Source organism: Triticum dicoccoides, chromosome 1B (genome assembly GCF_002162155.2).
Source record: "Triticum dicoccoides isolate Atlit2015 ecotype Zavitan chromosome 1B, WEW_v2.0, whole genome shotgun sequence".
In the NCBI taxonomy this organism is placed as follows: Eukaryota; Viridiplantae; Streptophyta; class Magnoliopsida; order Poales; family Poaceae; genus Triticum; species Triticum dicoccoides.
In genome coordinates this window covers 17,147,007-17,201,963 of record NC_041381.1, presented here as the reverse complement: position 1 = coordinate 17,201,963, position 54,957 = coordinate 17,147,007, and the positions used below count along the sequence as shown (strand labels likewise).

The 54,957-nt window shown below is 45.2% G+C and overlaps 1 long non-coding RNA gene across 1 annotated transcript; it reads right to left on the bottom strand.

Moving 5' to 3' along the window:
• Positions 1 to 28,242: 28,242 nt before the first annotated feature.
• On the bottom strand, positions 28,243 to 30,153 carry LOC119299688. The gene is made up of 3 exons (XR_005146242.1): positions 30,003 to 30,153; positions 28,904 to 29,020; positions 28,243 to 28,517 (listed from the first exon to the last, which is right to left on the bottom strand). It is a non-coding gene; the product is annotated as an uncharacterized LOC119299688 (long non-coding RNA).
• Between the last annotated feature and the right edge of the window lie 24,804 nt (positions 30,154 to 54,957).

Genomic DNA, 54,957 nt, shown 5'->3' with positions numbered 1-54,957 from the left:
TAACCGAGATAGTCGTGCACCGTCGTGAGCAGTGCGACTCTCATAGGGAAATATTCTTTCTCTGCGGCGTCCCACGTATTGGCTGGCGTTTTCCACAGCGTGTCAAGCTCCTCTTTCAGCAGCCCCAGATACAGATTGATGTCGTTCCCTGGTTGTTTCGGCCCTTCAATTAGCATACTCATGTGAATGTACTTCCTCTTCATGCACAACCAGGGGGGAAGGTTGTACATCCACACAAACACAGGCCAGGTGCTATGTGTGCTTCTCTGGCTGCCAAACGGATTGACTCCATCGGTGCTCGCGCCCAGCATGATGTTCCTTGGATCGTTCCCAAATTCTGGGTATTCGAAGTTCAATGCTTGCCACTGGCTCGCATCCTTAGGGTGACTCAGCATCTTGTCTTTTTTATCAATCTCCGGATCATTTCCGTCATCTTCTCGCTTCTTCTCCTCCCTATCCGCGTGCCAACGCCAGGAGCTTTGCTACCTTAGGATCCACGAAATACCGCTGCAGACGAGGAGTGATCGGAAAGTACCACACCACTTTTCGAGGAGCTTTCTTCCTCTTCTTGTATCGAGTGACACCGCACACCGGACATATTGTAGACTCCGCGTGCTCGTCCCGATAAATGATGCAATTGTTCATGCACACATGGTATTTCACGTGCGGTAAATCCAGAGGACACACGATTTTCTTCGCCTCCTCCAAACTGGTCGGGCACTTGTTCCCCTTGGGAAGACGTTCGTGCCAGAATGACATGTTCTCGTCAAAGCATGCGTCGGTCATTTTGTGTTTTACCTTCATCTTCAGGGCCATGAGCGTTACTTTCAGGCGGGTATCCTCGGGCCTGCATCCTTCATACAATGGAGTAAACGCGTCAAACTCAAGTTGATCCATCTTGGCTTTCTCTCGGGCGGCAGCTCTTGCGTTATCCGTCTGCTTGAGAAGCAGCTCTTGAATATGAGGGTCCTGCACCCAGCCCATCGATGGTCCAACGTCGTCTGCTCCGCCGGCATCATCATCTTCATGATCATGCCCGTCGCCTGCTCCGGCATCTTCCTCATCATCATGTCCTGCATCTTCTACATGATGACTGTGTACAGCATCACAGTCGTGATCATCTCCTGGGGATTCTTCGTCTTCTCGCCCGCCCGAGCCGTGGTGGTTGTCTTGCCGCCCTTCCTCATTTCTTGCCCGGCCCGCATGGACGACTTCGTAGTCATCTTCATCACCTTGCCACCGATAGCCATCCATGAAACCACGCAACAGCAGGTGGTCCCGCACCTGCCCGGAATCCGGGTCCGCAATAAGGCTCTTCAGCTTGCATCTTCGACACGGACATCTTATCTCCGTCTCGTTCTTTTGAAGCATCTCGGCCTTCGCGGACCTCAAAAACCTATTCACGATGCCTTCGGTCATCGTGCGGACCATGGTCGCCTGCGGGGTAGAGCAAAACGATATTTTAGAACCAAACAAAAATTTGGCATGACTTTCCCTAAAAATAGGACCAAAAAGAATGCTTAATGCCAAAATTCTCGCCGAAACGGAAATGAATCAACATTCCGGCAAAATATTGGCAACTATCGCATATCAAATACCGGTACACCTCCAAACACAAACACATATGCAACACCACAAACATATGCAACACCACGAACATACATAGATCTAGCTAGGCCGTAAAAAGTGCATGTGCACATTGTTGTAAGGAGAACAACCTAAATATAGCTTCCCCCCTTACTTACCTATTAAAACAAGGTAATTTAACCACTTAATTTGAATGAATCTATGGTGGAAATGAGGTGAAAAAGAGGAGGCACCCGAGACAAGGAGGAGGTGGAGAGAATGAAGTGGGGAGAAAGTGAGTGTGTGGGTAGGAGAGGCTGTCCCAAATATCTTGTTGCTGCCCACTTACTAATGGCGCACCTCTTGCATGGTGCGCCATTACTAGTTACAACTACTAATGGCGCACTTGAGCAGGATGCGCCATTAGTATGTTTGGATAGGTGCACTAGTTCAAAAAAAAATTCTATACTAATGGCGCACCCACTGCCTGGTGCGCCATTAGTAGTTACAACTACTAATGGCGCACTTGGGCAGGATGCGCCATTAGTATGTTTGGATAGGCGCACTAGTTCAAAAAAAAATTCTATACTAATGGCGCACCTGCTGCCTGGTGCGCCATTAGTAGTTACAACTACTAATGGCGCACTTTGCCCGGATGCGCCATTAGTATGTTTGGACAGGCGCACTAGTTAAAAAAAATTGATACTAATGGCGCACCCGTAGCATGGTGCGCCATTAGTAGTTTAAACTCTAATGGCGCATCAGATTGTGGTGCGCCATTAGTATAAACTAATGGCGCACCATCTTTCTGGTGCGCCATTAGTGTCAATCCCATCTATAGCCCCTTTCCTAGTAGTGCGTGGACAACACTCTTCCCTCTCGTTGCTATGCATCACCTAGATGGATCTTGCATGTGCGTAGGATTTTTTTTGAAATTACTGCGTTCCCCAATAGTGGCATCTGAGCCAGGTCTATGCGTAGATGTTATATGCATGAGTAGAGCACATAGAGTTGTGGGCGATAATAGTCATACTGCTTACCAGCATGTCATACTTTGATTCGGCGGTATTGTTGGATGAAGCGGTCCGGACCGACATTATGCATACGCTTACGCGAGACTGGTTCTACCGACGTGCTTTGCACACAGGTGGCTAGCGGGTGTCAGTTTTTCCAACTTTAGTTGAATCGGGTGTGACTACGCCCAGTCTTTGTTGAAGCTTAAAATAGCACAGTTGATGAAAAATCACTGTGGTTTTGATGCGTAGATAAGAACGGTTCTTGCTCCGCCCGTATCAGCCACGTAAAACTTGCAACAACAAAGTAGAGGACGTGTCAGGGTTATAGCCGGCACCGGACTCTGTGTCGCCGAGTGGCCGCGCTTGCGGCCGCGGCCATTTCTGCTCTGCTCTGAGCCACTTGTCTCCACATCGCCGGCCCTGCCACCCTTATTATCGCTACCCTGTTCATGCCAAACCGCCCCTGGCCTTCTACAATCCAAATGCATCATGGACAGATAAATTGCAGGGCTGATACTTGCTATGCTATTCATGAATACTCTTGTCAAGGGGTAATTTCGTTATGCTGAAGAAGCTTTGATCGTGTCAAAATATGTGAGACGTTCCACATGATAAATATGGAGATGATTATGATGAGGATGGGCAGAAGCTATCCAAAACTATTTCTGTTGCAAAAATGCGTTCTGAAGATTATTCATCATCTCTAAGGAGTAATTCTCAGGTGGTCTACAGAGGAGTTGTCGCAAACTCTGGCAATTCCCTGGAAGGGATCACCACATATATTCCTGGTATAAGTGTCAAAAGGCATTCAACAACTATATTGAAAAGTGATGCTCTCATATAAAGAGACCACTGATCATCAAAGTGATATGTTTGCACTCTATGGGTTGTACCATTACAAGGTTATCTACGGACGTTGCGTACGGACCATCTTCCATACAGATGCACTAGGTGATATCCATTCAATTTATTTTAATAGAACATATAAAATTCTTTAAGAACAATTACTCCGGTTTGCGATATTGTTTATGCAAGACAATTTCTCACTGCAAGAGTGAATGTCATGTCATGGATACATAGCTCAGGCTACCATTATCATGCCCAGCATCTGATCGTGCCATCATACTCGATTAATATATGTGCAAACCGCCATTTTTACGACCCAATTTACATCAACACAACGTGGTTGACTCACCCGACCGCACAGCTCACCGCGCCTGCGATTGACTTGCCCGTCAGCGCTGGCTAACAATGTCACGGCCGGCTCACCCGTGATTGACTTCATCTTCACCGTGGTGATCATCAACTCCGCGGTGGATAACTATTGGCCTGACGTATCAGGTGAAATCCATCCAATATATTTTTATATTACATATTGCTTTCTTTAATAGAGCAACTACTCTGGCTTGCAAGTTCTCTAATACAGGGCAAGTGGTCTACTACAAAAGGGATTATTACATTACTGAGCTGTTGAATGACTCATAACGGTTTATATCACAGTCAAATATGAAGAATCTCAAGCCAACTTTTTGAGTCATCTTAAGACTCGGGGGCTACAATGACATGACTCAGTAAATATTGCCAGTTTAAAGGCCGTCAGAAAATTTCCGGCTCAAAATGAAGAATTCCGGTTTAAAATCTGGTTCAAGGGAAATCTGTCTCTCACTGAAGCTTTCAAATATCCGGTTTAAAATACGGCTTAAGAGGAATTCATCCCTCGCAAATTTGAGTTCGCAGAAAAATCAAAGGTTGCCAAGGAGCGCTTGCTCCCATGAGGCGTGGTTCAAACATGGGTATCCTGCCTTATGGGCTTATCTTATTATGGTCATTTGGGGGCATCCTGTTCAAACATAGGTGTATTCACCAAAGAGAACATAGCTATCGGTACCCTCTTGATCGGTGCAATGCCACAATTCAAAGGTCATTTGGGGGCTTCCTGTTCAAACATAGGTCGTATTCGAACCAAAGAGAACATAGCTGTCTGTACCCTCTTGATCGGTCAATGATAAACCCACTAGGGGGCTACTTGATCATATTTGAATCATAGCTTAACCACTTTTGGGTCCGACTTTGATCATATTCGAATCAGAGTCGTTAAAAAAATTCTCAAGGTCATTTGGGGGCTTCCTGTTCAAACATAGGTTGTATTCGAACCAAAGAGAACATAGCTGTCGGTACCCTCTTGATCGACGCAATGCCAAACCCACTAGGGGGCTTCTTGATCGTATTTGAATCATAGATTAACCCCTTTTGGTCCGGCTTACTGGCCGTATTCTTGCTTTTTTCTCTCTATTTGACTTAAGTTTTTGAAAAAACAATCTTTGGGGTTTGTTTTGAGACCTTTTTTCATATCTGAGGCATATATATGTGGTTTCTATTTAACCCGGCTTGACTTCGGACGATAAGTCGACAGCATATCACAATAATAAATATTTGGAAGTATTGGCTTCTAAAGATTGAGTTATCACCCTTACTGGATAGGTAACATAAACCTACAGTACAAATCAATATCACAGGTATGATATTGTTATTATAGTTATGTTTAAAGTTCTTGTTCATACCAGCCCAATCTATGACTATTTTAAACATCAGTGGTTATATGTGAGATATTATGACCCGCTCTGTCGTAAACCACCAGGGTATATGTTGTTTAAACTCTGTGCAGGATTTGCAGAACTATGACTTATATAAATGATTAAGTTCAAGATCATCATCAAAATTGATGCTTCAAAATGATTATCCGTTCTGGATTTTCTCGAAGGCTATAAGCCGCCGGGTTATAAAAATTCCGGCTTACAATGAATGCGCATTAAGTCGCCATCGGTCAAGAGCCTCCGAGTATTTAAACTTCGGATTTACTTGTCAACCGATAAGGTATTCAAAATTCTAATAGCCAAACTTGGCTGGATTTTCATGATGATATTGAATAACCGAGGTTTTCAAACCGGGTTATATTATTCAAATCTTTAATAGCCAACATGGTTGGTTTTTGTTTATGGTTATCAATAACCAATATTAAAATGGAGGTCTTTAAAGTCGCGTCAGCGCAATGGCTATTATTTTATCAAGGGATATGATTTATTTTACAATGGAGGGAATAGTCCCGAGTCGTTGCAGGCTTACGACCCGACACTTGGGGGCTACATTACTCAAGTTGAGGTTACATCAAATATGCAAGTCCCATGTCACTGCCAGCATGCACCATGGCACTTGGGGGCTAATGCAAAGTCATTTTTTATCACCTTATTAAAGACCCGACTCATCACATTGTAATGAGCCGACCGTTGGGGACTACCATTTGCTCCTGTCAAAAAATTCAAGGTACACAAGCCTTAATCCATTATATTGAAAAGGTCCACTACTCAGTTGGTAGAGTACAAAGCTCTTAACCTTGTGGACGTGGGTTCAAGCAATTACAAGTTCCAGGTTATTGCATAATGACCCGACCCTTGGGGGCTACACCTGTTGAAGTTTTTATGATAATAAAGCAATTACAAGTCCCAGGTTGCTGCAAGCATGACAACCCGGCACTTGGGGGCTACAGATGATATACAGACAAGGGAGGAATAATTTCAAATTCTCAGTTTTGAGCAAAACAGGTATTATATTATTATTGGAGAAATCTACCAAGTTTAGACCCGGTGTAAGGTTGACCCAGCATCAGGAATAATTACATGACCCGGTAACATTTATTTATAACCCGACAACTTTGGCAGTCATAAATCGGCAAGATTTCAATCTTTAAGCCGGCTGAATATCAATTGAATATTTCAAGACCAATATTTTTGTCAAGTCATAGCATTAAAGGCCAACTCAAAAGGATTATTTCGTATAATATCTCTCTCCAAGGGCGAATGTCGGCAAATTTATTATGAAGCTGGCCTATTGACCCCGATTTTTCAGAAGAAGTGCCTGGATTTTTTGCATTGGCAAAGTTTGAACATATCTGTTAAAGGAGATTTGCTATAAGATCTTGAGCATGCATCGAGGAGGAAATGACAAGGACTTAAGGATGATCAGCTGTCGGTTCAGGAAAATATTTAACCCGGAGCACAACCTATCAAGTTTGTTCTTGTGTTTCTTACAGGATCAATTTAACATGGATAAATCCAAATTAAACTGGGGGCTAATGTCGGGGATATACCCCGTGGTATGACCCGACCAGACTTGGCGGTTCATTGGTAACACGCCGAAGGATTGGCGATTCACTAGTCTGACGACTCACGAGCCTGGCGACTCACGAGCCTGGCGACTCACGGATGGCGCTGGTAGCGAGTCAGATATATAGAAGTCTAGGCCCAACACCCAGAAGGCCGGCTCATGTTATGGTGGGCCGGCTTAAGAGTAAAGCATAAGGAATATTCCCTTACAAAGGAAGCAAGACTAGGACTCCGCTTGTAATAGAGTAATCCTAATCCTACGAGGACTAGTCATGTAACCCGCCCCTTCAACATATATAAGGAGGGGCAGGTCACCCCAAGATGTGGAAGAAAAATAGTCTCTAAGGCTAGCACAACTAAAGGGGAGCCGGCTTATGCGGCGTCTCCCTGATGAGCATAATGAGATCTATCCACAACAACATGTAGGGCTATTGCCGGATGATATTTTCTGAGGCCCGAAGCTGTCTAAATCCTTGTCTTTTGTGTTGTGTCTCTCATCCCGATCAACCCCTCTCAAGCTACGACATAGATGCGTTGGCCTCACGACTAAGTCCTCACACTAGGACATCTGCCATGACGTTTCCACGACAGGACGTCTAACTTGTTTTTGCAGGGCATGTTGTGATGTGATATGGTCAAGACATGATGCTAAATTTTATTGTATGAGATGGTCATGTTTTGTAATAGAGTTGTCAGCAACTGGCAGGAGCCATATGGTTGTCGCTTTATTGTATGCAATGCAATTGCCCTGTAATTATTTTTACTTTATTTCTAAGTAGTAGCGATAGTTGTAGAAGCAATAGTTGGCGAGACGACAACGATGCTACGATGGAGATCAAGGTGTCGCGCCGGTGACGATGATGATCATGACGGTGCTTTGGAGATGGACATCAAAGGCACAAGATGATAATGGCCATATCATATCACTTTTATTGATTGCATGTGATGTTTATCCTTTGTGCATCTTATTTTGCTTAGTTCTACGGTAGCATTATAAGATGATCTCCCACTAAATTTTAAGGTACAAGTGTTCTCCCTGACTATGCACCGTTGCAAAAGTTCGTCGTGCCGAGACACCACGTGATGATCGGGTGTGATAAGCTCTACGTTCACATACAGCGGGTGCAAGCCAGTTTTGCACACGCAAAATACTCGACCAGGTTAAACTTGACGAGCCTAGCATATGCAGATATGGCCTGGGAACACTGAGACCGAAAGGTCAAGCGTGAATCATATAGTAGATATGATCAACATAGTGATGTTCACCATTGAAAACTACTCCATGTCACGTGATGATCGGACATGGTTTTGTTGATTTGGATCACGTGATCACTTAGATGATTAGAGGGATGTCTATCTAAGTGGGAGTTCTTAAGTAATATGATTAATTGAACTTTAATTTATCATGAACTTAGTACCTGATAGTATTTTGCATGTCTATGTTGTTGTAGATCAATGGTTCGTGCTACTGTTCCTTTGAATTTTAATTTATTCCTAGAGAAATCTAAGTTGAAAGATGATGGTAGCAACTACATGGACTGGATCCGTAACTTGAGGATTATCCTCATTGCTGCACAGAAGAATTACGTCCTGGAAGCATCGCTAGGTTCCAGACCTGCTGCTGATGCTACTGATGACGTTAAGAATGTCTGGCAGAGTAAAGCTGATGACTACTTGATAGTTCAGTGTGCCATGCTTTACGGCTTAGAACCGGGACTTCAATGTCATTTTGAACGTGATGGCGCATATGAGATGTTCTAGGAGTTGAAGTTAATATTTCAAGCAAATGTCCGGATTGAGAGACATGAAGTTTCCAATAAGTTCTATAGCTGCAAAATGGAGGAGAATAGTTTTGTCAGTGAACATCTACTCAGAATGTCTGGGTACCACAACCACTTGACTCAACTGGGAGTTAATCTTCCTAATGATAGTGTCATTGACAGAGTTCTTCAATCACTGCCACCAACCTACAATAGCTTCGTGATGAACTAATATGCAAGGGATGGATAAGACAATTCCCGAGCTCTTAGCAATGCTAAAGGTTGCAGAGGTAGAAATCAAGAAGGAGCATCAAGTGTTGATGGTCAACAAGACCACCAGATTCAAGAGAAAAGGTAAAGGAAAGAAGGGGAACTTCAAGAAGAAGAACAAGCAAGTTGTTGCTCAATTGAAGAAGCCCAAGTCTGGACCTAAGCCTGAGACTGAGTGCTTCTACTGCAAAGGGACTGGTCACTTGAAGGGGAACTGGCCCAAGTATTTGGCGGATAGGAAGGATGGCAAGGTGAACAAAGGTATATGTGATATACATGTTATTGATGTGTAGCTTACTAATGCTCGCAGTAGTGCCTGGGTATTTGATACTGGTTCTATTGCTAATACTTGCAACTCGAAATAGGGACTATGGATTAAGCAAAGATTAGCTAAGGGTGAGGTAACGATGCGCATGGAAAATGGTTCCAAAGTCGATGTGATCGCCGTCGGTACGCTACCTCTACATCTACCTTCGGGATTAATTTTAGACCTGAATAATTGTTATTTGGTGCTCTTATTTGATGCGAGACGGTTATTCATTTCAATATGAGAATAATGGTTGTTCTATTTATATGAGTAATATCTTTTATGGTCATGCACCCTTGAAGAGTGGTCTATTTTTGTTGAATCTCGATAGTAGTGACACACATATTCATAATATTGAAGCCAAAAGATGCAGAGTTCATAATGATAGTGCAACTTATTTGTGGCACTGCCATTTGAGTCATATTGGTGTAAAGCGCATGAAGAAACTCCATTCTGATGGACTTTTGGAATCACTTGATTATGAATCACTTGGTACTTGCGAACCATGCCTCATGGGCAAGATGACTAGAACTCCGTTCTCCGGAACAATGGAAATCATACATACTGATGTATGTGGTCCAATGAACATTGAGGCTCGTGGCGGGTATCGTTATTTCCTGACCTTCACAGATTATTTAAGCAGATATGGGTATATCTACTTAATAAAAAATAAGTCTGAAACATTTGAAAAGTTCAAAGAATTTCAGAGTGAAGTGGACAATCATCGTAATAAGAAAATAAAGTTTCTACGATTTGATCGTGGAGGAGAATATTTGAGCTACGAGTTTGGTCTTCATTTGAAACAATGCGAAATAGTTTCGCAACTCACGCCACCCGGAACACTATAGCATAATGGTGTGTCCGAACATCGTAATCGTACTTTACTAGATATGTGCGATCTATGATATCTCTTACTTATTTACCGCTATCATTTTGGGGTTATGCTTTAGAGACAACTGCATTCATGTTAAATAGGGCACCATCTAAATCCATTGAGACGACACCTTATGAACTGTGGTATGGCAAGAAACCCAAGTTGTCGTTTCTTAAAGTTTGGGGCTGTGATGCTTATGTGATAAAGATTCAACCTGATAAGCTCGAACCCAAATTGGAGAAATGTGTCTTCATAGGATACCCAAAGGAGACTGTTGGGTACACCTTCTATCACAGATCCGAAGGCAAGACATTCGTTGCTAAGAATGGATCCTTTCCAAGAAGGAGTTTCTCTCGAAAGAAGTGAGTGGGAGGAAAGTAGAACTTGATGAGGTAACTGTACATGTTCCCTTATTGGAATGTAGTTCACCACAGAAATCAGTTCCTATGACTACTACACCAATCAGTGAGGAAGCTAATGATGATGATATCGTAACTTTAGATCAAGTTACTACCGAACCTCATAGGTCAACTAGAGTAAGATCCGCACCAGAGTGGTACGGTAATCCAGTTCTGGAGGTCATGTTACTTGACCATGACGAACCTACGAACTATGATGAGGCCAAATTCCGCAAAATGGCTTGAGGCCATAAAATCTGAGATGGGATCCATGGATGAGAACAAAGTGTGGACTTTGGTTGACTTGCCCGATGATTGGTGATGTCTTCTACACAACCTTCTTCTTGTAGACGTTGTTGGGCCTCCAAGTGCAGAAGTTTGTAGGACAGTAGCAAATTTCCCTCAAGTGGATGACCTAAGGTTTATCAATCCGTGGGAGGCGTAGGATGAAGATGGTCTCTCTCAAGCAACCCTGCAACCAAATAACAAAGAGTCTCTTGTGTCCCCAACACACCCAATACAATAGTAAATTGTATAGGTGCACTAGTTCGGCGAAGAGATGGTGATACAAGTGCAATATGGATGGTATATAAAGGTATTTGTAATCCGACATAATAAAAACAGCAAGGTAGCAAGCGATAAAAGTGAGCATAAACGGTATTGCAATGGTAGGAAATAAGGCCTAAGGTTCATACTTCCACTAGTGCAAGTTCTCTCAACAATAATAACATATCTGGATCATATAACTATCCCTCAACATGCAACAAAGAGTCACTCCAAAGTCACTAATAGCGGAGAACAAACGAAGAGATTATTGTAGGGTACGAAACCACCTCAAAGTTATCCTTTCTGATCGATCTATTCAAGAGTCCTTAGTAAAATAACACGAAGCTACTCTTTCCGTTCGATCTATCATAGAGTTCGCACTAGAATAACACCTTAAGACACAAATCAACCAAAACCCTAATGTCACCTAGATACTCCATTGTCACCTCAAGTATCCGTGGGCATGATTATACGATATGCATCACACAATCTCAGATTCATCTATTCAACCAACACAAAGTACTTCAAAGAGTGCCCCAAAGTTTCTACTGAAGAGTCAAGACGAAAATGTGTGCCAACCCATATGCATAAGTTCATTGAACCCGCAAGTTGATCACCAAAACATACATCAAGTAGATCACGTGAATATCCCCAGGAGTAGAAAAGAGGGTTTTTGTCCAGGCCAGGTTAGCCCATTAGTCCCGGTTCAATCTAGAACCAGGACTAATGGGGGCATTAGTCCCGGTTCGTGCACCCAGGGGCCACGTGGGCCATTTGTCCCGGTTCGTCTGGACCTTTTAGTCTCGGTTGGTGCCACGAACTGGGACTAAAGGGTGTGATGCCCATTAGTACCGGTTCGTGGCACCAACCGGTACTAAAGGTTAGACCTTTAGTCCCGGTTCAAGCCACCAACCGGTACTAATGGGGTTGGAGGCATTAGTACCGGTTCATGGCACGAACCGGTACTAAAGGTCCCATTTTCAAAGTCCACACCCCCCTCCCCGTGGATCGCCTTTTCAGTTAAAAAAAATAAAAGAAAATGATGAAAATATCAAAAAAATAAAAAAAATAAGTTTCCCATGTGATATGTGGTCTAGTTGTTGGGAAAATTTGCAAATGTGAATTTCGACTTTATTTGCAAAATCTCTCTAGAATTTAGTAAAATGGGCATAACTTTTGCATACTAACTCGGATGAAAAAGTTTTCAAAATCTCTCGAAAAGTTACATCCAAATTTAACAGGTGGAACCCCGTTAAACATTTTCGAAATCCTCAAAAACCTAACAGAAAAAAAGTTACGGGGCTTTTAAGATCTAGAGTGGAAAAAATCGAAAAAATTTCAAACTGTGGTCAAACAATGGTCAAACTAATTATTCTAGAATATTAGTGTTACTAAATAATTATTTCAGTTATTTTGAATTTTGGTCAAATCTGGTCAAACTGTGGTCAAACAATGGTCAAACAATGGTCAAACTAATTATTCAAGAAATATTAGTGTTACTAAATCATTTTTTTTAAACAATAGTTTCAAACTCAAACAGTGAAATGTGTCACTTCATGCTCAAGCAAAATTCCTGAGGGTTAATAGGTTTGACATCTTACTATTGTCAGGAAAACAATAAGTGCAGACTTGGAAACGAGGAAGAATAGAACCCGGAAGTTAAGCATGCTCAGGCTGGGGGAGTGGGAGGATGGGTGACCGTTCGGGAAGTTAGATGATTTGGAATGATGAGGGGTGATTAGAGATTAGAGGATAAATTGAGCAGTGATGAGGGGTGGTGATTAGAGATTAGAGGTTAGAATAATTCAGAAATTCGAAAATAAAAAAATTCAAAAAAAATTTCAAAAAAAAAATCCATAAAATTTCCTTTAGTCCAACCGGGACTAAAGGTGGAGCTCCACGTGGCTGCGACCTTTAGTCCCGGTTCGTGTTAGAACCGGGACTAAAGGGGGGAGGCATTAGTAACGACCCTTTTGTCCCAGTTCATGAACCGGGACTAAAGGCCCTTACGAACTAGGACAAATGCCCTGTTTTCTACTAGTGCGCATTGTCAGCACAGAGAAGCACGGCAAGACATACATCAAGTGTTCTCAAATCCTTAAAGACTCAATCCGATAAGATAGCTTCAAAGGGAAAACTCAATCCATTACAAGAGAGTAGAGGGGGAGAAACATCATAAGATCCAACTATAATAGCAAAGCTCGCAATACATCAAGATCGTACCACCTAAAGAACATGAGAGAGAGAGATCAAATACATAGCTATTGGTACATACCCTCAGCCCCGAGGGTGAACTACTCCCTCCTCATCATGGAGAGCGCCGGGATGATGAAGATGGCCACCAGTGAGGGATCCCCCTCCGGCAGGGTGCCGGAATAGGGTCCCGATAGTTTTTGGTGGCTACAGAGGCTTGCGGTGGCGAAACTCCCGATCTATTCTGTTCCTCGATGTTTTTAGGGTATATGGATATATATAGGCGAAAGAAGTCGGTCAGGGAAGCCACGAGGGGCCCACGAGGGTGGGGGCACGCCCAGGGGGGTAGGGCGCGCCTCCCTGCCTTTTGGCTTCCTCAAAGCTTCCCTGATGTCTACTCCAAGTCTCCAGGATTGCTTCTGTTCCAAAAATAACTCTCCCAAAGGTTTCATTCCATTTGGACTCCATTTGATATTCCTTTTCTTAGAAACACCGAAATAGGCAAAAACAACAATATGGGCTCGACCTCCGGTTAATAAGTTAGCCCCAAAAATAATATAAAAGTGTATAATAAATCCCAATAAATATCTAAAACAGATAATATAATAGCATGAATACTTCATAAATTATAGATACGTTGGAGACGTATCAGCATCCCCAAGCTTAATTCCTACTCGTCCTCGAGTAGGTAAATGATAAAAGAAAGAATTTGTGAAGTGTGAATGCTAGCAGGTGCATAAGTTCGATCAATGATAATTTCAATCACCTTTTATAGCATCATAATATATCATAACAGTAGCTCATCTCATAAAACTTTTCATGGTCAAGTAACAAGCTATTCACATGTTAAGGCATAGACCATAAACTTTCTTGAGAACTAGCAAACTTCATTCTCAGTGATCAAACAATTTCAATTCATCTTATTTCCAGGAAGGGTCTATGTTAGAGCTTTGATTTAGTGAACTCCACATACTCAACTATCATTTAGTCTTTCACAATTGCTAACACTCACGTGATATTTGTGGGTCCAAAGTTTTAATTGAACACAGAGAAAGATATGGGCTTATAGTTTTTCCTCCCAACCTTTTACCTCAAGGGTAATGTCAACAATAATAATTTATAAATGCCTACATCCAAGTGGATATATATATATCTGGATCACCCAAACACAAAGTGTTTGCCAAAGGAAAAAAGTGTAAAAAGGAAAGGTGATGATCACCATGACTCTTGTACAAGGGTAGAAGATAATAGTAAAAGATAGGCCCTTCGAGAGTGAAGCAGAGGTTGTCATGCGCTTTTATGGTTGGATGCACAAAATCTTAATGCAAAAGAATATCACTTTATATTGCCTATTAATCATCTGAAAAAATAATCAACCTAAAATCACACTCCAGTAAAAAAATGGCAGCTAATCTCATGAGCGCAAAGTTTCCGTTTGTTACAGCAAGATAGCATAGACTTCACCCCTAGAGGTTCTACTTGGCACGAACACTAACTAAAACATAAGACTACATATAACAAGAGGATAGATGAATTATTTATTACTAAATAGGAGCAAAAGCAAAGAAACAGAAATAAAATTGGGTTGCCTCCCAACAAGCGCTATCATTTAACGCCCCTAGCTAGCCATGATGATTTCAATGATGCTCACATAAAAGATAAGAATTGAAACATAAAGAGAGCATCATAGCATATGACTAGCACATTTAAGTCTAACCCACTTCCTCTACATAGGGATTTTGTGAGCAGCCAACTTGTGGGAACAATAATCAACTAACATAGGAAGGTAAAACAAGCATAGCTTCAAGATTTTCAACACATAGAGAGGAAACCTGATATTATTGCAATTCCTAAAAGCATATGTTCCTCCCTCATAATAATTTTCAGTAGCATAATGAATGAAGTCAACAATATAACCATCACATAAAGCATTCTTTTCATGATCTACTTGCATAGAAATTTTCCTACTCTCCACATAAGCAAATTTATTCTCATCAATAGTAGTGGAAGCAAACTCAACAAAATAACTATCATGTGAAGCATAATCCAATTGAAAATTAATATCAAGATGACAAGTTTCATGGTTATCATTATTCTTTATAGCATATGTATCATCACAGTAATCATCATAAATAGGAGGCATGCTTCATCATAATAAATTTGCTCATCAAAACTTCGGGGACAAAAAATATCATCTTCATCAAACATAGCATCCCCAAGCTTGTGGCTTTGCATATCATTAGCAACATGGATATTCAAGGACTTCATACTAACAACATTGCAATCATGCTCATCATTCAAATATTTAGTGCCAAACATTCTAATGCATTCTTCTTCTAGCACTTGAGCACATTTTTCCTTACCATCATTCTCACAAAAGATATTAAAAAGATGAAGCGAATGAGACAAACTCAATTCCAGTTTTTTATAGTTTTCTTTTATAGACTAAACTAGTGATAAAACAAGAAACTAAAAGATTAAATTGCAATATCTAAAGATATACCTTCAAGCACTCACCTCCCCAGCAACGGTGCCAGAAAAGAGATTGATGCCTACTACACAACCTTCTTCTTGTAGACGTTGTTGGGCCTCCAAGTGTAGAGGTTTGTAGGACAGTACCAAATTTCCCTCAAGTGGATGACCTAAGGTTTATCAATCCGTGGGAGGCGTAGGATGAAGATGGTCTCTCTCAAGCAACCCTGCAACCAAATAACAAAGAGTCTCTTGTGTCCCCAACACACCCAATACAATGGTAAATTGTATAGGTGCACTAGTTCGGCGAATAGATGGTGATACAAGTGCAATATGGATGGTAGATAAAGGTATTTATAATCTTAAATAATAAAAACAGCAAGGTAGATAGCAATAAAAGTGAGCGTAAACGGTATTGCAATGGTAGGAAACAAGGCCTAAGGTTCATACTTTCACTAGTGCAAGTTCTCTCAACAATAATAACATATCTGGATCATATAACTATCACTAGTAGAAAAGAGGGCTTTGTTCCACCCCGATTTAGCCCATTAGTCCCGGTTCAGTCCCGAACCGGGACTAATGGTGGCATTAGTCCCGGTTCGTGCACCCAGGGGCCACGTGGGCAATTTGTCCCGGTTCGTTTGGACCTTTTAGTCCCGGTTGGTGCCACGAACCGAGACTAAAGGGTGCGATGCCCATTAGTACCGGTTCGTGGCACCAACCGGGACTAAAGATTAGACCTTTAGTCCCGGTTCAAGCCACCAACTGGTACTAATGGGGTTTGAGGCATTAGTACCGGTTCACGGCACAAACCGGTACTAAAGGTCACATTTTCAAACTCCACCCCCCCTGTGGATCGCCTTTTCAGTTTTAAAAAAATTAAAAGAAAATGATGAAAATGTCAAAAAAAAAATAAGTTTCCCATGTGATATGTGGTCTAGTTGTTGGGAAAATTTGCAAATGTGAATTTTGACTTTATTTGCAAAATCTCTCTAGAATTTAGTAAAATGGGCATAACTTTTGCATACTGACTCGGATGAAAAAGTTTTTTATATGAAAAATCATCTACTCGAAAAGTTACATCCAAATTTAAACGTTTTCAAAATCCTCAAAAACCTAACAGAAAAAAAGTTGCGGGGCTTTTAAGATCTAGAGTGGAAAAAATCGAAAAAATTTCAAACTATGGTCAAACAATGGTCAAATAATGGTCAAACTAATTATTCTAGAATATTAGTGTTACTAAATAATTATTTCAGTTATTTTGAATTTTGGTCAAATCTGGTCAAACTGTGGTCAAACAATGGTCAAACTAATTATTCAAGAAATATTAGTGTTACTAAATAATTATTTTTTTAAAACAATAGTTTCAAACTCAAACAATGAAATATGTCACTTCATGCTCACGCAAAATTCCTGAGGGTTAATAGGATTGACATCTTACTATTGTCAGGAAAACAACAAGTGCAGACTTGGAAACGAGGGAGAATAGAACCCAGAAGTTAAGTGTGCTGAGGCTGGAGTAGTGAGAGGATGGGTGACCGTTCGGGAAGTTGGATGATTAGGAATGAGGAGGGGTGATTAGAGATTAAAGGATAAATTGAGCAGTGATGAGGGGTGGTGATTAGAGATTAGAGGTTAAAATAATTCAGAAATTTGAAAAAAAAATTCAATTTTTTTTTTCAAAAAAAATCATAAAATTTCCTTTAGTCCCGGTTGGTGTTACCAACCGGGACTAAAGGTGGAGCTCCACGTGGCCGCGACCTTTAGTCCCGGTTCCAGTTTGAACCGGGACTAAATGTGGGAGGCATTAGTAACGGCCCTTTAGTCCCGGTTCAAAAACCGGGACTAAAGGGCCTTACCAACCGGGACTGATGCCCCCTTTTATACTAGTTTATCCCTCAACATGCAACAAAGAGTCACTCCAAAGTCACTAATAGCGGAGAACAAACAAAGAGATTATTATAGGGTACGAAACGACATCAAAGTTATCCTTTCTGATGGATATATGGAGAGCGCCTCCTCAACATGGAGAGCGCCGGGATGATGAAGATGGCCACCGGTGAGGGATTCCCCCTCCGGCAGGGTGCCAGAACAGGGTCCGATTTGTTTATCGTGGCTACCGAGGCTTGCGATGGCGGAACTCCCGATCTATTCTGTTCCTTGATGTTTTTAGGGTATATGGATATATATATAGGCGAAAGAAGTCAGTCAGGGGAGCCACGAGGGGCCCACGAGGGTGCGGGCGCGCCGAGGGGGGTAGGGCGAGCCTCCCTGCCTTGTGACTTCCTCGAAGCTTCCCTGACATCTACTTAAAGTCTACTGGATTGCTTCCGTACCAAAAATAACTCTTCCGAAGATTTCATTCCGTTTGGATTCCATTTGATATTCTTTTCTTCGAAACACTCAAATAGGCAAAAACAACAATATGGGCTGGGCCTCCGGTTAATAGGTTAGTCCGAAAAATAATATAAAAGTGTATAATAAAGCCCAATAAACATCTAAAACAGATAATATAATAGCATGAATACTTCATAAATTATAGATACGTTGGAGACGTATAAATTAGCAAGCCATCGAGAATAAATGGATCTTCAAGAAGAAGACTGACACTAACGGTAATGTTACGGTATACAAAGCTCGACTTGTTGCTAAAGTTTTTCGACAAGTTCAAGGAGTTGACTACGATGAGACCTTCTCACCCGTAGAGATGCTTAAGTCTGTCCAAATCATGTTAGCAATTGCTGCAAATGGATGTAAAGACTGCATTCCTGAATGGTTTTCTTGAATAAGAGTTGTATATGATGCAACCCGAAGGTTTTATCAATCCAAAGGATGCTAACAAAGTGTGCCAGCTCCAGCGATCCATTTATGGACTAGTGCAAGCATCTCGGAGTTGGAATAAACATTTTTATAGTGTGATCAAAGCACATGGTTTTATACAGACTTTTGGAGAAGCATGTCTTTACAAAAAAGTGAGTGGGAGCTCTGTAGCATTTCTAATATTATATGTGGATGACATATTGTTGATTGGAAATGATATAGAATTTCTGGATAGCATAAAGGATACTTGAATAAGAGTTTTTCAATGAAAGACCCCAGTGAAGCTGCTTATATATTGGGCATCAAGATCTATAGAGATAGATCAAGACGCTTAATTGGACTTCCACAAAGCACATACCTTGATAAAGTTTTGAAGAAGTTCAAAATGGATCAAGCAAAGAAAGGGTTCTTGCCTGTGTTACAAGGTGTGAAATTGAGTCAGACTCAATGCCCAACCACTGCAGAAGATAGAGAGAAAATGAATGTCATTCCCTATGCTTCATCCATAGGTTCTATCATGTATGCAATGCTGTCTATGAGACCTGATGTGTGCCTTGCTATTAGTTTAGCAGGGAGTAACCAAAGTAATCTAGGAGTGGATCACTGGACAGCGGTCAAAAACATCCTGAAATACCTGAAAAGGACTAAGGATATGTTTCTCATTTATGGAGGTGACAAAGAGCTCGTCGTAAATGGTTACATCGATGCAAGCTTTGAAACTGATCCGGATGACTCTAAGTCACAAACCGGATACGTGTTTATATTGAACGGTGGAGTTGTCAGTTGAGCAGTTCTAAGCAAAGTGTCATGGCGGGTTCTACGTGTGAAGCGGAGTACATAGCTGCTTCGGAAGAAGCAAATGAAGGAGTCTGGATGAAGGAGTTCATATCCGATCTAGGTGTCATACCTAGTGCATCGGGTCCAATGAAAATCTTTTGTGACAACACTGGTGCAATTGCCTTGGCAAAGGAATCCAGATTTCACAAGAGAACCAAGCACATCAAGAGACACTTCAATTCCATCCGCAATCAAGTCAAGGAGGGCGACATAGACATTTGCAAGATACATACGGATCTGAATGTTGCAGACCCGTTGACTAAGCCTCTCTCACGAGCAAAACATGATCAACACAAAGTCTCCATGGGTGTTAGAATCATTACTGTGTAATCTAGATTATTGACTCTAGTGCAAGTGGGAGACTAATGGAAATATTCCCTAGAGGCAATAATAAAGTTGTTATTTATATTTCCTTATATCATGATAAATGTTTATTATTCGTGCTAGAATTGTATTAACCGGAAACTTAGTAGATGTGTGAATACATAGACAAACAGAGTGTCACTAGTATGCCTCTACTTGTCTAGCTCATTGAATCAAATATGGTTAAGTTTCCTAGCCATAGACATGAGTTGTCATTTGATTTACGTGATCGCATCATTAGAGAATGATCTGATTAACTTGACCCATCCCTTAGCTTAGCACGATGATCGTTTAGTTTGTTGCTATTGCTTTCTTCATGACTTATACATGTTCCTATGACTATGAGATTATGAAACTCCCGAATACCAGAGGAACACTTTGTGCGCTATCAAACATCACAACGTAACTGGGTGATTATAAAGATGCTCTACATGTGTCTCCGATGGTGTTTGTTGAGTTGGCATAGATCGAGATTAGGATTTGTCACTCCGATTGTCAGAGACGTATCTCCGGGCCCTCTCGGTAATGCACATCACTATAACCCTTGCAAGCAATGTGACTAATGAGTTAGTTGCGGGATTATGCATTACAGAATGAGTAAAGAGACTTTCCGGTAACGAGATTGAACTAGGTATTGAGATACCAATGATCGAATCTTGGGCAAGTAACATACTGATGACAAAGGGAACAACGTATGTTGTTATGCGGTTTGACCGATAAAGATCTTCGTAGAATATGTAGGAACAAATATGAGCAACCAGGTTCCGCTATTGTTTATTGACCGGAGACGAGTCTCGGACATGTCTACATAGTTTTCGAACCCGTAGGGTCGGCACGCTTAACGTTTGGTGACGATCGGTATTATGAGTTTATGTGTTTTGATGTACCGAAGGTTGTTCGGAGGCCCGGATGAGATCACGGACATGGCGAGGAGTCTTGAAATGGTCGAGACATAAAGATCGATATATTGGAATGCTATGTATGGACATCGGAAGGGTTCCGGGCGAGTTCGGCATTTACCGGAGTACCGGTGGGTTACCGGACCCCCCCGGGGAGTACATGGGCCTTAATGGGCCTTAGTGGGAGAGAGGAGGAGGTGACCAAGGTGGGGGGGGGGGGCGCCCCCCCTTCCTTCTCCCTCTCTCCTCTTTCCTTCCTCTCCTACTCCAACTAGGGAAAGGGGGGAATCCTACTCCCGGTGGGAGTAGGACTCCCCCTAGGGCCGGCCCTCCCCTCGTCCACTCCTTTATATACGAGGGAGGGGGCCACCCCATAGAAACACAACTTCGTTGTTTAGCCATGTGCGGTGCCCCCGTCCACAGATTTTAACCTCGGTCATATCGTTGTAGTGCTTAGGCGAAGCCCTACGTTGGTAACTTCATCATCATTGTCATCATGCCGTGATGCTGACGATGCTCTCCCTCGACACCCAGCTGGATCTAGAGTTCGTGGGACGTCACCGAGCTGAACGTGTGCAGATCGTGGAGGTGCCATACTTTCGGTACTAGGATCGGTCGGATCATGAAGACGTACGACTGCATCAACCGCGTTGTCATAACGCTTCCGCTTTCGGTCTACTAGGATACGTACACTCTCCCATCTCGTTGCTATGCATCACCTAGATGGATCTTGCGTGTGCGTAGGAAGTTTTTTGAAATTACCGCGTTCCCCAACACTCGTGTGTGTCATCATGAGTAAAACCCAATGGATGAATAGAAGCATTTATCAATTCTAATTTCCTAGAAAGGAAACTTCAACCATGATCCTACCATGTGTTCAGATACTACTGATCAAGATCCAGGCTATGTACTTGGACTGCAAACCGTGTGCTTGGTTCTCTGATACTTTCAATGCTAGCGGTGTCCAAGCCAATTGCCCAAAAAAGTCTAAATCTTGTCTCTTTCTCATAATCCATGTCTATCTTCTTTGGTATATCTTCTCATAATCCAAAAAAGGCAGCATTACACTACTAGGGAAAACCCTAGTAGTAGCGCGGGTGACAGTGTCCTGGACTAGGGGGTACTCACCACGTCATCTCCCGATCTGTTAGATTCGGCCGAGGATCCCAGGCCGTATACTCATGGGCCAGTCCGGACGGCTGCCGCATACAAGGAAGATTCCACAAGACTTGGCAATCAAGACAAGGACTCCTCCCCCACCGGCGTATTCGGCTAGGACTCTTGTTATCCTAGGCCTCTGGTGCATTATATAAACCGAGGCCAGGCTAGTCATAGAGAGACAACAATCATACCATAGGCTAGCTTCTAGGGTTTAGCCTCTTTGATCTCGTGGTAGATCTACACTGTTGTACTACCCATATCATCAATATCAATAAAGCAGGAGTAGGGTTTTAATTACCTCCACCATGAGGGCCCGAACCTGGGTAAAAACATCGTGTCCCTTGTCTCCTATTACCATCCGCCTAGACGCACAGTTCGGGACCTCCTACCCGAGATCCGCCGGTTTTGACACCGACATTGGTGCTTTCATTGAGAATTCCGCTGTGTGTTCAACAAAAGGTCGATGGCTCACCTGCAGATCAACTGTGACTTTAGCATCTTCATCACCAGCTCGACTGGTCACCTTGGTTCAACCAAGGACTGCGCCCTACCTCCAATCGTCATCTTCGGATGAGGGCCTTCATAAAAATCAGCTCCCATCTCTATCAAGATCATGGAGGAATCATCCAGGGAGCCCGGGGGCTCAACGTCAACATTGCCCTCGGGCGACCGTGCTGTTTGTCTGGACAGCGAACTTGTATCCGCTGTTACCTCCTCCTCGAGCGTCGGTTTGACGATTGCTTCGGTGGAATAGTGCGGAATTACGTCTACAACAGCCACGCTAAATTTTGTCGAGTTCCTATGGAGGAATCTCCGACAATCTACGATATACCGGAGCCCTGTCAAATCTGGACGAGAATCTGAACGAGTTTAAGGTGTGGTGTCCAGCTTCTAGCTCGGACCTCCTTTGGAAGATCCAACCGTTTATCGACTGCGGAATCCCTATATCTACCACCCCTCAAAATTTCAGCTCGATCTGACCGTCCAAACTCCGGGAACCTTCCGATTAGTGCATCACTTTACGGATCTGTTTTCTGCGCGAAAACAAATCCGACCCGAGTTCGTCCTTTTTACGAATGGGATTTCGGACATCCTTTTTGAAGGAAGTTTTGTATGGGGTATTGTGTTTCATTCCCGAACACATCCCACTAACTTTAAAATCTTTTGAACATGATCTTCAATATCATGCTAGTGTCAAACAAGTCCTGCAATATTGCTCCACGGCTGCCGACCTGCGCTAGACACGTCGTCACTATGTTGAGCCGAGATCAACTTCTTCGGATCATCATCTCGGCAAGCCGAACAAGAGTTCGGCATCGCGAAGGATAAATCATCACCAACATCGCCGCCCCATGGATTACACGGAGTGGGCATACCGGCATCACCACACGGTCGCTTCATCAAGACGACATCGACCACATCACGACCTGCATCGGCAGGGCCGCACTGTTGCTTTTTCAAGCTGGTGTCCATCACGCCGACCTACTTCGACTCATCGGCTGACACCGAGGCTTCATCACGTTAGCTGGACCGGGGCTTCATCATCTCTTCATCAACCTACTCCGGAGACTCCGGAGTCGCTGGCCGACCAGCTCCGTCATGTTAGCTGGACCGAGGGCTTTGCCTCGGCGAGCCAACCTTTGCCAGCATCACCATGCCGTTGCTTTATCGCCCATCAGGCGATAGGTGTGCGGATCGAGTCTCAATTTTGGGAATCACCTTTGTTCGGATTGCTACAACAAATAAGCCAGGTGCTATTAATCCTAGTATTTTTTGCTTGTTTGGGTTCATTTTTCCCAACGAATTATTACTCTAGTTTGTCCATCGTATGTACGTAGGTCTATCAAATGGTGGCCGCATTAACGACGGTCGCATGGTGGTCTGGTCAGTTTTCGTACATAGTCCGGCGAACGCCGCATCCGGAAGTCAAACCGACCTGTGAATTCAGGCCTTGCCATGCCTTTTCCGCATCACACCGCCGCCCTGCATCGACATTGACTTCGGCGCCAGGCCATATTTCTTTTATTACTCACTTTGCATAAATTACTTGTTATGCAACGATTTTTATTATTATTACTATTATCTCCGGTTTGCACTATTTTTTGTGCACAGAAAAATGATCCAGCCAGACTATATCCTTTGGCGTCACCTTGGCTAGACGGGGGGCTTTGTCAACACTTCATTACCCCATGCCGGGGACTTCGACATCACCATGCCGTCCTGCATTGACCGTGCTATGTCACCACTTCGGAGTGCCGAGCTCTTTGCTCCGCCACCTCGGGACCGGCTTGGGGGATGGGACCTTATCCCGCATCAGGCTCGGACCACGTCATCAATACCGAACACATTAACCAGATAAGTTTCCTTCATGCTCAAAGTTTTATATTTTTAACTTGTGTTCGGCTCGACCAAGCATTATAATTTTTTGAAAAAAAAGTTGCTTGTAAAAACTTCCTTGTCCAAACTTTGATTGTGACGCGTAAATTCAAATACCCAATTCATTTGGGGGTTCCTTCATGAAGCTTTTCCTCTTGCATATGATTATACTTGTACGGCTTCGTTCCTTGTTCGTGTATTATGCCACAATATGCACCATATTGACTTAAGCGATTTGCAAGCTGGGTTGCCTCGCTCCTGTGTTTACCCCTACGTTCCCGATTGTTCGGCTAGGGAGTAAAGGGAGCACCTTTGCGATTGTCACGATCGGGTCATCCGAGCCGGACCTCAGACTGGGTGAAGACGAAAGCTAGCGCTCTTATAGTTTTCAATGATGGTCGGCACACAACGGAAATCATGAGTACAAAAAATCTATTGCACTAGTCTCATAATAAGAATGAGCACCGAAGAAAGGTATCGGTGGGGGTACTATTTTCTTCGAAGATGCTTCTTACACTTTGCAGTAATATAGCATAAGTTCCCTGAGCGCGCTTTGTCTGTTACAGCCTTATGGCCTGATTGCCTGGTTATTGGAAACACCGTCGATATTCTTGACAGATGGAGTACATAACACTTTTCGGTCCTTGACCGAAGAGGGAGAAGCCGACGGTCGGTTAAGACGCGTTTAAAGTTCGGTTGAACATAGATATGATATATGTACTTCGGTACATGCAATCATTCTTTTACCCAAGTCACTTGGGGGCTCTTAAATTTATATGAGCCATTTTGTGATAAGTGTCCTTCTTCTTAGTCGTTGCAAAGTTTTATTATTATTATTATTATTATTATCTATCACTCCTTTTTTCAACACGAGCGTGTGGTCACTAGCCGGGGAGCCTAATTTCTCTCTCAAAGCCGCTAGAGTTCAGTTTGCTAAACTGGCCTAATGAGAAGTACTCCGCCCTCGGGATAGGAGGTGGAAGCCATAGGCTGACCCGCTTGAAGTCTTGAGATAGGATGTATCATGTTAAAGCACGATAGAAGCACTTCTTTTGCTAAAGCCAATTTTTGGATTGGCACCGAACACTTGATCTTGTTCGGACGTCAAGTTTTACTGACGTTTTTTGGTTTTCCAAGCTTATGGCACTTTTTAAACTATTTGTGTGTTTTTAGCACAAGTCTCGCAGTGCAGCGCCGAACACCTTTAGAGATTCGGCAAAAACATTCTCGGATATTGCTATATATGCATCGGTTTCGAATTGTGTCTTCGGTCAATAGTTGGGTTGCCCGGCTCCTGCGCTTGCCTCCTACGTTCCGGTTTGTTCGGCTAGGTGTGCAAAGGGAGATCCACTGTGATTGTGCTCCCAGCTCACATGGTTAAGCACCTCAGTGGAGAAAGCCGAAAACTGACTGTCACAATAAGCGTAAACTGGTCAGCGGTCCGATGATGGTGTTAAACGACGGGCCATTCATAACAATGGCCGAAGTGTTTACGGCTTGACCTCGACTGTCGCCGAACACTATCGGGGGCTATTAACTGGCCTCCCAAACTAAATCCTCGATATTTTGCTCTTACATTGGAGCTGAGGTTTCATGATCATGCTTAGCATGACAACCCAAAGAAAGGAACCGATAGCGGGACTATTTCCTTTGGAAGACATTTCTTTTGTTAAATAGTAATATAACATATCTCTCCGCGTACCTTTGTTTAGAAAACCGTATGGCCGGAAGCCGATGGTCGGTCAACAAAGTTTTGTACAATGTGGATCCGAGCATTAATGACGTAAAGTACTTGGATACATAGAGTCATTACACATAATTTGTGATTTTCCTATGGATATCGATCCTTAATATGGCCTCTCGTGCCTGCATTAAGGCTCGGGGGCTACTGGGCTTCGGGCTTATTATTTACAAATATTAAAGGGGCACATCGATCTCCTGATCTGGAGTTGCCACCCGATCAGTGTCTCGGGGGCTACTGCATTGCCTGTCCAGTGCAGAAATTTTTTAAGTGTAATACAGTCTCCGAGGAGATTTTGATCCTCAGGTTGGTCGGCCGCACCCAACCTGAGTCTTGAGGACTGAGCACGCCGCTTTTGCTATCCCGAAGTATTCTGCGGAGCTAGGACTTGATCCTCAGACCGATTTTGCAAATCAACCTGAGTATCAGCGGCTACAGGGATCAACGGTCTTATGTCATCCTTCATGTGCATCTCGGGTTTTAGACCGATACCCACCTTGAGGGCTACTGGCTATGTATCTCGGCAGAGAATAAATTGCGCCAATCAAAAATATTGACAAAAATCAGCCCACATTCGGGGTGGTGCACCACCTCGGAAGCAGTCCGGCATAAAGCTCGGGCGCTAGTGGCTGGCTCCATAGAGGGCATTTCCGGCATTAAGCTCGGCTAAACTCCTTCAACTTTTTTGGACCAAGATGATCTATGACATCTTGGATATAGTCCGGCGTTGGAGCTTGGACACAGTCCGGCGTTGGAGCTCGGATACATTTCAGCGTTGGAGTTCGAAAGTAGTCTGACATTGGTGCTCGGCTGCAAAAGATACCTTAAATGCAGTCCGGCGTTAGAGCTTGGACGCAAGAGGACACTGCCTCCCGGAAACAACTTCAAACCCAAGGTGTGGCATAAAAATAACAAGGCATTGATAAAGGCCGGAAATTCAAAGGGGCTCCTCGGATACCCGACGTGTAAACTCGTCGAATGCATTTCGGCGATCCTCAAGATCGAAGATGAGAAGATTTGTTGAACCAATTTTCAAGACCGACGATTGAAGATGAAGAGCGATTTGGAAGAATCAAGGAGCGTCCCTAAACTTGAAGACCGGTTCAGGGGGCTACTGACGGTGTCCTGGACTAGGGGGTACTCACCACGTCATCTCCCTATCTGTTAGATTGGGCCGAGGACCCCAGACCGTATACTCATGGGCTAGTCCGGACGGCTGCCGCATACAAGGAAGATTCCACAAGACTTGGCGATCAAGACAAGGACTCCTCCACCACCGGCGTATTCGGCTAGGACTCTTGTTATCCTAGGCCTCTGGTGCATTATATAAACCGAGGCTAGGCTAGTCGATAGAGAGACAACAATCATACCATAGGCTAGCTTCTAGGGTTTATCCTCTTTGATCTCGTGGTAGATCTAAACTCCTGTACGACCCATATCATCAATATCAATCAAGCAGGAGTAGGGTTTTACCTCCACCGTGAGGGCCCGAACCTGGGTAAAAACATCGTGTCCCTTGTCTCCTGTTATCATCCGCCTAGACCCACAGTTCGGGACCCCCTACCCGAGATCCGCCGGTTTTGACACCGACAACGGGTTTTGTGCCCATTACTAACGCGGGAGGCCACACTACTAATAAGGCGCTACAACTATTACTTAGCAGTAACGCGTGCTTACACGCACTACTGCTAGGACAAATAGCTGCAACATGTGTTCACTCCCACGCTACTGCTAATCTAGCTAGTGGCAGCGTGTTTACTGTCCATCGCTACTAGTATTCTTTTTTTTAGTGTATTTATACACCGTCATACAAATATTGGTAAAATACTAGTTATGAGGTTTATATCATTATGTCCATAACAGTGTGTCAAATGAAGGTGGATTAGGTTCGAGTGGAGGCAATATGTGGTGCATGTCAAAAGTATACTACTAATCCAAACTTGATCTAGTTTGGACTAGTAGTACTTTCGATGTGCACACTACAAGAGATCGGGCATATTGTGACGGGCCAAAACTTGTCATCGAATAGCCAATAACGTCACAAATTACCCCCTAGTGACATTTTATGGGCGTCACAAGCATCGTCATGGAATGCCCGTCACAGATTACTCCTAGTGACAACCCGTGAACCAAACGTCACCAAAAATGGACCTTCGGTGACATTTTCTTGTATGTCATCAACTTGGTATTCCTGTGACGAGCGATTAATGTCACATGCCAGGTCCAAGTATGGCGTAGTCTACCATATTCAATGACGAAGCAACGTCACTGACTTTTAGCTCATTATGATATATTTTATTTAGATTTAAATTATGATGGCTTACCAATCAAATATATTCCAAATGCATATCCCAATAAGTATTTAATTCACATCACATTGAGGAAGGTGACATTATAAATTGAAACGAAAGACAAAATCATATTGTAAATTCAATTATATCCGCCAAATGATCTTCCAAATAGCGATGACAGTAAAATATAACACCGATTCACAAGTTTGACAATCATGACAATATACATGTTGAAAAGTAATATTTAGATAACTAAAGACCACAAAAGTGTTGTCCTGGTTGATTGCAGTGTTTGTTCAGCACCAATCTTTCATCACAAAAGGATGGCATTTCATCACGTTGCTTCTTTTCCCAAGCTTCATTCTTGTCTTGCTGGCTCATTACACTACTTTTCTTGCTACTTCATCCCCATCTCTTCAAGTGTTGTCTCTTGTGCTACAAGTCTCGCAGCTAACTCCTCTTGATGCCTATAAATCAACAGCGTTGCATAATCATTGGACAAAAAAAGATGAGACATGATCATTAGATGAAAACAGATAAGACAACAAAGTATAAGGGTTTGGCTAAGAAGTTTATAGTATATCAAATTTTGAATCTAAAATGAGAAGTACATTATTAAATGTCTAGGAAAGCATGTGGATGAGCAAATGAAACAGTAAACTCAACAATAAGTTCTAATAGTCAAATAACATGCATAACCAAGAGCTAGATTTCATTTATCAATCTTGAAAAGCAGCAAGCTTCACCAACAAGACAACAAGTCAGTAACGCAATTGTGTTTTCAATTCACTATCACGAGTGCACCGTGCACATAAAACCGGAAAATAAGAAAAACAACACAAAGAAAAAATACCATAGCTACTTGTCATTTGCATCCCTCTCTATCCTTTTGTTCAATTCTTTCTTCTAGATCTCGGATCCGTGCTGATGAAGCAGATCTCTTGGATTTGTGTTTTTGGCATGGCTGAACCTTCAAGTACATGGATCAAACAAGTCACACAAAAGGAAGGTAGTGAATCAACATTGACTTATACAAGTTAGCACTAATTCCAATAAGAAGGCAGTGAACAGAGAAAGCATGATCTAGATTAATTAGTATGAGAGTAAAAGAGTGGAGGACAAAAAATGTGAATCAATCTGCAGGTGATTAGTCAATTATTTATTATACTTATAGTGCACACTGACATACACATGATATGAGCAAGATGGAATTAAAGCGAGTGAATCGACATTGATGTACGTATTATTTAAGATTTAGGCTAGCACAATATATGATGTGATGATGTTTCCAACAAGTATTATGGAGGTTCGATGTGAAGAAGTTTCCAACAAGTTACTATGAAGGTTTGGTGTCTAATAAATGTGTACATAAGGTGTCATGTTCATTCAAACGTGTGATCATGAGGAAACCTTGCTTAAGAATTTACACTATATATATGGAAAGTAAAGATCATACTAGTTGTCGCTATGCCCGAAGGAAAACTAAGTAATGGACCAAACTTTGCTTCTCAATTTTTTCTGCGTAACTTCTGATTAATCGCTGTTATTTTTGTACTTTTAAGTCTGCTTACCCAGATATAGCAAATGATAGTGCTAAAAATATCGCAGGAAATTTTCTATAACTTCAATGTTGTAAGCATACTGTAATTGAGACTCGAAATAGCTAAAAAAAGGTTAAACCGTAATCTGCTCTAATTAGAAAATCGAGTACAACATCAGTGTTTTGGTCGTAGTTTGCAAACCGTAAATCTGAACAGAACCAAATTGATACCGTTGTAAAGCTTACGAGCAACCTCACAACTTCTGCAATTGGCTTAGTTTCAGATTAATTACGGTTCAGATCCAGTTTTACAACTAAGCTCACTCAGGTTGATGCCATCTGTCAATCTTTTCCAGTTAAGAACTAATAAGAATCAGCCCATGGGAATTGAACAACGATGAGCTCATCTAACCTGTTTAGTTCCGAGACTCCTTTCTTTCTACCCTGTTTTTCTTATTTTTTTGCTTGGTCATTGGTTCAGACAATGCTGCAAGTACACTGTACTTGTGCTCCCACTTGTGTCCCTGTATCCAGTAGTGTCTCTCTCCTTGCAATTACTATTACACTGTTGAAAAGAGAGCAATAAAAGAGCAAGGAGTGCACGCTATCAAATTAAATGGTAGAAGGAGAAGATTGAACCGTACTAGCGTCAAGAACATTCACACATATTCAAGGCTGCCAGTATAAAAAAACATTCAGAAATATCAGATGGCACCAAAAGGTAATTCATGCAAATTCAAATTACAAGTAAGGTTGTTTCTGGCTCGTCTGCTTAGCTAGCCAGGCAGAGTACAGTTAACTTTAGATTTTGGGTCATCCACTAACTTTTACACATGAGATTAATATAATTAAAAAAAATGAAGGTCAACTCATTGAATAATTTCTGAAGTTGCCACTTTGAAACGTACAGAAGAATATGGCCTGAATCGGACAACATATATTGTAGTAATATAAGGAGCATCCATGGAAAAGAAAACATCCACAATTCAGTTAAACAATAGATCATTATCAGGCCGTAGCAAACCTTATTTTTGACAAAATTCAGTAAAAGCTTGATCATTATCTGACTATGAAAAAACGTAATACCATTAGCTGACACACACATGGATCAAATGGGGTAGGAGGAACAGACCTGTGGGGAAATCTACGCCGGCGAGTACGCTGGTGGGATGAGGCGGGATGATCGATGTGATGGGTCGACGCAGTAGGCTCCGGCCAGGGCGAGCCTGGATGAGGATATGCTGTCACCTGCCGAGGCTGGCTGCTCCGATGTTGGCCGGCGAGGCATGGCGGCCGGTCCTTGCGAGCAGCAAGCGCGGAGGCCGGTCCTTGCGGTGACCGAGCGCGGCGGCCGGGGCTTGACAGGAGCGCGGCGGCTGGGGCTTGAAGGGAGCGGGCAAGCAGCCGTCCGGGAGAAGGCGCATGGCGCTGGTGCTCAAGGGCGCGGCGGCGGCTGGTAGGGCGCTCCGAGATCCTCCAATATCGCCTCGCCGTTGGATGCGGTGGTGGGGGACAAGGGGGTGGGGAGATAGGACCCTTATTAATAGAATAGTCAAAATATATATAATTGCATTTTAAGTAGATAATAGAGTAGTAAATTAGTTTTCCTTCCTTTCTGTATTCGTAATTGCCTCCAATAAAAAAACTGGTTTAGATACACATCCATCCATTCAACGGAAGGGGCAAAACAGCAGCCAAAACTAGTTTCGGGTATATATAGCCCTTATAGTGCAAGATCATAATAAAGAAGCGTTCGCATAACATGCATTACAAAGTGAGGAGTCCATGACGTCGCATGTTTGAACTCCGGTACCAATTTTTTTTCCTTATACAATGTCATTTTCATTTTTTGAATAGAATGAATTTGTATCCTGTACATTATCATTTTCATTTTTTAGTAGAACAACACAACTTCCGCCATACGAGCCACTACTTTTTTTAGGGGTTTCCTAACCACTGTTTTTTTATTAGATAGAACAAAATAATTAGTTAATTATAGTGCTCAGTAACGTTTGCAGAAACCATGGCAGATCTCATGCCAACACTAACATAAGGGTCATGTTAAAATAGCATTGATGTACAAAAAAAAAATAGCATTGATGCATGGGCCCAACCGCTCAATAACCCGTGAACCATCTATGATGAGTCTCGCTGCTAGATGCTACATGACGAAAAAAGGAATTTCACACATTCATAATAAATCAGTGACTCTAGTAGGTTCGTCATAGAAATTATAAGACTGCCATAGAAATTGGCAACCAGGTGGCGCTCAACGGCCGAGGTGATTCAGTGACATCCATCGTCACCGATTTGCAGTAATATGTGACGTCACCTATAAGAAGTCACACATAAGGTATTTATGTGACATTCCCAGCCATTGTCACTAGGATTTTCGTCACGGTATCTCAATTCTCTTGTAGTGGCATCACATGTTGCCTCCACTTGAATCTAATCCACCAGCACAAGCTATTTAATCATCATCATAGTCATAACATCAACAGTAGTTATTTAATCATCATAGTCATAGTGTAGCACATCATCATCTTCAAACTCATTCTAGCTAGCTAATCACCACCAACACTAGCTGCGGTAGCTATCTAATCACCCCCAACACTAGCTAATAAAAATCATCAGAGTCATTACCACCAACACTAGCTATTTAATCATCATAGTCATAGTGTAGCATATCATAATTTTCAAACTCATTTCTAGCTAGCTAATCACTTCTGCTGCTCTCTCTCTCAGGTAAAATAACATAAAACATGTGTAGCACTCCTTCTTCATCAAGTTGGAGCATGCAGATGAACTTGTCTCCTAATCGTGGGCTGCGCTTCTGATTGCTGTCCTCTAGTACTTCTCTGCGATCGTTCAAAATTTTACTCCAATCTTTCACTATTAAGCATTCCTCGCTATTAGAAATCCTCAATGCACTAAAGTGCAATATAGGATATCTTGGCCGTAAGCTAACAATTGTCATCTGACCTTTAGTCTCGATCCAATGAGGCACAACATTCAGCGGGAGTCCCTGTTGAAGAACATTTTATAGTAACATACTTAGCAATGAAGTTTAGCTTACAAAATAATGTATGCAAAAGATGCACTGAGTACAAATAGTAAAAATCTTACCATCTTTCCTAAATAGATGTGACCGTAGTTCAATACAAACACTATTGGTCACACTTTTTGAGTACTAAGATTTGCATGTCCAAAAAAATAATTTGTCTTGACAGTATGAAGATCCTCAAGCCATGAAACATAATGACTTATCTCCTCGCAGCTTAGTTCAGCCCCGGGACAACAGTAGGTCCTGTCTACCAAGCGTTGGACAAGTTTGCTTGATTGGGAATAAGCTATCAATAGAATTTAGTTGTCAACTACTTTTGAATAAACAATATCAAAGACATAAATATGGTTGAGAAACTCACATAATGGTAGAACTGGAGGTGTCTTCACATCGACCCAGATGTCGGTATTACCTTCAATATCATCTTCTGGACGAATATCAAAGGTGATAACCATATCAGGCTCAAATGCATAAGTCTTGCATAGTGCTTGCCAAGTTTTGCATCCAAAATAGGTATAGGTATCTGCGTTGTGTAATTTTGCATGGAAAATACAACCATGCTCGGTCTTCAAGTAAACTCTCTTTACCTTCATAGTAGTTTTCATAGGACTAAAACCTATCTTATCCAAGATAAAAACTCTCGCATGGCAGGGATATGCTAGTAGAATAGTAAAAAAAATTATAAGTTGAAGCAAATGAAGAAGATGTCATGCTTAATTACGAAAAAATACTTGTCCTCATGACTTACTGTATCCACTTCGAAGTTCTCGTCCAGCCTGATACTGAAGCACCTATCATCATCTAGGAAGATTCTGTCGCACAGGCCACGCTCGTCTTCACAGTCTTTGCAAATACCGAAATCCTTTTCGTCGCCAGACATTTCCTATGTTCATAGTTGAAACATTAATTGAAAACAGATCAAAGACAACTATCAGGATACTCAACACACAAATCTAGGGCACTCGATATTTCCTACATATTCTGGCACAAGTCATGCCAAAATTCACGGAAAAATCCGGCATGAACTTTGCTAAAATAGGACATATCGAGCGCTTGAAATTTGCCGGAACGGAAGTGAATCAACACTCCGGCAAAACATAGGCCACTCGGAGGTGTAACCTGCAAACATGACTGGCCACTTGGGCAAGCACATATCCTATTTGAGCAACGCAAGATATGCATTTCAAAATATCTTATAGGACTCAAATTAGCATGCATTTAATAAGCAAAAGTAAATCATCTCATGCATCCGTACATCGTCGAATATTATCACTAATACATCCCGAATAGTATCATGCATATAACATCACTAATACAACTAAAACCCTAGCGCACGACGGGTATCGGCGCGGGCGGTGGACACCGACAGAGAAGGAACCATCACAGGATCATAGCTCCAGTGAGATCCCTGGAGAACCTGCCAGGTATTGGAGAACCTATGCTCCAACGCAAACAAGTAGCAACGGATGTGCGCGTCCTCCTCACTGACATGGTGATGTACCACCTCCGCGGGGTCCTCGAGCCTCTGGACCGTCACTTGCCCACGCGACCGCCATTAAAGAAGGTTCTGGTCAACGACAGGCTGGCTCCACACCAACCTGTGCACCGCGGTAGGTAGCGCCTCCCAGTACCACCCCGGCGGAGCCGAGTCCCGGACATGGCCCATGTGGTGACGCAGGTGTCCTCCGCTGACTCGACGACGAGGATGCGGGATAGGCATCATCGACGTCGATGCTGGAAAAATTTCTTTAACTAAAAAAATAACAACAAATTCTTACTAACTAGTTCTATTAATCCAACTAGTTCTTAATAAAAATAAACTTACTATAAATAAAAATATACTAGTACCTAATTAGTATCTAGTTCTTCCTAACTAATTAGTACCTAGGAACTACTGCCCTAATTACCATCTAATTTGATGAACGTAGGGGCGGAAAGTGGTAGTGGATATTACAATTATCCAACTTAAAAGTGAAATAAGTTGTCAAATTTTACTCGTTTTATGATTCATCTTAGAAATTTGATTCGTTTCCACCCTTACATGAACCTAACTAATTTGAGCCGCATCCGCATCCGATTCGTTTCCACCCTTACACGAACCCTAACTAATTTGATGCAACTAAAATATGAATAAACCCTAGGCAGAGGTAGGGGAGAGGGAGGAGCAGGCGTGCTCACCTTGGGTGCCTGCGATGAGGGAGGCACAGGTGGCCTCGAGGTCGGGGTCGGGGCTCGGGCATGCGGCGGAGGGCGGCGTCGAGGTCGGGGTCGAGGGTGGCGTCCGGGGCGGCGTTGAGGTTGGGGGCGGGGGCGGCGTTGAATCCGGGGTCGGGGGCGGCGTAGAGGGTGTGCGGAGAGCGCGCGGCAGCCGATGGGCGACGGTGGTGGCGAGAGCGGAGGAGTTGGATTTGGGGGAAGTGGCCGTGGGGAAGGACGAACCCCGTAGTTAAGTCAGAAGTAGCAGTAGTGCGTTCCAGAAAGCGTGCTACTGCTAGGTTAGCTACAACGCATTCTGCATATGCGCTACTGCCACTCCTTTCTCTTTTTCCCCCTTCTTCACTGATTTTTCTTCACATTTTATTTTTTTCCTTTCACCTTCTTCTATTTCTTTCATTTTCAATTACCTTTCTGTTTGCTTTCCATTTAATTTTATATCCTTTAGCAGTAGCGAGTTTAGAATAAAATGCGCTGCTACAAAGAAAGTAGCGGTAGCGCGGTTCGATATAGATCGCTACTACTATGTGTAGCCTATCGGTTAAGCCGTGGGAATTTTAGTAGTAACGTGTTTAGTATAAGGCGCGCTACTGCTAGAACTTTATCTGTAGCGTGGTTTGCACAGGCGCGCTACTGCTACTTAGCACCAGCGTGCTTTTTTGATCCACACTACTGCTAAAGTTTTATGTATAAGGTTTTCCCTAGTAGTGTTAGTTTCAGAAGATTAATTGTTGCATATGCACATGCACTTAGTACCACATCGCTCTAGATGAATACAGTAGAAAAGAGATAGAGTATGCTCATGATAGTTGTATTTTACTACATAATGCACAAGTTAAGACGGAAAAGGGGAAAAGAAACTGAGGAGAAAAACAAGAGGTATATAGGACGATACCTTCTAGGAAACATTAATGAGAACTGAAAATGCTGCTATGACACTGTTTTTCACTTTCTGGATACGAGTCCATGCATGTGAGTGCTCATAGATCACTGTAAGCTACTTAGCTGTCTTTCCCTATCCAAACTTCGACTGTTGTCTCAGGTTTCAAAATAGTAAGTAGACTGTCTACACTTGTCTCACTGCAGCTCGTGTGCGTCATCATGAGGAAACCCCAATGGATGAATGGAAGCATTTATCAATTTTAATTTCTAGCAAGGAAACTTCAACCATTCTCCTACCGTTTGTTCAGATACTATTGATCAAGATCCAGGCCATGTACTTTGAATGCAAAAGGTGTGCTTGGTTCTCTGATACTTCGAATGCAAGCGGTGTCCAAGCCGATTGAGGGAGTCCCGGATTAAGGGGTCCTCGGACAGCTATACTATTGATGTGGGCCGGACTGTTGGGCTATGAAGATACAAGACTGAAGACTCTCTCCCGTGTCCGGATGGGTCTCTCCTTGGCATAGAAGGCAAGCTTGGCGACCGGATATGAAGATTGCTTTCTCTGTAACCGAGTATGTACAACCCTAGTCCCCTCCGGTGCCTATATAAACCAGAGGGCTTTGTCCGTAGAGGCATAGACATACACAATCATAATCCTCATAGGCTAGACTTCTAGGGTTTAGCCATTACGATCTCGTGGCAGATCAACTCTTGTAATACTCATATCATCAAGATCAATATGGTAGGAAGTAGGGTATTACCTCGATAGAGAGGGCCCGAACCTGGGAAAACATCGTGTCCCCCGTCTCCTATTACCATCGACCTTAGATGCACAGCTTGGGACCCCCTACCCAAGATCCGCCGGTTTTGACACCGACGTTGGTGCTTTCATTGAGAGTTCCGCTGTGATGTCGATGACAGGATTGATGGCTCACCTTATTGTCAAGGACAACATCACCTCCGGAGGAGCCCTGGCCCCAGGCCACCCTCCGGCTGGGCGGCTTCATCATGACCGCCCGCTCGGCCATGGAGCCGACGATGATTTCTCGGGTCATCAAAAATCACCTCCGTATTGACTCTGAACACTCCAAACAGATGGATCCAATGGAGCTGTCATCTTTAAACGAACTCCCCGATTGCATCACCGCCCTGGGGGTCGCTACAGACTATGATCGGATCGGGCTTAAACCCGATCAGAGAGAAATCAAATCGCCACCAGTCACACATCAGGTATCCGTGATCGAGGAGCGCAGCGTCAGACCCCCTCTACACTGAGGACGAACTATGTTCGGATCGCCGGGATTGAAGAGCCAGATACCCATTTGCCGAACAACACGCCCTGCCCTCCGAACTTAGAATCGGGCAATGGGCCAGAAAAATCAGTTGATATCCCGGAGCCCGAACTGTTATGTTCGGAAGTTTCTAAGATTCTGGATCCCAAAGGGGGTCAGGGTTCGGGTTTAAAACCACCCACCCACCCAGATAAATGTGATCTTACGTACATACGACAGCAGCATCTGGAAATGGTCCATCACTTTTGGGCCCGATTCCTCCTTGTTAAAGACAAGATTGAAGGTTGCAATGATGAAGACGCAATCACACTATTCTGCAAAAATTGCATGGACGAAGGAATCCTCAATGCCATTAACCGCTGTCGCGTACTACACTTTGCTGACTTGGCAACCATAGTACAGAAGTACTACGCAATGGAGAGCGCCTGGAAAACTCAGGCAGCACCCTGGGAACCAGAAGTTCCTCCTCAACTCCTCATCCCAACAAAAAGAATGCCCCCTCGTGGGTTGCCCAATCCAATATTAAAGAAACCGAAGCCCATCATAGGGCGCGGAACCGTTCTGGAGGGATGGCTCGATAGGCTATGCAAAATACACTCAACATCGGACACCATACCAACCCACAGCCTTAGGGCATGTTGGATACTCTGGCAAGTGGCCAAGAGCGGCGAGGATCTCCTCACCAAAAATGCCGCAAAGTAACATCCCATTGAATACGATGACCTCAGAGTATTGATGGTCTTCGATGCCGATGACGAACAAAAATCCAGGACAATCTAGGCACCAGCCGCCTTAGTCCTCAATCCAATTGTGGACGGCTTTTGGCTTACTAAAGTGCTCATGGATGGCGGTAGCGGACTAAACCTCATTTATGAGGAAACTCTCAACAAAATGGAAATAGATAGGAGCCACATTAAGCAAAGCAGCACGACCTTCTAAGGATTCATTCCTAGTCGGAAGGCACAATGCGCGGGAAAAATCACACTCGATGTGGTATTCGGCATGCCGGAGAATTACATGTCCGAAGAGATAACCTTCCAAGTGGCCCCTTTCAACAGTGGATATCACGCCTTATTAGGGCGAGATGCATTTGCACGCTTCCAAGCTATACCCCATAACGGGTACATGAAGCTCAAGATGCCCGGGCCCATTGGTATTATCACTCTCGCCAGTGATCCGGACATAGCAGTCCGCGCCGAAAACAAAACCGCAGCCCTAGCCCTCGAGGCACTGTCCGAAGCCCTCGTGGCCGAAGAATTAACTACATTGCACTCCATAGTGGATAGGGACGACGTGATCCTGGACAAACGACCCAAATCGACCTCCTTCAAACCAGCAGACGAAATAGTCAAATTTTAAGTCCACGCGATGAACCGCAAGAAGATAGCATCCATCGGAGCACAGCTGGACCCAATGGTTGATGCCAAACTGCGAGCATTTCTATGTGAAAACTGGGACATATTCGCTTGGCACCCTGCTGATATGCCAGGAATGCCACGCACGCTGGTCGAACACAGCCTCAATATATCAAAGAGATATAAGCCATTCAAACAAACACTGCGGCGCTTTTCAGAACCCAAACCACAAGCCATGGGAGAGGAGCTAGCCAAGCTACTCGAGGCCGGATTCATCAGAGAAATAAAACATCCGGACTGGCTGGCAAACCCGGTGATCGATGGTACCAAAGAAGGATAAATCCTGGTGCCTGTGCGTCGATTTCAAAGACCTTAACAAGGCCTGCCCTAAAGATTCCTTCCCCCTCCCCCGCATTGGTCAAATTATCAACACCATCACAGGACACGACTCACTGTGTTTCCTCGATGCATACTCCAGATACCACCAAATCAAGATGAAGGAGTCCGATCAAGCCGCAACGACATTCATCACCCCATATGGGCCTTTCTGCTTCAACATTATGCCTTTCGGGCTCAAAAACGCTGGCGCAACCTATCAACGCATGATTCAAACATGCCTGGAGAAACAAATCGGCAAGACAGTTGAAGCATATGTGGACGACGTAGTCATCAAGGCTAGGCACGTCGAGTCATTAATAGACGATCTGCGTCTCACATTTGACAACCTCCGCACATATGACATCAAGCTCAATCCGGAAAAGTGTATTTTCGGTGTTCCCGCTGGAAACCTGCTGGGCTTCATCGTTTTCCATAGAGGAATCGAGGCGAACCCAGCCAAAATCCGAGCTTTGTCATAGTTGGCTACACCAACAGACCTTAAACAAGTCCAAAAACTAGTAGGATGTGTGGCAGCCCTAAGCCGCTTTATCTCCAGATTAGGAGAACAGGCATTGCCACTTTACCGCCTTCTCCGACGCACCGAACACTTCGAGTGGACGGACGCTGCAACAGACGGATTGGAAGAAATAAAGGCTCTTTTAGCGAGCAACCCAATCCTGGTCGCACCAAACGTTGGCAAACCTATGTCATTATACATATCGGCAACGCACCAAGTCGTGAGTGCGGTACTCGTCGTCGAACGAAAGGAGGACAAACACAAATTCCCGCTTCAAAATCCGGTATACTACGTATCTACTGTCCTCACACCATGCAAATCCCGGTACCCTCATTGAGGGAGTCCCGGACTAGGGGGTGTCCAGATAGCCGAACTATCATGGTCGGCCGGACTCCAAGACTATGAAGATACAAGATTGAAGACTTCGTCCCGTGTCCGGATGGGACTTTCCTTGGCGTGGAAGGCAAGCTTGGCGATACGGATATGTAGATCTCCTACCATTGTAACCGACTCTGTGTAACCCTAGCCCTCTCCGGTGTCTATATAAATCGGATGGCTTTAGTCCATAGGACGAACAACAATCATACCATAGGCTAGCTTCTAGGGTTTAGCCTCCTTGATCTCGTGGTAGATGTACTCTTGTAACACACATCATCAATATTAATGAAGCAGGACGTAGGGTTTTACGTCCATCAAGAGGGCCCGAACCTGGGTAAAACATCGTGTCCCTTGTCTCCTGTTACCATCCGCCTAGACGCACAGTTCGGGACCCCCTACCCGAGATCCGCCGATTTTGACACCGACATTGGTGCTTTCATTGAGAGTTTCTCTGTGTCGTCACCGATAGGCTCGATGGCTTCTTCGATCATCATCAACGACGCAGTCCAAGGTGAGATCTTTCTCCCCGGACAGATCTTCGTATTCGGCGGCTTTGCACTGCGGGCCAATTCGCTTGGCCGTCTGGAGCAGATCGAAAGGTACGCCCCTGGCCATCAGGTCAGATTTGGAAGTTTGAACTTCACGGCTGACATCCGCGGGGACTTGATCCTCGATGGATTCGAGCCACAGCCGAGCGTGCCGCACTGTCACGGCGAGCATGATTTAGCTCTGCAGCCGGACAGTACCCTGGAGGCCGCACTCGAACCCGCTCCAATCTTCAATTCGGAGCCGGCTGCGCAGATCGAGGACGGATGGCTAGACACCGCCTCGGGGGCTGCAACCTCTACGGCGATAGAGACGAACACTGACCTTGTCCCTCATAAAGCTCGTGACTCCGAGGGTCCGGACTCCTCGCCGGAGTCCGAACCTCCCGCGCCCCCTCCGATCGAATCCGATTGGGCGCCGATCATGGAGTTCACCGCAGCGGACATCTTTCAACACTCACCTTTCGGCGACATCTTGAGTTCGCTAAAGTATCTCTCGTTATCAGGGGAGCCCTGGCCGGACTGCTGTCAGGACGGTTGGGATGCAGACAACGAAGAAATTCAAAGCCCACCCACCACCCACTTGGTAGCCGCTGTCGACGATATAACCGACATGCTAGACTACGACTCCGAAGACATCGACGGTATGGATGACGATGCCGGAGACGAGCAAGAACCAGCGCCTACTGTGCACTGGAAAGCCACCTCATCATATGACATATACATGGTGGATATCCAAAAGGATGGGAATGGCGAAGGAACAGCGGAGGATGACCCCTCTAAGAAACAGCCCAAGCACCGGCGTCAGCGGCGCCGCTCTAAATCCCGCCAGAGCAAGAATGAAGATTCCGGCACCGGAGATAATAATACACCGGACAATGCCGAAGACAACCCACTCCAGCAAGATCCAGCGCAGGAGGACGGAGACGCCAGCCCTCATGAGAGAGCGTCAGAAGAAGAGGTAGAGGATTATATGCCTCCCTCCGGGGACGAGGCAAGCCTCGACGACGATGAATTCGTCGTGCCTGAGAATCCCGTCGAACAAGAGCGTTTTAAACGCAGGCTTATGGCCACGGCGAATAGCCTGAAGAAAAAGCAGCAACAGCTTAGAGCTGATCAAGAACTGCTAGCCGACAGATGGACTGAAGTCCTCGCGGCCGAAGAGCATGAGCTCGAACGCCCCTCCAAAAGCTACCCTAAACGCAAGCTGCTCCCCCAATTAGAGGAGGAAGCGTATGAACCCGCATCACCAGGAGACAATACGGCTGACCGACCACCCCGTGGTCACGACAGAGAGGCCTCTAGGCCCTTCACTAGACCCGTACCCCGGCATCGCTCGAAAAGCACAAGGCCATAGGGGAACGCTCCGGACTTGCGAGACATATTGGAGGATAAGGCAAGACAATCAAGATCGATCTATGGATCGCGTGGGCGCCCCACGATACGTGACGACAACCGTCGCACCGGACACAGTAAGTCCGGCCGGGCTGAACAAAACAGACAAAGCTCTTTTGAGCTCCGTCGTGATATCACCCAGTACAGAGGCGCCGCACACACACTATGCTTCACAGATGAAGTAATGGATCATCAAATCCCCGAAAGGTTTAAACCCGTGAATATCGAATCTTACGATGGCACAACAGACCCCGCGGTTTGGATCGAAGAGTATCTTCTTCACATCCACATGGCCCGCGGTGACGATCTTCACGCCATCAAATATCTCCCCCTCAAGCTTAAAGGACCAGCCCGGCATTGGCTTAACAGCTTGCCAGCAGAGTCAATTGGGAGTTGGGAAGACCTGGAAGCCGCATTCCTCGATAACTTCAAAGGCACGTATGTGCGACCACCAGACGTTGACGACCTAAGCCACATAATTCAGCAGCCAGACGAATCGGCCAGACAATTCTGGACACGGTTCTTAACCAAGAAAAACCAAATCGTCGACTGTCCGAATGCGGAGGCCCTCGCGGCCTTCAAGCATAAAATCCGCGTCGAGTGGCTTGCCCGGCACCTGGGACGGGAAAAGCCGAAATCCATGGCAGCCCTCACATCACTCATGACCCACTTCTGCGCGGGTGAGGACAGCTGGCTAGCACACAGCAACAACCTCAGCAAAAATTCTGGCAGTCCGGATTTCAAGGACCGAACTGATAGGTCACGTCGTAACAAAAACAAATGCCACATCAACGACGACAATAGTAAAGATACGGCAGTCAATGCCGGATTCAGAGGCTCTAAACCCGGTCAGCGGAAAAATCCATTCAAAAGAACCACTCCGGGTCCGTCCAATTTGGACCGAATACTTTATCGCTCTTGCCAGATACATGGCACCCCCGAAAAACCAGCCAACCACACCAATAGGGACTGTTGGGTATTCAAGCAAGCGGGCAAGTTAATTGCCGAAAACAATGACAAGGGGATGCATAGCGATGACGAGGAAGAAACCCGACCGCGGAACAATAGAGGACAGAAGGGTTTCCCCCCACAGGTGCGGACGGTGAACAAGATATACGCAACGCACAAACCCAAAAGGGAGCGGAAGCATGCACTCAGGGATGTATACGCGATGGAGCCAGTTGCCCCGAAGTTCATTCCATGGTCCTCCTGCCCGATCACTTTTGACCGAAGGGACCACCCCACCAGCATCCGCCACGGCGGATTCGCCACATTGGTCCTAGACCCCATCGTCGATGGGTTTCACCTTACCAGAGTCCTGATGGACGGCGCAACAGCTTGAACCTGCTTTATCAGGATACAGTGCGCAAAATGGGCATAGACCCCTCAAGGATTAAACCTACCAAGATGACCTTTAAAGGCGTCATACCAGGTGTAGAAGCCAATTGTACAGGCTCAGTCACACTGGAAGTGGTCTTCGGATCCCCGGATAACTTCCAAAGCGAGGAGTTAATCTTTGACATAGTTCCGTTCCGCAGCGGCTATCACGCCCTGCTCGGACGAATCACGTTTGCAAAGTTCAACGCGGTGCCGCACTACGCATACCTCAAGCTCAAGATGCCAGGCCCTCGAGGAGTCATCATGGTCAACGGAAACACCGAACGTTCTCTCCGAACGGAGGAACATACAGCGGCTCTTGCGGCAGAAGTACAATGCAGCCTCTTAAGGCAATTCTCGAGTCCGGCCGTTAAGAGGCCGGACATAGCTAAGCGCGCCCGGAGTAACCTACAACAAGACCACCTGGCCCGTTCCGAGCACGCGTAGCAGTGCGGCCGCAACCCCATCCCCTGTAAAACATGAAATAAGGTCCTTCGCGTACACTATTACGCTCTGAAGATACCATGGGCATGGGGAGAGGGGCACGACCACGATAAGCCCAGACTGCGGCTCAACCACACCAGGGGCTCTCAAGTGTGTCATTCTTTTTTCTTTTCTTATTCCTTTTTACCCACAGGACTCCGTTCGTCAGAGGCCCTGTCTGGCAGCAGACCTGCCGAACTCACGATGCAACAGCCAGGGAAGGATAAAGGCTACAATGAATATCCAGGTGGTCTCCATTATGAGCATTAAATCAGTTTTACGCACCATTCGGCAGCCTACCCATGGAGGGGGACATGTTTAACAGTCCCACCCCTTGCTTCTCGCACCATTTGTATCGTTCTGCACTTACATCAGTCTTTCTTGAATAAACAATGCAGCACCTTTTTGCTTATAATTGCATTTCTTTTTTATATATATGTTCATTTACGGCATGTTGCATCCGTTCACTTTGGTACGGCTAAAATACACCAGGAGCTTATGTTTCCAGCATCATGGTGTGATAAGTCCGAACACTTTCACAAGTGCGGCACCCAGAACTTATAGCACTATATGCATCGGCTCCGAATCATGTCTTGGGTCAATAGTTGGGTTTGCCCGGCTCCCATGTTTTGGTACCTTACGTTCCGTTGTATCGGCTAAGGTAGCACTGGGAGAACCACTGCGATTGCGCCCCAGTTGAGCTGGGTTAACGCCTCAGTGGAGAAAGCTAAAACTGACCGTCATGATGAGGCGAGAGCCAGTCGCTGTTCGAGAGGTTTTTTGCGAGTCCTTAAAGACTTATGCCGCTTAGAGCGAGGAGCCGGATTTTGTCCGGCCCAGGCGTGGATAGCGCCCCAAATTCGGCCTTCCAAAGACTAGGGGCTTCGCCGAAATTTAAAATTATAGAATTCTATGGCTAAGTAAGAGTGTTCAAGCATTATAAGTCCAGTTGCCTTCTTCGCTGTGTTGAGCGCCTCCCTAGATGGACCCAAAAATGGGAACAAGAGTGCTCAAGTTTATCCCGAACACCCCAGCACTCGTGGCATGGGGGCTGAAGCCGACGACTTGCCATCTCTCAGATTTGATAAACAGCCGCACAGAAGGTAATATTTTAAATTAACAAGCATTGCTTCACGCATATGAACTGAGTTTTCAGCGCACAGGATAACAAAATGCGAGTCTACTCAAAAATTACATCTTTGGAGCACTCCCCCGCAATAGTGCGGGCGCCTTTCAGCACACTCTTATAATACATCTCGGGCGTGCGATGCTCCTTGCCCTCTGGTGGCGGGTCCGTCACAAGCTTCTGGGCATCCATCTTGCCCCAGTGCACCTTTGCGCGGGCAAGGGCCCAACGGGCACCCTCAATACAGGCGGAGTGCTTGATGACTTCAACCCACGGGCACGCATCCACCAGTCGCTGCACCAGGCCGAAGTAGCTCCCAGGCATGGCCTCCTTAGGCCACAGTCGAACTATGAGGCCCTTGATGGCCTGTTCGCCCGCCTTGTAGAGCTCGACCAGCTGCTTCAACTGGTCGCTAAGGGGCACCGGATGTCCGGCCTCAGCATACTGAGACCAGAAGACCTTCTCCGTCGAGCTCCCCTCCTCAGCCCGGTAGAATGCGGCAGCATCGGACACGCTGCGAGGAAGATCTGCGAACGCTCCTGGAGAGCTCTGAATTCGGGTAAGCAATAAGTAATTAACACTCACATGCTTACTTTGCACGAAAAATGCCTTACCCGCTGCTATTTTCTTCACCGCCTCAATCTTCTGGATGGCCTTGTAGGCTTCGGCCTTAGCGGCTTTGGCACTCTCAAGAGCCGTTTCAAGCTCAGACTCTCGAGTCTTTGAGTCATGCTCCAGGCTCTCGTGTTTTTTCACGAGATCCTGGAGCTCTTGCTGTACCTCCGCCACCCGCGCCTCCTGCTTCTCTCGCTCGGTGCACTCCGCGGCTGCATTGCGTTCGGCCGCGGCCACCGCCTCTTTCAGGGTCGCCACCTCGTTAGTGGCCCCTGCAATACCAACGTTATCCTTGTCATTCTTTTTGCAACCAAAATCTTTTTCTGTAAGGTACAATTTTAATAAGGTGTTACTCACCTTCCTTGTCCTCGAGCTGCTTCTTGGCACGGCCGAGCTCGTTCTCGGACCGCTCGAGGTTTTCCTTCAAAGTATTGACCTCCGCAGTCAGTGCGGCAGAGGTCAGCAGCACAGCCTGCAATCCCATAGTGACATATTTTTTATGACTCCTGCGTATATCTTTTTAGATCCTCAGTCCGTCTTTTCTTTCCGAACACCGAACCGAGCATCAGGGGCTACTGTCTATGCGGTACCATTTTATATATATCGAAATTCTTACCTCAAAGCCTGTTAAAAGGCTGCTGCAGGCTTCGGTCAGCCCGCTCTTGGTGAGCTGCACCTTCTGAATCACCGCACTCATAACAGTGCGGTGTTCCTCTTCGATGGAGGTGCCATTGAGCGCCTCCAGCAAGCTATCCGGCGCCTCTGGTTGGACGGAGGCTGCCGGCGTCACAGTCTTGCCCTTCTTACGAAGGGGTCGCCCGCCGGACTCCGGAGCCACTGTGGGTTCCGGGGCCGAGTCCGGTGCAAAGTCCGGGAGGTTGTCCTGCGACACCTCCGGGGCCTCCTCCTCCTGTTGGGTCCCTTCCTGGGATCCCACCTCGGCATCGTCCGTGTCACGGGGGGTGGAGGCAGTCGGAAGAGAATCCATATCCGACGCACCTAAGGACCCGCTCGACGAAGCAGGAAGATCATCCTTGGGCGGGCTGCAGGGTTGAATGCGGCATTAGAAAGACATTATGTGGCGAAAAAGAAAAACCTTGAAGTTATTCGGGATTCTGGATACTTACGATCTCGCCAGGGGCTTGGCCCTTGGAGGCCAGTCCTCGTCGTCACTGGCGTTGGCAGAGCAGTCCGGGGGAAGAATTTTTCCCTTCTTGGACCCTTCGGCCTCCCTTGTTGGGAAGGCCTTCCTTTTCTTCCCTCCCCCCGCTGGGGGAGAGGCTTTCTTCTTCTCCTCCTCGCCTTGGTGGGAGGAGTCGGCCTCGGATTCATCATCCGATAGCACCTGAAAACGGGAACTCTTCCGAGTCCGCTGGAGCCAGCAGCTTTGTTAGGCAGGCGTCCGCTGGGTCCTCTGGCAATGGGGCCGGACAGATAGTCCGTTCGGCCTTCGCCAGCCAGTCCTGTCAAAGGTAAAGGGAGTTTAGATCCCGCATAGAGTCAAACTATGGAAAACAAGTGGCAAAATCACTTACCTCGTCAGCTGGACGCTGCGAGCGGAATCCGTGATCTTCGGTAGCGGATGTGGGAGCCTCGGCGCCCTTGAACAGCACCTTCCAGACATCTTCGTAAATAGTGTCGAAGAGCCCGCTCAGAGTCTGGTGCTGCGGCGGATCGAACTCCCACATGTTGAAGCCCCGTCGTTGGCACGGGAGAATCCGGCGGATGAGCATGACCTGGACTACGTTAACAAGCTTGAGATTCTTGTCCACTAGCTTCTGGATACAGGCTTGGAGTCCGGTCAGCTCCTCCGAATCCCCCCAGATCCGCCCACTCTCTTTCCAGGAGGTGAGCCGTGTAGGGATGCCGGATCTGAATTCGGGGGCCGCTGCCCAATCAGGGTCACGCGGCTCGGTGATGTAGAACCACCCCGATTGCCACCCCTTGATGGTTTCCACGAAAGTGCCCTCCAGCCAAGTAACATGGGACATCCTGCCCACCATGGCGCCTCCGCACTCCGCTTGGCTGCCCTTCACAACCTTTGGCTTGACACTGAAGGTCTTGAGCCACAAGCCGAAGTGGGGCTGGATGTAGAGGAAGGCCTCGCACACGACGATAAACGTCGAGATGTTGAGGATGAAATTCGGGGCCAGATCATGGAAATCTAGGCCATAGTAGAACATGAGCCCCCAGACAAAGGGATGAAGTGGGAGCCCAGTCCGCGGAGGAAATGGGGAAGAAATACTACCCTCTCATGGGGTCTAGGGGTGGGAATGAGCTCTCCCTCGTCGGGGAGCCGGTGCGCGATGTTGCTGGACAAATATCCGGCGTCGCGCAGCTTTTGGATCTGCCACTCCGTGACGGAGGAGGCCATCCACTTGCCTCCCGCTCCGGACATAGTTGGAGAAGGTTGAGGTGAGAAGTGCGGACTTGGGCGCTGGAGCTCGAGTTCGCGGAGATGGACAAGCCAAGGAGGAAGAAGGCGCAGGTAAAAGGGTTGGATCTTTATCCCCTTATATGGGCGGACAATAACATGTGTCCCCACCGGCCTGGTAAAACTCGCTTATCTCCCAAGCGTCACAATCAATGGCGCGGTTGGGTTACCCACGTCCGTATTGATGGGAATCCCGGAATAAGGGGAACACGATCTCTGCTTCGACAAGACGTGCCAAGGAAACCGCCTCGCTAAATGCGTTGAGGTGATACAATAAAAGCAATTCGAGTAAAGGCTTGGTAATGGTGTGACGTCACGCCACAAAATACGTCAGCAGATTGAACTTGTGTAATATTATTCTCTCTACAGTGGTATGTGGAATTTATTTTTGCAGAGCCGGACACTATCCTGATGTTCACAATCTTCTATAAATTATTCGAAGGAAGAACCCGCCTTGCAATGCCGAAGAAACATGCGCGCCGGACTCATCGTCATTGAAGCCTAGTTCAGGGGCTACTGAGCCAGTCCCGGACTAAGGGGTGTCCGGACTCCAAGACTAGGAAAGATAGAAGATTGAAGACTTCGTCCCGTGTCCGGATGGGACTTTCCTTGGCGTGGAAGGCAAGCTTGGCGATACGGATATGTAGATCTTCTACCATTGTAACCGACTCTGTGTAACCCTAGCCCTCTCCAGTGTCTATATAAACCGGATGGCTTTAGTCCATAGGACGAACAACAATCATACCATAGGCTAGCTTCTAGTGTTTAGCCTCCTTCATCTCGTGGTAGATCTACTCTTGTAAGACACATCATCAATATTAATCAAGCAGGACGTAGGGTTTTACCTCCATCAAGAGGGCCCGAACCTGGGTAAAACATCGTGTCCCTCGTCTCCTATTACCATCCGCCTAGACGCACAGTTCGGGACCCCCTACCCGAGATCCGCCGGTTTTGACACCAACACTCATTATCCAAAAATAGCATACGCGGTCTTCCTGGCATCCCGGAAGCTACAACACTACTTTCAAGAGTGTTCAATTATGGTGGCCTCCGAAGTACCACTCAATGATATAATAAACAACCGCGATGCCATGGGTCGGATTGCGAAGTGGGCCATTGAGCTCCTCCTATTTGACATAACATACAAACCACGCCGGGCCATCAAATCCCAAGTGCCGGCAGACTTCATCATCGAATGGACAGAGGCCGAACTCCCTAAAGAGTACGACACATACTCCAACTGGATCATGCACTTCGACGGCTCCAAAATGCTGGTAGGACTAGGAGCGGGTGTTGTCCTAACATCCCCCACTAGAGATACAGTCCAATACATACTCCAAATATTATACCGAGACTCCAACAATGCAGCCGGATATAAGGCTTTGTTGAATGTTCTTCGTATGGCTGTCTCCATGGGCATTCAACGCCTGGAAGTGCGTGGGAACTCAAACCTTGCAATATTTCAAATAAATAGAGAGTTTGATGCCAAATATCCGAAAATGGTGGCTCAATAGTGCAGAACCGGGCTTTAGTGCCGGTTCGTGACAGCCTTTAGTGCCGCTTGGCGAACCGGCACTAAAGAGTGGGGACTAAAGGCCCCCCCCCTTTAGTACCGGTTCGTCACGAACCGGCGCTAAAGTGCAAACACGTGGCACGAGCCATGCCCGTATGCGTGTAGGACATTAGTACCAGTTGGTAACACCAATCGGTACTAAATGTTTGGGTGTTTTTTTTAAATTTTGCTTTAATTTTGTGTTTTCAATTTGGCTTTATTTTCCATTTAATTCTTTTTTGTTTGCTGGTATTTCACGATACTAAAAATTGTACATGTTATGCATATATATTAAATAGATTTTCTCGTACGTAGAACCGCATATATATATATATAATATCATCGAATGTCTCACAGCCAACACCATGAACTATTCACACATATACACATGTATATACATATACAATTTCTACTACATGTTGCCTTGGTGCCTTCGGAGCACGATGACAAGTGGTTCATGGGGGCGGTAGCGGGTAATAGTATTCTCCTTTCGGATCTATGACCTGGTCGAGCAAAAATCCGACTATTTCCTCTTGAAGTGCTTGTATGCGGTCCGATGGTAAGAGCTTATCCCGCACCGATCTGAACTGTTAAGAAGGAGATCAATATGCATGTGTGTTAGTTGTGTGACTAGATATCGATAATGGTGTGAATAGTGTTCTAACAAAAACGTACCCAGTCCTATCTATAAGATCTGCTCCTTTCGCACGTCATCATGCGAATGTTCTCGCAAACATAGAATGCACACATATTATTCCTCGACGCCTGCCTCAGGGCCTTTACGAGAATGGAATTGAATCATATAATGATTAATCAAGCATGATAATTAATTAATGATATTGAAACAAGAATTAAAGAGATGGTAGCTAGCTAGTACTACTTAATTACTTACCTTGGGTCGATGCCAAAACAACTTTTTTGGCCACATGCCTGGAGTCACCTTGATGAACTTTGCCCATGCCCTGCCCGCCGGCAAAGAAAATTAATAAAGGGGTTATTAAATAGTTCATATCAGGAACTAATAGTTAATAATGATTGAAATTACCTGTTGACTATCCCCTTCATGATGGTGTAGTCTTTATCTTCTTTAGTTAGTGAGTCCAGTACTTCAACTTTTCTTCCTCAACTTTAATGTCTAACAAGACCCAGTGCCAACTGCATACTCACACGTTTGCATGTCTTAATTAAGTGGGCATGTGCATAAAATTAATCAACTACCGTAAACCATATACACTTAATTATTAACATCTAGCTAGCTAGTAAGCAAAAACAAAATTTGTAGTACAAGACAGTGTGACTCAAGGGAAGTTGTAAGGAAGTAGTATATCTTCATTGGTATTGAGGCGCTTCAAGAACTCTAGCATGCTTTCCTCTACTTCAGCTTGACAATGTTCAATCTGCCATATGTCCTCATTAATGGTATTTGGGTCAATGAACCCAACGCCATAGCGTCCAGCTTTTTTCATTTCATACATCTTCATCCTGCATATAATACCACAGAAAAAGAATATAGTTAGGATAATTACATGTAATGATTGATCAAAATTATCACTACATAACTAGCTTGAGACTTAAATTACAGAAAGAAATCACTTACAGATAATAGCAACTGACGATAGACTTGTCGAGTGCGTCTTGATTAAATAAGTGAAATAGTTCTGGATACTCAATGGTTAGAGCTTTCTCATGGTAAAAATGCTCATGCTTGACATTCACCATGAGGGACTCTCGATTGGAAATCTTGGTAATGTTCATGTACCATTGATGCAATTGATACATTCTCGTTGGGAGGTCCTTGACCTTGTCTAGATGGAACAAAGGTTTGCCCCGGACATATTGCCATGCTATTTCCGATTCTTTAAGCGTAGGCATGGGCTCGATTTCGAGGAGTTGTCCAACAGAGATATTGAGCATTTGAGCCTGCATTATATGATCCTCTGTTATTACCACATCGCCATGCTGGGGAACGCTAACAGTTTGCCCACAATAATATTTGGCGCGCGTACTACTCCTCTCATGTGTTGTTGGCACAACAAGCGGGGGGATCGCTTGCGCCGCTTGTTCTCCCAGCTGGGGACGGTTTTCCCGCATTTTTTGCCAGTTGCTTGTTGGCTCGAGCTTGAGCTCGCTTCCTTCTGTAGTCGTGCTCGATGTGCCTTCCTGATTTGGCGCTCATAGTCCGAGTCAACAGGCTTGGGAGCTGGTTCTCTAGCCATACGAATGAAGTGGTCAATTACTTTCTCAGGCACTTTCTCCTTTGGCGGCGGTGCCGGTTTCGGTCCAAAATGGGCGTCCACTTGGGCTTGCACTATGGCTGTGTTTTGCTCCTTAGTCATGTCGTAAGGCCTCTGAGGAAGAGGAGCGAGGCTTGGACCATATTTATATCGCTTGCCTTCGCCTGTACTTCCTGAACTACCTCGACTCATACCGCTACGCACCAAAGCTGCGGGATGTCTCTTCTGCGATTGCTGAGACGGCGGAGACGGCTGACGTGGAGTTGGACCAGGAGAAGTGGCCCGATGATGTGCCGGACTTGAAGCAGGAGGTGTGGCCTGACACGGTGCCGGACTTGCAACCGGAGAAGTGGCATGACACTGTGCCAGGCTTGAAACTGGAGGAGTCAGCTCACACGTTCGGGGACTTGGAGGAGGTGGCGGACTTCGAGGAGGAGTCGTCTCACGCGTTCGTGGACTTGGAGGAGCGGGAGTCTGCTGACTCGGTGGCGGACTTCGAGGAGTCGGCAGACGACGCGGTGTCGGTGGACTTTGAAAGATGATGCAATCCTTTCTCCATAGGATGATACGATGTATGGCCTCTCCCAGTGTGCGCCCATCTTCACCTCCAGGAATGTCAAGCGTTAGCCCCGAATATGGGTCCACCACTTCATCACCCATGACACGAGCATAGCCCTCTAGAATCGGGATGCAATGGTAGGTTGCTTCGGGGGTAACTGGAAAAGCAACGCCGTCCGCCACCTTCATGGATATGTTCATCATTTTGTTGCGTAGCTCGCAGTTAGTGTTCTCTATGATGTCATCCACAGGGTATTTATCCAGCAGTGTGTCGCTCGGAGCAGAATCAACGCTGCTTCTCAGCATGGATGGGACGGTGCTATCCAATGCTGGACGATCATCTGCTTGCTGCTGCCGCTGCTGAGACCCCCTTTCCTGGCTAAGTGAGTCGATCTGCTGTTGCTGCTGCTGGAATTTGAGTGCCAGGTCCGCGTGCCTTGCTTCTAGGCGTTGAAGGCGTTCTGTGTCCTGCTTCCTCTGCTCCTCATCCAGCTTCCTTTTCTTCTCCTCCTCCATCTTCCTTCTTGCACGGCTCCTGTAGTCCTCGTTCCATTCTAAAAAGCCCTCATACCAGGGAATAACACCCATGCCTTGTGTTCTTCCCGGGTGTTCAGGATTTCCCAGGGCGCGCGTAAGCTCGTCGTTCTCTCTGTTGGGCGTGAACACCCCCCTTCGAGCTTCATCTATTGCGTCAATTATCTTTTGTTCGGCTCCTTTTAGACTTGCCTTCTTTGAAACTCCACCTATCTTCGGGTCCAACGCTCCCCCATGCGCATAGAACCAAGTTCTGCACCTTGGGGGCCAGTGCCGGGTAACTGGAGTGACCCCTGCATCCTCCATCTCTTGCTCAGACTTATCCCACTTAGGCAATCCCACCGCGTAGCCACCTGGACCCAGCCTATGGAACTGCGTCTTTCTTGCGGCATTTGCCTTGTTTTTCATCGACCGTTCCTTAGATATTTCTGAATCATTGAAGGTCACGAAATCGTCCCAGTGCTCTCTTTGCTTCTCTAGTGTTCCCATGAATTCTGGAGTCTTCCTTTCATTAGCGAGGTAGTTGGCCCATACAGTTTTCTTGTGGGTGTTGAATGCAATTGCCATCTTCTTAAGAGCAGCGGCCTTGACTTTGTCCACATCTGCTTTAGTGAAATGATCTGGTAGGGTGAAATGTTCCATCAGAGATTTCACCAGGTCTTCTTTGGCTCTTTTGTCGACCCAAGTAACACCTGGACGTTTAGTCTTTGGCTCTTTCCATTCTTGAATGGAGATAGGGAGTTTGTCCTTCACAAGAACTCCGCACTGACGAGTCCACTTGTTCGCAATGTTCTTAGGCGTGAGGGGTTCGCCACTAGGTTTGATGGATTCGATGTGGTACTTTACACCATCCTTCAACAATCTGCCCGGGCCTCGCTTTGTCTTGCTGTCTGTAGAAGTAGATTTGCTCGATCCGGAGGGCTGAAAGAAGAAAGATCGATTCATTAATATATCTTCAATAAAAAAACATGTGATGATCACCATGATGCATGCTTATATAAATATACCTCGCCGGTAGTGTTTGTTATTTGAAGATCAGCATTGTCTGTGTCATCACAAACATTGTCTGTGCCATAATCATAATCATAGTTCATGACTTCATCAGCCCGGTCGTCGAGATCGAATATCTTTTCATCACCCTCTCCGGTATTGTTAAGATATTGGGAGCCGTCATCTGCTTCATTCAGATCATCTAGCCTGTGAGGGCTGCGTATAATGTCGAACAATTCCTCTTCTCTCTCTCTGCCGGTATTGTCCGCCATAGCCTTTACTTTACTAATAATACAGAAGAAATATAAAACAATTAAGTATTCAAATTACAATGCATGGATGCAATTAATCAATAAGTAAAATCTGAATCTCGAATAGATCCTCTCGAATATATAATCTCGAATACATCATCGTCTTAATATATATAATATCGAATACATCGTCTTGAATACTATATATCGAATACATCACTGGCTAGGTACCTAATAAAGATCGAGTACTACAGAAGAATCTAGGGCGCCACTCGCGGTTCCTGGGGCGCGGGCGGTGCACACCCAAAGAGAAGGAACCATCATAGGATCATATCTCCGATCATCTGCCCAAAGAACCCGCCAAGTAGTGGAGAACCTGACGTCGTCCATAGCAGCCATGTAGCGATGGACGTGCTCATCTTCCTCCCTGACACGGCGATGCACCACCTCCGACGGGGCCGGCTGCCTCTGCACCGAATGTGGCCCACGCGAACGCCACCAAAGAAGATCAGGGAAGACGACGGGACCCGAGGTCGGGTTCCTCACCAAGCGGCGCGCCCCTCCAGGTAGCACCTCCCAGTGCCAGCCCGGCGGAGCCCAGTCCCGGACATGGGTCCCCTCAAGCAGGACGTCGTCGCGAACGGGTTGACGGCGAGGATGCGGGCCAGGCATATCATCGAGAACAAATACTATATGACCGCATAAAATAACATTTTTTAAATGATTGGATTGTGATAAGTAAAATTCTATATATATGCAAATTCTAACAATTTGACATTAATCTAATTCATCTAACTAAAACTAATTCTAAAATTTCCTGATTATATAACTAACATTTCCATAACAATTCTAATATTTATATAACTAAAAAACAGAAAAATTGCTAACATTTCTATAAATATTTCTATAACTAAAAAACAGAAAACATTTATAACATTTCTATAAAACTAACATTTCTAATATTTATATAACTAAAAAACAGAATAATTTCTAACATTTTTATAACTAAAAAACAGAAAAATTTATAACAAACAAACTAATGTGTGTGTTTGTGTAGTGTGTGTGTGTGTGTGTAGTGTGTGTGTGTGTGAGTGGACATGGCGGCCGGGGCGAGCTCACCGGCGAGGCGACGACGGGCCGGCGACGACGGGGCGACGGGACGGGGCAGCGACGACGGGGAGGGGCGGCCG